This window comes from Rhinopithecus roxellana, chromosome 20 (genome assembly GCF_007565055.1).
Source record: "Rhinopithecus roxellana isolate Shanxi Qingling chromosome 20, ASM756505v1, whole genome shotgun sequence".
In the NCBI taxonomy this organism is placed as follows: Eukaryota; Metazoa; Chordata; class Mammalia; order Primates; family Cercopithecidae; genus Rhinopithecus; species Rhinopithecus roxellana.
This window is the reverse complement of record NC_044568.1, coordinates 73,197,197-73,260,139: the sequence shown is the minus strand read 5'-3', so window position 1 is coordinate 73,260,139 and position 62,943 is coordinate 73,197,197. Positions and strand designations below refer to the sequence as shown.

The window sequence follows — 62,943 nt, the reverse complement described above, 5'->3', positions numbered from 1 at the left end:
ACTCTGAGGCTCAAGTGATCCTCCTACCTCTCCTTCCTAAGTAGCTAGGACTGCAGGAGTGCACCACCGCACCCAACTGATTATTTTTTTGTAAAAGTGGGGTCTCACCATGTTGCCCAGGCTGATCTGGAACTCCTGGCCTCACGTGATGTTCTGCCATGGTCTCCCAAACAATTTTTTTTTCTTTCAGTGAAACTTTTTACAAATAAAACTTTACTTAAAACCCCTGTTATATAAAACAGAGCTGATCTGCTAGGGAGCTGAGGCCCCAGCTGCTGACGAACCTTTCCTTCTCAGAGTTCTCCCAGGGGCCTTACGGCTCAGGAGAACACAGCTGGAAAATCTCTGGACTAGATCCCTTAGGTCCCGTCTAGAATGTAACATTTCTGAATCTCATATTGATAAATGGAGTGGAGTTTCTTAAAAACAATTTTGAGGAGGGCAATGAAGTTTTAATATGTACATATTGTACGTCACGCTGTAAGATATTGCTAGATACAGTGAGCAATACGAAAAGATAAACATAGTTCTTCCTTTAAGCAGCACACTTAGAAGAGTAAGGGGAACAAAAGAGCTCTAACTTATATATAATATTGTATGTATTATTGTGTATAATATATATAATGTAATATCAATTATTATAACAACTCATACTACATAGAGATTGAGGTCAACAAGAATTTTCTCCCTAAAAATAACTACAGAGATTAAAAATAGAGAAAGGAAAATGAAGTGTGTGTTTTAATTCTGCAAAAAGGTCGGGCGCAGTGGCTCACGCCTGTAATCCCAGCACTTTGGAAGGCCCAGGTAGAAGGATAACTTGAGCTCAGGAGTTTGAGACCAGCCTGGGCAGCATAATTAGATCTTGTATCCACAAAAAAATTTTAAAAATTAGCCAGGCATGGTGGCGAGCGCTTGTACTTCCAGGTACTCAGGAAGCTGAGGTGGGAGGATCACTTGATCCCTGGAGGTCAAGGCTGCAGTGAGCCACGATTCAAACAAACCACTGTACGCCAGCCTGTGTAACAGAGCGACTGTCTCAAAAATAATAGTATTTGTCAAAATAGCATGTCTTTGTATCACTGCCACATTGCTTGTCTGAAGTGAAGCTGACTCACTTTGTTATCAGAAGTGATGTCATCAAAGACCAAGTTGTCCTGCTGCCCTGGAGTGTGGGTCATGCGTTGCCCGTACCCCGGGACTGTGTACAAAGGCCAGGCTGAGGGGACCTTGTGGTTACCTCCACGGGACTTGTAACTTGTCAAGGGGGAGAGTGGCACCAAGTGTGAAGAAGGGCAAGGTCCTTGGTTTTGGCCTCATGTGGTTCTTCCCAGAATGAATGGTGAAAAAATAATAATTCTGCAGGAAAATTTAAATTCTATTTTGTTTACTTTTTGGGTGGGAGGTAGGTATACACATGGTACTAAAATTCAAAAGGAACAAAAGGAGGCCAGGTACGGTGGCTCACACCTGCAGTCCCAGCACTTTGGGAAGCCGAGGTGGGCAGATCACTTGAGGTCAGGAGTTTGAGACTAGCGTGGCCACATGGTGAAACCCCCGTCTCTACTGAAAATATGAAAAGTAGCTGGGCATGGTGGTGTGTGCCTGTAATCCCAGCTACTTGGGAGGCTGAGGCAAGAGAATCACTTGAACCTGGGAGGCAGAAGTTGCAGTGAGCAAGATTGTGCCATTGCACTCTAGCCTGGGTGGCAGAGTGAGACTCCATCGCAAAAAATAAAAATAAAAACAGCGACTTCGTCTGGGAAGTGGGGCTGGAGGACTTTTACTTTTTCTGTTATACTTTTGTACTGTTGGAAGTTTTAAAATCATGCATGTATTTTACAGTAAATCCAGAAGAAATGATGCACTTGATTTTTCTGGGTGAATTGTGTTGTAGAGGTAATAGAGGATTATGAAAATTTCTTTCTTTTTTTTTTTTTTTTGTCTCTCAGATAGCAGACCCCACGTTAGCTGAAATGGGAAAAAACTTGAAGGAGGCAATGAAGATGCTGGAGGACAGTCAGAGGTGAGCAGGACAGAGGTGACCCTGTTCAACAAGTTCAGCCTGCTGTGAAGCCAGCAACTCCGGTTTCCTTCTGTTAAAGATGCCTCTTGGCTTCACAGTGTCACACACAGCTTAGGCTGACTTGAAAATTGGTATTTGTCTTGGGTAAAGGGTGCCTTGTAATTAAGGATTTTGAAATTGAGAGGAAGGACTTAACAATATTTAATTCTGTTAAGAGTTTCATTTACTTAATATATTGATTTGACTCTATAAATACTTATTATATATTCAGGTCATATGGAGCACCAAGTAAACAAGAAGTGGGTGGAACTTTTTGCGTATTCTTGTCTTTTCCAGAAACTCGAATGATACCTGAAACTGGAGGCAGGGAGATGTGATAAATGTGTTTGAAATCCCGCCTCAGTCACTGGGAGGTTATAGGCAACACGGTCATGTTTGCATGTTCAGGAGTTAGAAATTTGGTATGATGAAATAAATGAACAGCTTTTTCTTTTCTTTAAATTAGAAGAACAGAAGAGGAAAATGGAAAGAAGCTCATATCCGGAGATATTCCAGGCCCACTCCAGGGCAGGTAGGTGGCAGTGAAGATCCATACCTTTAGTTAAGGTGTAAATTTTTGTTTGTTTTTGAGACGCAGTCTTGCTCTGTAGCCCAGGCTGGGGTGCAGTGGTGCGATCTGGGCTCACTGCAGCCTCCACCTCCCAGGTTCAAACAGGTCTTTCTTGTGCCTCAGCCTCCCGAGTAGCTGAGATTACAGGCATGCACCACCAAACCTGGCTAGTTTTTGTATTTTCAGTAGAGATGGGATTTCGCCATGTTGGCCAGGCTGGTTTCTAACTTCTGACCTTGAACTCAGGTGATCCGCCCACCTCGGCCTCCCAAAGTGCTGAGATTATAGGTGTGAGCCACTATGCCTGGCCTACATTTTTCTTAAACCGGTATCTTATCATCGAGTTACGGTTTTAGTTTTAATGAACACATAGCAAATTTAAATAGACTTATGTGCAGTATAACATTAGAAAACGGAAGTGCCATTGGCTAGTTGGTGATACTGCTGTATCTACTGGCTTCTCTCCCTCTCCCTCTCCCATTTGGTATTTAATAGAGGCTGAGTACAGTGGGTCACACCTGTAATCCCAGCACTTTGGGAGGCCAAGGAGGGAGGATCACTTCAACCTAGGAGTTCAAGGTTACAGCGATCTGTGATTGTACCACTGCGCTCCAGCGGGAGTGATACAGACACTCTCTCATTTTGAGATGGAGTCTCGCTGTGTTGCAAGGCTGGAGTGCAGTGGCATGATCTCAGCTCACTGCAACCTCTGCCTCCCGGATTCAAGCGATTCTCTTGCCTCAGCCTCCCGAGTCGCTGGGATTACAGGAGTGCGCCACCACTCCCAGCTAAGTTTTGTATTTTTAGTAGAGACAGGGTTTCACTGTTTTGGGCAGGATGATCTCTATCTCCTGACCTGAGGTGATCCGCCTGCCTTAGCTTCCCAATATGCTGGGACTACAAGTGTGAGCCACTGCACCCGGCCAAAAATTTTTTTAAAAACCAACAATTTGGCCGGGCATGGTGGCTCAAGCCTGTAATCCCAGCACTTTGGGAGGCCAAGACGGGCGGATCACGAGGTCAGGAGATCGAGACCATCTTGGCTAACACGGTGAAACCCCATCTCTACTAAAAAATACAAAAAACTAGCCGGGCAAGGTGGCGGGCGCCTGTAGTCCCAGCTACTCGGGAGGCTGAGGCAGGAGAATGGCGTGAACCCAGGAGACAGAGCTTGCAGTGAGTTGAGATCCGGCCATTGCACTCCAGCCTGGGCGACAGAGCGAGACTCCGTCTCAACAACAACAAAAAAAAACCCAACAATTTAATACGACCTCATGACTCAAAAGTGATACATGGAGCTAGGCACCGTGGTGCACACCTGTAGTCCCAGCTGCTTGGGAGCCTGAGGCAGGAGGATGGCTTGAGTCAAGGAGTTCGAGGCCACCCTGAACAACATGACGGGACCCTATCAAATCAAAGTGATATACAAATTTGTCATTATAACTGGGGTATCATACTTAATTCACTGTTGAAACCTGTAATCTATTTGGTGGACTGAGTTTTATTCTAAGAGGTATTTTAATTTGATAAGATATTGTTTTCGGCCGGGCGCGGTGGCTCAAGCCTGTAATCCCAGCACTTTGGGAGGCCGAGACGGGCGGATCACGAGGTCAGGAGATCGAGACCATCCTGGCTAACACAGTGAAACCCCGTCTCTACTAAAAAAATACAAAAACTAGCCGGGCGAGGTGGCGGGCGCCTGTAGTCCCAGCTACTCGGGAGGCTGAGGCGGGAGAATGGCGCAAACCCGGGAGGCGGAGCTTGCAGTGAGCTGAGATCGGGCCACTGCACTCCAGTCCGGGCGACAGAGCGAGACTCCGCCTCAAAAAAAAAAAAAAAAAAAGATATTGTTTTCATAATGTAAATGAAAGGAAAATGTCAAATTACTTATTTTTTGGCAACTGAGGCAAATCTGTCACATCTTCATGGTTTAAGTAGCAGGAAAAGTAGCAAAAAAGTAAATAGCTGACTAAAATTTTCCCAAGACGTTAGCAGTTAATTTGAAATTAGTGTCCCAGCCCTGCTTCCCTGAGACAAACTTATTTTTTTTTCCTGTTATAACCAGGAAACTGCACATAAGTAAACAGTACAACTCCTTTAAATATCCTTTGACCTGAATATAAATGGAACCAGGTTGCAAAAGAAACGTATAGATAAAGGATCACAGTGTGCCAGTAACACGCCAAGATACTAATACTTTTAAAACAGTCACTCCTATTCATAGCATGAATAATGCTGATGTGAAGCTAGGTGTGAAGTGCTTTCTCAGCTCAGAACAGGAGGCAGGTCCTATAAAATCTCCTCATTCCGGGCCTACTGATGGAAGCCAAAGGCTATAAGGTTTAGTCTCCTGATTCTACAGAAGTTTTCCCAGGAGATATATTCCCAGCAGCATCTGTAATTCTCAGAATGACAGCGACTTAAGCCACTGACTAGGAGGATTCACACTTAGGAATGCTGCTACCCAGCATTGAAGACCAGTAGCATGCCAGGCATAGCTAAGCGCTCTTCCCTCACTGTCTGAAGCCTCCCAAATCCATCACATCTGGCTCGGGGAGTTGGAATAGCTTGCTCAAGGTCATGTGGCAGGCAGCCAAGTGTGCCTCAGGGGCCCCTGCTTGCCCTAATCTCTACAGTGTCTAAGGCCCAGAGCTCCTCTCACTTGAAGGGCAGCACCTTGGGGACAATAGGTTTGGGGACATTGTTTTGATGGCACTTCCTTTTTTGAAAGAGGAAACATCTTTTTAGTCTATTCTCATTGACCGAGGAATAGCTTTACGTTATTCTTGTTGCAGGTTGCCTTGCCATTGCTTGCTACTTCAGCCATTTGAATTCTTTTCATAACCTTCCATCTCCTCATGTAATGAACATTTCATAGCAACGTATCTTGGATAGAAGTAAAATGTTGTTACACTCTAAGCAGATCTCAAGTTTCCCAGCTTGGGGAAGAGCTGGTAATAAATGAAGCTTGCATAAAGGCTGTTAGTCCAAACAGACAAGATCCCTAAAGAGGAAAATTAGATATACCAGTGGCAATGGAGTATTCTGTGACTGTCTAGCATTATAATATACTAAGGATGATTATACATGTATTATATTTTATATAACATATAAGTACATATTATAAGGACTTTTGGCTCTTACTACATGCTTATAAAATACTCTCTGTCTTGTACTCCAAGATTCAAATGAAATGTGTAGAAATGTTGCTAGAGCAAGACTGGTGGCTGGGCAAGGTGGCTCAGACCTGTAATCCCAGCACTTTTGGAGGCTGAGGCAGGAGGATTGCTTGAGCTCAGTGGTTTGAGACCAGCCTGGGCAACATGGCAAAACCCTGTCTCTACCGAAAATACAAAAACGGCTGGGCATGGTGGCTCATGCCTGTAATCACAACGCTTTGGGAGGCCAAGGAGGGTGGATCACTTGAAGCCAGGAGTTGAAGACCAGTCTGGCCAACATGGTGAAACCCCGTCTCTACTAAAAATACAAAAATTAGCCGGGTGTGGTGGTGCACACCTGTAATCTCAGCTACTCAGGAGGCTGAGGCAGGAGAATCGCTTAAACCCGGGAGGTGGAAGTTGCAGTGAGCCTAGATCATGCCATTTCCCTCTAGCTTGGGTGACAAAGTGAGACCCAGTCTCAAAAAAGTAAATAAAAATGAAAAGACTGGTGACATTTATTAAAATGAAACTCTCATTTAGGTAGAAGATTTATTTAACCACAAGTAAGTTTATATCAGAATTCAGTTTATAATTTGAGCTTTGTTTTTTAAAAAGCATAAACTATATACCACATTCTTTCTCTTATAGTTACTTAAGAAAAAAAAAACTTTAAGTAACGCTAATTGGATGAGGGAAGTAGCGGGAGAGTGGTGGGGGATGTGTGCTGTTCCCATCAGCCCATCAACTCTTCTTATTCTGCAGTGGACAAGATATGGTGAGCATCCTCCAGTTAGTTCAGAATCTGATGCATGGAGATGAAGATGAGGAGCCCCAGAGCCCCAGGTAATGAACCTGGCAGCTTCTCTTCTCGAGTGTATGTTCTTGATTTCAGTAGTGATTGCACTCTGACAAGTTGCTCCAGTAAGAAGCTATATTTCATTGAGTTACATATGATATTAAAATAATCCTTTTTCGGCCGGGCGCGGTGGCTCAAGCCTGTAATCCCAGCACTTTGGGAGGCCGAGACGGGCGGATCACGAGGTCAGGAGATCGAGACCATCCTGGCTAACACAGTGAAACCCCGTCTCTACTAAAAATACAAAAAAAAAACTAGCTGGGCGAGGTGGCGGGCGCCTGTAGCCCCAGCTACTCGGGAGGCTGAGGCGGGAGAATGGCGCAAACCCGGGAGGCGGAGCTTGCAGTGAGCTGAGATCCGGCCACTGCACTCCAGTCCGGGCGACAGAGCGAGACTCCGCCTCAAAAAAAAAAAAAAAAATCCTTTTTCTTTTCAGAAAGATATTTATATATCATATATATTTTGTGAAATGAATGCATTTATTGAAATTAGATCCCGTAGTTTTTTTTTTTTTTTTTTTTTTTTTGAGGCAGAGTCTCGCTCTGTCGCCCAGGCTGGAGTGCAGTGGCCGGATCTCAGCTCACTGCAAGCTCCGCCTCCCGGGTTTACGCCATTCTCCTTGCCTCAGCCTCCCGAGTAGCTGGGACTACAGGCGCCCGCCACTTCGCCCGGCTAGTTTTTGTATTTTTAGTAGAGACGGGGTTTCACCGTGTTAGCCAGGATGGTCTCGATCTCCTGACCTCGTGATCCGCCCGTCTCGGCCTCCCAAAGTGCTGGGATTACAGGCTTGAGCCACCGCGCCCGGCCGATCCCGTAGTTTTTATGGTATCATGCCTTAGAGAGGTGCTGACTAGAAGGACTGAAGAGTGAGTGTTGTATGTCTTTCTGCTGCTATGCTTCTGCTTCCTAAGAATTGCTGCACCTGTGTTAGTTATTTAGTTTTCTCTTTAGTTATTTTAAATTTAATGTTTTGAAATAAGTGAAATTGTTCTCTTGGTTCAAAATTCAGATAATAAAAAACGATATACAAAGGGAATTTTCCTTCCTACCTCTATCTCCCTACCGTGTTTTCTTCTCTAGAGACAAACATTACCAGTTTCTTGTATATTCTTCCAGAGAGATTTTATATGTATTATACACAAGCAAAATGTCCATGCCCACCCTAATACATAATTACTGCGCACATGTTCTGCAGCTTGCATTTATTCACTTATGTCTTGGAGCTCACTGCATATTAATGCACAGGAGCTTTCTCCTTTGTCAGAGCTATGTATTTTACTGTGAACAGATGAACCGTATTTTATTTTATTGGTCCCCTGTCATGTTGCACTGTTACAAACATGGCTGCAGCAAACAACTTTCGACATGTGTCCCTTCTCATAGAAGCAAGTGTCTGGAGGACCAAGTCCTGAAAATGCGGTTGCTGTCTCAGACAGTGCGTGCTCTTGGAATTTTGATCCTGCCAGATTTCCCTCCATGGAGTTGTGGCATTTAGCAGTCCCACCAGCAATGTATGAGAGTACTTTATTTCCACACTTTCACCTGCAAAGGCGTTATCAGACTGAAGGATCGTTGATAAGTGATATTCTGATGAGAAATCTGATAAGTGAGAAGTGGTATTTCAGCATAATTTGAATTTGCGGGTTTTTTTTTTATTATGAACCAAGTGAAATGTCTTTTTGTATGTTTTAAGACCCATTTATATTTCTAGGATCTGTCTGTTACCCATGATCCTATTAGGTTGTCTCTTTCTTATTATTTACAGTTAACAATTGTAAACTTATTCCTTCTTTTTTACAGTTATTCTTCATAAGGGAAATTAGTTTCAATTATATATAAAACATTTTATATAATCAATTTTACTTATATATAAAATAATACCTAGTCCCCCATGAGTTTGCTGTATTATTGCAATAAATCCTATCTGATGCAGAGACTTGGGAATTAATTCTTTTTTTTTTTTTTTTTTTGAGATGGATTCTTACTCTGTCACCCAGGCTGGAATGCAATGGTGCCATTTTGGCTCACTTCAACCTCTGCCTTCCGGGTTCACTCCATTTTCCTGCCTCAGCCTCCCTAGTAGCTGGGATTACAGGTGCCCACCACCATGCCCGGCTAATTTTTTTGTATTTTTAGTAGAGATGGGGTTTCACTGTGTTAGCCAGGATGGTTTCAATCTCCTGACCTCGTGATCCGCCTGCCTCGGCCTCCCAGAGTGCTGGGATTACAGGCATGAGCCACCGCTCCTGGCCAGGATTTCATTCTTTAAAAAATGCTTTCAGCTCATTTTACCTTAGCTCTACCCTCCATAATTCTTAAGGCTGGTATTTAATTTTTAAAATATTTTAATCGGAAATTATTTTAAAACAGTTTGTAGGTACTCAATTTAAAAAGGGATGTTTACGTCCTGGAACTCAAATTATAAAAGTATTTTTCTGGCCAGGTGTGGTGGCTCATGCCTGTAATCCCAGCACTTTGGGAGGCCAAGGCAGGTGGATCACCTGAAGTCAGGAGTTCAAGAGCAGCCTAGCCAACATGTGAAACCCCATCTCTATTAAAAATACAAAAAATTGGCCGGGCGCGGTGGCTCAAGCCTGTAATCCCAGCACTTTGGGAGGCCGAGACGGGCGAATCATGAGGTCAGGAGATCGAGACCATCCTGGCTAACACAGTGAAACCCCGTCTCTACTAAAAACTACAAAAAAAAACCAGCCGGGCGAGGTGGCGGCGCCTGTAGTCCCAGCTACCCGGGAGGCAGGAGAATGGCGTGAACCCGGGAGGCGGAGCTTGCAGTGAGCTGAGATCCGGCCACAGCACTCCAGCCTGGGTGACAGAGCGAGACTCTGTCTCAAAAAAAAAAAAAAGGAAAATATTCCAAAATCCAAAATCCGGCAGGGCATGGTGGCACCCGCCTGTAATCCCAGCACTTTGGGAGGCTGAGGCGGGTGGATCACCTGAGGTCAGGAGTTCACAACCAGCCTGGCTAACATGGTGAAACCCCATCTCTACTAAATACAAAAAAATTATCCAGGCGTGGTGGAGTATGCCTGTAATCCGAGCTACTTGGGAGGCTGAAACAGGAGAACCGCTTGTACCTGGGAGGCGAACGTTGCAGTGAGCTGAGATGGTGCCATTGCACTCCAGCCTGGGCAACAAGAGTGAAACTCCTGTCACAAAAAAAAAAAAAAAAAAAAAAAAAGAGTATTCCGAAATCCGAAATCTAAAACCCTTCCAGTCCCAAGTATTTCAGATAAGGAATATTCAACCTGTATGAATGTTCCTAGGGAAAAGAGACAGCCAAAATATAAGACCATGTATAAGAACTAACTTCAGTAGACAGAAAGTAAGAAGTGCCAGGGGAAGAAGAAAGAGACTGCATTTTAAAACCACTATACAAATTTGAGCTGTAAGAAACATTGACATTTTCTATAAGCATGCTAGAGCAAACAGGAGAAATTCATAAGATATTTTCTAGAAAACAAAAAAACTTAACAAGATTTATCAAGGAAAAGGAAGAATAAAAGTTAAATATAATGGCAAGAAAATGTTCCTACTAATTTTATTTATCCAGGCATGTCTTAAATATGGCTATTTGTTACACACAGGAATTCTGCAGACATGTTGACATGATAGTGAAATACATAAATATGTAATGAGAAAAAGTTGAAATGTGGATAAAACAAAGTCTTTACAATCAAAGACTCACCCCTATTAGTGAGTTTTTGGCATTTCCGATTGTAGTCAGGGCACTGAGGTCAAATATAACTACAAATTTTGCATTGTCTACATTGAACACATGATTCTTAAAAGCCTCATGCTTTATTTCAGAACAGGCCTCAGGAAGTTGCAGACTATGTAGGAGGTTGTTTAGGGCACAAGTCATTTCTCCCAATATTAACTTCTAGGCAGTCTCCAAAACAGGAATATTCTTCAAGCTGAGCACTGCTTGATAAACAGCATGGGCTACAGCAACAACCTGAAAAACAAAAAATTCAAGGAAGCGATAAATGGAAAATAAACCACTATCTGTATTAGTGCTGATGATACAAATAAATTTAAAATTGATCAATTCACTGTCTGTAACACTTAATATTTTAATTTTTTAAAAACCAATCAGAAAACGGACACAGATCAGTATGCTATTTCAAATCTATAAAGTTTTATCACAAATAAAGAGTACTACAAATGAGAACTGTCAATATGAAATTTCCAAAATGGCCTTTTTTTTTTTTTAAATAATCAACATCAAAAGACATATGCAAACAGCAGTTTAAGACTGATTTTCTTAAATCTACCAAGAAAGTCTGTGGTGGATTTGACTCAGGGGGTGGTTGAAAAGCCAGTCATTTTTGTTTACAAAATATACAGTACTTCTTAATTTATAACTTTATAAATGTGTCAGCTTGTTTTACTCTTATGAAAATTTAATAAATTTAATAACAGCAAAAGATGCATAGTCTGAAAAGAGTATCTGGCACATCATTCATCAAAGTATTCAGTATGATTATCAAGAAATATAAATTGAAAAGAACAAATACAATCACTATATTCTAAATCAAACATTTCACATTTCACTCAATTTCACTTATGTAGCCTGGTAAGCAACATTAGGTCCAACTCTTCAGTGACCCAAGTTGTCAAAGTTCATTATCAATGTATTACTCACCTCTTTTTCTTTATGATAACGCAAGAATAGTAGTTTAGATGATGGTATAAACAGTTTTTTACAAATGATGATGGCAGTTTTGTATTTATTTGTTCAAGTGAAAAAAGCCAATTGAAATGGCTACATACTATATGACTCCAACTACATGGCATTCTGGAAAAGGCAAAACGATGGAGAGAGTAAAAAGATCAGCGGTTGCCATGGGCTTAAGATGGAGGGAGGGAGGCGTGGGGACCAGGAATAAGGAAGGAGTGGGTAGAACATAAAAGATTTTTAGGGAAGTGAAATTATCCTGTATGATACTGGTAATAGGGGATATATGTCATTATACATGTTAAAGTCCATAGAATATATAACACAAAGTAAACTATAAAATTAGTTAATAATAATATATCAATATTCGCTCCTTTGTAATAAATATACCACACTAACACAATATGTTAATGATGGGGAAACTGCTAGGATGAAGAAGGTATATGGGAACTCATTGTTTTCTGCTCAATTTTCTGGATATCTAAAAAATAAAGTCTTCTAATTTAGAAAAACATATCTAAGCTATATTTCAAGGTCTTAATACTGTGACATTAAAGTGTTTAGACACCTAAATAGGACACACGTATTTTACAGTTATCACGGGCATTTTTTCACATTAGCAGAGAGAGGTATAACTCTGGCAGAAACACTCAGCAGAATGCCATCTAGAATTTGCTTTAAAATAATCTAGTTGGAGATGAAAGGACAGCAAAGAGGCCTAGATGAAAACCAGATGGGCCATTTGCTTCTAATTACAGAAGCTGAATGTTAAATATGTACAAATTTATTATACTCCCTATTTTTATGTGCTTCAGAATGTCCATAATAAAAGTGGGGGGAGGATATTCATGGTTAAGAAATTAAAGGAGGCCAGCCAGGCACGGTGGCTTATGCCTGTAATCTCAGCACTTTGGGAGGCCAAAGCGGACGGATCATGAGGTCAGGAGATCAAGACCATCCTGGCTAACATGGTGAAACCCTGTCTCTACTAAAAATACAATCGTGCCACTGCACTCCAGCCTGGGAAAAAGAGCGAGACTCCGTCTCAAAAAAAAAAAAAAAGAAGAAATTAAAGGAGGCCAGTCATGATGCCTCACATCTGTAATCCCAGCACTTTAGGAGGGCAAGACAGGAGGATTACTTGAGGCCAAGAATTTGAAGCCAGCCTAGACAATGTAGTGAGACCCCTTCTCTCCAAAAAATACAAAGGTTAGCCAGGCGTGGTGGCATGCATCAGTAGTCCCAGACAATCAGGAGGCTGAGGTGGCAGGATCGCTTGAGCCTAGGAGTTTGAGGTTGCAGTGAGTGCTGATCACACTGCTGCACTCCAACCAGGAATACAGCAAGATCCTGTCACCAAAAAAAAAAAAAAAGAGAAAAGAAGGAATCTGGGGCGTAAAGCAATGTTTCACAAAAAAAAAAAAAAAAAAAAAGAGTAAAGCTGCACTGAGACTAGCTATCAACCACTAAAAATAAAGGCCTGGCAGAGTGGCTCATGCCTATAATCTCAGTACTTTGGGAGGCCAAGGCAGGTGGATTGCTTGAGCCCAAGAATTCAAGAATTCAAGACCAGCCTAGGCAGCATGGCAAAACTCCATCTCTACAAAATAATACAGAAAATTAGCCAGGTGTGGTGGTACATGCCTGTAGTCCTAGCTACCTAGGGGGCTGAAGTGGGAGGATCACCTGAACCCAAGAGGTCAAGGCTGCAGTGAGCCAAAATCACAACACTGCACTTTATCCCGTGTAACAGACTGAGACCCTGTCTCAAAAAAATTTTTAATTAAAAATAAACAGACACTAAAATGAAACCACAGATTATAAGACTGATGAATATACTCTAAAACATAACATAATAAAGCAAAGCCCTTATTTCTTTTCTTTTTTGGAGACAGGGCCTTTTTTGTCACCTTGGCTGAGTGCAGTGGCACAATCAGAGCTCACTTCAACATCAAGCTCCCGGGCTTAATCGATCCCCCTCCCTCAGACTACCGAGTAGCTACGACTATAGGTGCATGCCACTACACCAAGATAATTTTTGATTTTTTGTACAGATGGGGTCTCACTACGTTGCCCAAGCTACGCCAGAATTCCTGGATACAAGCAATCCTTCTGCTCTGGCCTCCCAAAGTGCTGAGATTACAAGCATGAGCCACCATGCCCAGCCAAAGCCCTTAATTTCTTACATATCGATTTAAGGGCCTGAATAAACCAACAAATTAAAAAAGAAAAAGGAATAATTCACATACCAGCGTGAGTAAATTCAAGACTGAGATGATATAATCGGTACCACAAGTCTGGCAATTCTCCAGTTGGTCTAATCCATATGTAATGACCATGTCACAATGTATAGTCATGCTAGGATCCAAGCTGCCGAGCAAAACACCAACACACTCATTAGCAGCTGTCAACACAGCCTCAGAAAAAAACACCTGGTTTGCAGCCGTCACACATCTCATTACTCTGTACAGAACCTGTAAATGGGGAAAACAAGCAGCTTTTTAAAAAAATTCACATACTTCCACAAACCAAGAAAATACTTTTTATTTAATGCAATTTCAACTGAAAATTAACTGCTTGCCTTGCCAGCAGTCTCTTAATATTGTAGTTCTCAGTAGTTGAATAATAATATCTTTAGTACAGTATGTAAACCTGATCTTGACTAAAAAATCCTCAAGTGCTATTATGACAGGAAATGGAATCTGCCATCCTCTATTTCCTATATACCCAACTTCGGTTCTCCCAATGTCACCAAATGGCTGAAGCTCAGAATCTTTATCATGAAATACACCACGACAGTAACGGTATTGACAGCATGGGAATAGCCTGCCCACACATACTACAAGCTAGCTCTTGGGCTTTTGGGAATCAATCTTTTAAAACTAAACATACAAGTCACTTTAAGCTCATTAAAGTATCTACTGATGGTCTCTTTTGAAAGATCAGCACTCTCAAGCTTACCACACAGTATCTTCAAAAATCGTATCATTTCCAACACATATACTAACAAAATCCCCCACTAAACTATAATGGCCAATAACTGTCTACTAAATTTCTAATAAAATAGGGGAGAAAACAGAGCAAATAAATGCTTAAAAAAAAATTTCTTTAATAATTAACAACCAATACATAAAGGATTTTAGTTTACCCAAAGTTTTCATTAAAAGCATCCTTGGAGGTTGGGCACAGTGACTTACGTCTATCATCCTAGCACTTTGAGAGGATTAGCTGAAAGGTTCGCTTGAGTCCAGGAGTTTGAGACCAGCCAAGTCAACATAACAACACCTCATCTCTACCAAATTTTTTAATTATTTGGGCGTGGAGGCTGAGGTGGGAGGATCACTTAAGCCTGGGAGGTCAAGGCTGCAGTGAGCCAAGATCGTGCCACTGCACTCCAGCCTGGGGAACAGAGACCACTTCTCCAAAAAAAAAATATGGGAGCGGAAAGGGAAGCATTCTTGGCCGTGCACAGTGGCTCATGTCTATAATCCCAACACTTTGGGAGGTTGAGTTGGGAAGAGTGCTTGAGGCCAAAAGTTTAAGACCAGCCTGGGAAACACTGAGACCCCACCTCAACAAAAATAAAAAATTAGCAGGCTATGGAGGGAGGATCACCTGAGCCCAGGAGACAGAGGTTGCACTGAGTCATGATGGCGCCAACCCACTTTAAAAAGAAAAAAAGCTGGGGATGGTAACACTCACTTGTAGGGCTGAGTGAGGTGGGAGGTTTACTTGGCCCCAAGAGTTCAAGATTACAATAAGCTATGATTGCACCACTACACTCCAGCCTGGGTGACAAAGTGAGGCTCCAGCTCCAAAAACAAAAACAAAAACAAAAAAACCCACCATTCTACCATTCTCAAAGGCCTAAAAGATCCTCATAAATCAATATACACCTATCCTATAAATTATGTCCCTTCTATTTTATGTCTGAGTTAACGGCTTTTTGTTTCAACTCTGTAGTCTTCAAACAACCACCTTTTAGACATTAAAAATGAAGCAAAGATATTAAACCATTTTGAAACCATATTGGTTTAAAATACCAATACGCTGGTTTCATTTATCTTTAAGTTCTGACATTTCTGCTCAAATGCACAACTTACCAAAAATTTTATATATCTATATAATCAATATCCTATTTTATCTAGCAACACGTTCAGTAAAAGTATATGCTCCTAAAAGCAAGTTTTATCCTAACAATAAAATTTTCGTCAGATTAAATCTTTTCTGACTGCATCACACATGCTTCTCTCTCCTTATTCAAAGCAGAGTACAATGCCTGGGGTTCATTTCTCGTGTCTTTCCCACTGAACCCTCACTGGATATGCTACAAACAGTGCAGCTAATGTTTGAGGCTGCTGAAGTGTGGCAATCTAGCTACCTCATTTTTAATTTATGTTCTTTGATATCAGGCTATCAAAGAATATAAAAGTATACAAGTTTTCATATGAGTTCCATCTTATGCTCAGAGAAGATTACTTTCTGAGGCTTTTCCTATAGTGTGCTATTCGTAGTATGTTGAAAAACTAAAAGGAAACCCAATAATTTAAAAGTAAAATTATAATAAATATTATTTAGAAAGAAAAGAATAAGATTTAAAAATTCAGAATGGCCTTTTGTCATGGGAGGGTAGGGAGGTGGATGAAAGGAGGATGAGATATAACAGGATTCCCTACTTTTCTGGCTATTTAAGAAAGCAGTCAGACAATATATACAGATGCACATACATACATACATGCTAAACATATGAAAGATTAATAACAGTTCATTAGGTAAAGAGAAACATTTACAATGTAAAACAATTTTATTTTTGAATGACACTTGAAACACCCAAAAGCACTTACATCTGTTACATATGCCTCAGTAATTGGAGGACCCCGAATTGGGCTGAAGCGTTCCCCAATGCTCCTCACCACAGTACTAAACACCTGGAGAAGTGCAGCCAGCTTTGCTAATGACACTGATGGAGGAGGGACGTCTTCATCCACTGATTCCCCAGAGGCCACATGGCTGAGGTCCTAGATGCGAATTCACAGCATTCTTGTTAAGTAGTGCATTGTTTTTTTTATTTAAAAAAAAAAAAAAAAAAAAAAAAAAAAACGGCTCAAGCCTGTAATCCCAGCACTTTGAGAGGCCGAGACGGGCGGATCATGAGGTCAGGAGTTCGAGACCATCCTGGCTAACACGGTGAAACCCCGTCTCTACTGAAAAATACAAAAAGCTAGCCGGGCGAGGTGGCGGGCGCCTGTAGTCCCAGCTACTCGGGAGGCTGAGGCAGGAGAATGGCGTAAACCCGGGAGGCAGAGCTTGCAGTGAGCTGAGATCCGGCCACTGCACTCCAGCCCGGGCGACAGAGCGAGACTCTGTCTCAAAAAAAAAAAAAAAACTCTAAAATACTTAAATCAATTCATTTTGGAATAGATTTTTAGGCTTTTATAAAGAGGAACTGTGGCCCACGAGAATATTCATGACTCTAAATACAAAAATGGGTTTTACCTAATTATTTCAAAAAGCCAACATTAAACCCAACAGACAACAAATTAAGGAAATAACTTCTTATACCAACTCAGAAAGCCACTGGGGAAAAATAAATTCTAGTACATATGCTCTAGTTATATGAAGGTATAAATGAAGACAGAAGCTTTTGCCATTCCTCAATTAGTTTTGGGCTAAAAATCTCATTCTAGGTATTCTTTGAGCTAGGTATACTCAGCTCAACAGTAAGTCCTCCAAACCAAGAGCATGCCCATGAAGAGCAAAGGGAGGTTGTAAGACCCAGCCTACAGAGATGTATAACTGAGGAATTACGATATATGAAAAGGACAAGATTCGCAAAAACTGGAATATCAGAACCAATGTACATATCTACTTAAAATTAAGCACCAAAATAACAGAAGAGAATGAGATCTTAAGGATAACAAGGGGAAGCATCTCTACAAACTAGAACGTGTGGCTTCTGAAAGGTAGATCAGCTTTAAACGTGGGCTATGAAAAAAGACGTTCTAGGTGTGGGGGCAAAGGAAAAAAAAGCGGAAGCAAAATATTTCCTTGCTTTTCTGGGAAAGAGTAAACATATCAGTACAACTAAAGGTACTGAATTCCTGTTGACGATAAGCAGCAAAGATGAAAAACACAAGATGAGACTAAAATCTGTATGGGAGCCTTGATTGGTTGATCTGAATAGGAAAGAAACACAAAGATCCAAATAAGAGATGGCACAGAGTTAAGCCAAGACAGTGGGGTCAGAAAAGCCAAGTACCAGTAACAGAGGTTTCAGCAGCACTCTTAAAGTTCCTATGCTATATTCGTACAGCCACAAAAGCTGGCTGAAGCCAAGGCTTGTCCTCCGAAGTATGATTCAAGATCTCCTGTATGTATGTAACAGCAGAGTCTTTAGGGGCTTTTGGTGTTTTGTGTTTTTTTATAACACAGCATCAATTTGCTTTAAGACTCTGAAGACTGGGAACAAAAAATAAAAATAAATAACAGAATATGTCTTTAGAAAAATACCAGCTACCAAGAGTATGTAAAGCTTTGCGAAATACGAAGCTTGCAACGTTTCTTTTAGTCTTTCCAGTAATTCTCCTGGTAAGTTAAACACATCTGAAAAAAATGTTTAAAACATTGACTGGGCACGGTGGCTCACGCCTATAATCCCAGCACTTTGGGAGGCTGATGCGGGTGGATCACCTGAGGTCAGGAGTTTGAGACCAGCTTGGCCAACATGGTGAAACCCCATCTCTACTAAAAATACAAAAATTAGCAGGGCATGGTGGTGGGTGCCTGTAATCCCAGCTACTCAGGAGGCTGAGGCAGGAGAATTGCTTGAACCCAGAAAGTAGAGGCTGCAGTGAGCCAAGATCGTGCCATTGCACTCCAGCCTGGGTGACAGCGTGACACTCCGTCTCAAAAAAAAAAAAAAAAAAAAAAAAATTTTTTTAAATATTGCAATGGGCTTGCAATTTCTGCTTAAATGTCAGGAGGCCTGAGCTATTTTAAAACAAATCTAGCACAATTTAAGATTTTTATTTTTTCTGAACCAAAATTTTAAGAAACACCTTTCTATGTACTCACCTCAGCATATGCTTCCATGTCTTCTAGAAACTGACCAAGAAGAGTGGTAGAAAATGCAAGATCAGCTACCCAAAAAGGCTCCAAACTCTGCAACCACCCTTGGAATCGTGTAAGAAATTGTGAAAGGGTAGGGGGGAAGAAAAACACCAAAAAATCCAAATTAAAAAAATATAAGAGCCTTGTTTTAACAGGTACCTGGTTTTCAAGCAGCATACCCTAAAACATGTCCTATATCATAAACTTAATACTGTTAAACATGCTGATTGATCACGATTAATCAATACCTCTTTAATACCTCTTTAATTTCTGCAGAAATGAACATGTAAATGTTATTTCCTTACTTTTTCACTAAATTTCATATCTATATTGTCACTACACATGACTTAAGACTAAAATGCCACAATCTGCCATTGGCCTGGCTAATTCCAGGGCCACATCTAACCACCAGAGGTGTATACTCTCATCTCTTCAGTGAAAATGAAACAGAGCACTACCACCTGAATATTCTATTTTCAAAAGTTTATCACACCAAGTAAGTTATGAGAAACTATGACACATGAAACAAGCTGAAATGTGCAAATGAGCCAAGCTAGTCATTCACTTAACTCCAAAAAAAGGGAAACAAAACCATTTCTCATTTATGACAATTCTCCACATTAATCCTGTATTTCCTTTTTAAAAAAAAAACCAGAAAAACAATAAAAAGTTACAAATAACTTGGATCTTCCATTGTCCACTTCAGGGTATTGCCACTACCATATATTCTTACCATATATTTTCCTACCAGTACAAACTACAAATAACTTGGGTAAGTCTTGTCTGTACTTACTCTACCCACCTACTAGTAATTTCCTCTGAAAAGATATATTTAGCTAACACGTAATGTTCATCCACAATAAAACATTTCTCTGACTTAGTTTTCTTGCATTATTAAAGAAATGGTATTGATAGATGGTCACTGGGGGACCACTGCTCCTCCCCAACAGTATTTAAATAACTGGTATAGGCTGCAAGACTTACCAGAGACCTGCTGCGTGAGCGAAGGTTTCTGAGTATGATCTATATGCCATCCAACTAATATATCAACTGCATCCTTGATGGAAACAGAGAGAGAGCGGGCTGATCATTTTAAGGTATTACTGCCATTCACCTGTGGACCATTTCATAGTAAAAGATTCTAAAAGGAGCATCTATGTTCTACCTACTTGACATTCTAGAAACTTAGAAAGGGGAGAGGGGCAGGAAAATAAGAAAACTATGTTTCTGACAACAATGAAATAGTTCATTTTCTTCAAATATTTTAAGGTATGAATGTCAGAAAGAAAAATGTGGCATTCAACCCTGGAACCTGAAATATCACTGATTTTATCCAAAGGAGCAGAGGCGTTGTTTTCCATCTGATTCCTCAGTTCCTCACACACACAACCATCCCCCTCATCCCACGATCTGAAAAGCGGAATGGGGAACTCACCCTAAAATTCGTGCTGAAAATATGAGGGTACGAGCCACCAAAAGAATGCACTTAACACATTTGCAAAGTAATTCTGGTGTATCCACATTTTCAAGAATAGACTGCAGGCTGGTCATTACAAGCTTAAAAATAAAAGTTACAAACCGTGAACATTCAACAAAATAGGGAGAAAACAAGCAAATTAGGTTCATTATTTAGTAAGTGACTACATAAAAAACTGAGTATGAGACCAAGAAAAATAGATTCTGTAGTTTCAGTTTAAAAAAAAATTGACTTGGCCGGGCACGGTGGCTCACGCCTGTAATCCCAGCACTTTGGGAGGCCAAGGCAGGCGGATCACGAGGTCAGGAGATCGAGACCATCCTGGCTAACACAGTGAAACCCTGTCTCTACTAAAAATACAAAAAAAAAAAAATTAGCTGGGAGTGGTGGTGGGCGTCTGTAGTCCCAGTTACTCGGGAGGCTGAAGTAGGAGAATGGCATGAACCCGGGAGACGGAGCTTGCAGTGAGCTGAGATCATGCCACTGCACTCCAGTCTGGACGACAAGGCGAGGCTCCATTTCCAAAAAAAAAAAAAAATTGATTTGTAATCCCAGCTACTTGGGAGGCTGCGGCACAAGAATCACTTGAACCCAGGAGCCAGAGGTTGCCGTGAGCTGAGATTGCACCACTGCACTCCAGCCTGGACAACACAGCAAGACTCCATCTCAAATAAAATAAAATAAAATAAATTGAAAATATTTCACTCCACTAAGATGTTAGGCTGAAAACAAATACTGTTTTCTCTTCTTCAATGTTTGTTAATATTAGTCCTTTGACATCAGTTAACATTAGTCCTTAATAACACCTGTTTACAATATCCCTAAATGCTCTCTTTAAGACTCTACCCGTGATTAAATTTCAAATACAAAAAGTAAAATGGATTTGGGAAACTTTTCTATAGAGTACAACAATTACTCTCCAATCCAAAATATAAGGCAAATTTTATATAATTTATGCTTTAGTATATCAGTACTTGCTTCATATTAGAATTAAAGAAGATCAGTATGGCACCACACATTAATAACATGCAGGCTCATGTCACCATTATACGTAACTTTTTAAATAAATATATGGCAAAAATAAAATAATAAATAACTATATGGCATTCCATTGAAAGAATATTTGTTTTGTGGCTGTTAAAAAACATTCTTCCCTAAAGAAGGAAAAGCTCTGCTTTACATAGCAATCTTATAAAAGAAATGCTAGAATCGGAAAATCATCATTTTAGGCTGGGTGCAGTGGCTCACACCTGTAACCCCAGCACTTTGGGAGGACGAGGCAGGTGGATCACTTGAGGTCAGGAGTTCAAGATCTGCCTGGCCAGCATGATGAAACCCGTTTTTACTAAAAATATAAAAATTAGCAGAGCACAGCGGCACATGCCTGTAATCCCAGCTACTCAGTAGGCTGAAGCAGGAGAACTGCTTGAACCTGGGAGGCAGAGGTTGCAGTGAGCTGAGATCGTGCTACTGCACTCCAGCTTGGACAACAGAGCAAGACTACATCTCAAAAAAAAATAAAAAAAAAAGAAAGAAAGAAAAAGAAAAAGAAAACCATTATTTTGCAATAGCCAATGTTATAATCTATACAGGCACAGACTATCAATGCTAAAAACCATTTAAGAGACATCTTAGGGGTAATTACAGAAATTTGAATGTAAAACACATACGTAATAAAATTCATTTTCTTAGGTATGATTATAATACTCTTGTTATACAGAAGAAAAACCTTATTCTTAGGAGATGCATACTAAAACATTATGAGGTGAATTGTCATCATGTGTATGGTTTTCAGATGGCTCAACAAAAGTGTGTGAGAAAATAAAACTTGCAAAATATCAGTAAGTGGTAAATCTAGGTGGAGTATGTATTATGAAATTATTATTGTATTTACGGGTATTTATTTTACTGGTGCATCTACCTTTCTATGAATGTAAGAATTTTCACAAGAGTTGGGGAAATGTTCATAATCTGAAAACTGTATGCATGCAGAATAAGCCCAATCTGGTGGCATTCTGTTTAGTTACAGGTAATTTTCTGAATCTTCCCTCAAATTTCTCTCAAACCTCTATAATCAAGGGGAATAATGTTTTGCCTATAATGGAGGGCAATAGCTTGACCATACCTCACTGTAGCCTCAAGCTCCCAGGCTCAATTGATCCTCCTGTTTCAGCCTCCAAGTAGCTGGGACTACAGGTGCATGCCACCCTGCCTGACTTATTTTTTTTTTTTTTTTTCTTTTTTTTTTTTTTTGTAAAGACAGGGTTTCACCATGTTGCCCAGGCTGGTCTCAAACTCCTGGACTGAAGCAATTCACCATCCTCAGCCTCCCACAGTGCTGGGTTTACAAGAGTGAGCCAACATGCCCAGTTAAAAATACATTTTTTATTTAAAAAAAAAAAAATTCCTTATATTTTTTAAACTACATACCCAAAATAAAGCATATCAAAAACTGTAAAAAAACAAAAACAAAAACAAAAACCCTAATATCAGATATTCCAAACACATCAATACCATAATTTCTAAAAACATTAGCTCAACAAAAATTTAATTACTTAAAATCCTACTTAAAACTAAATCAGCAATGATCTTTTAGGCCAGGTACGGTGGCTCATGACAGTAATCCCAGCACTTTGGGAGGCCAAGGCAGGAGGATCACTTGAGGTCAGGAGTTCAAGAACAGCATGGCAAACACAATGAAACCCCATCTGTACTAAAAATACAAAAATTAGCCAGGCTAGTGGCGCGCTCCTGTAATACCAGCTACTCGGGAGGTTGAGGCAGGAGAATCGCTTGAACCTGGGAGGAGAGGTTGCACTCAGCCAAGATCATGCCACTGCCCTCCAGCCTGGACAACAGAGCAAGACTCTGTATCAAAAAAAAAAAAAAAAAAAAAGGCCGGGGGAGGAATGATTTTTTAATATATTCAGATACACAAACGTGAAATAAAGCTAAGTAGAGCTAGTATTCATTTACACATGATTATCTTATAACATTTGGAATAAGAATTTGGGGCACATTAGCAAACCAAAAGGCTCAGAAGGAAGTTGTGATATTTAGTTCTTGTCTCCCTCAACAAATATGAAGCACTCTTCTATCCAGCATTCCTAGTGCAGTTCTTGTTTTCAAATTTGCAAATCGTTCTGGTCCTAAGCAATCTCAAAAAAACATTTCTAAAAACCAAAGAGGAAAAAACCTTTTTTTTTCTTTTTTCTGAGACAGAGTCTGGCTCTGTCAGGCAGGCTGGAGTGCAATGGTGCGACCTCGGCTCATGGCAACCTCTGACTCCCTGGTTCAAGCCATTCTCCTGCCTCAGTCTCCCAAGTAGCTGGGACTACAGGCGTGCACTATCACACCTGGCTAAGTTTTGTATTTTTAGTAGACACGGGGTTTCACCATGTTGGCCAGAATGGTTTCGATCTCTTGACCTCATGATCCGCCCGCCTCGGCCTCCCAAAGTGCTGGGATTACAGGTGTGAGCCACTGCGCTCGGCCAAGGAAAAAATCTTAAAACTAACTTATTTCAAATCTAACTTCAACATGTATCCTTCACTCAAACTGAGAAAGGGGAATTTTTAAAAAATATTTCCTATCAGTAGATAATCCCTATTCCACGTTTCCCTTCTTCAAGCTCCCCTCCAAGGATATGTGTTAAGGGACAAATTTTTTCCCAAGTACATCATGCATTTTCCCCCCTTCATTCTTACCTGCATTACAGATGAAAAGGCTTTCTTTTCTCCTACAGTCTCTAGTGCTTTGTAGGTGGCACATAAGTAGAGGAGTTTAACTTCATCTTTTGCAGATGAGCTAAATTTGCTAAAAATCCACTTGAAGATCTTCTCGGCCTCATAGCTCAGAGAAGCACAAAGAAGGCCAAGAGAGCAAGCTCCCTCCTGTCTCAGCTCCTGAAGCAATTTGCTACTGTGTTTATTTTAATACAAACAAAAAACACACATAAAAGGCTGAAGTTTTCTATGATGACATGAGTAACACATCTTACAAAAGAATGTCTTAAATAGTTTTTAAAATTTCTTTTTTTTTTTTTTTTTTTTTTTTTTTTTGAGATGGAGTCTCGCTCTGTCACCCAGGCTGGAGTGCAGTGGCCAGATCTCAGCTCACTGCAAGCTCCGCCTCCCGGGTTCACGCCATTCTCCTGCCTCAGCCTCCCGAGTAGCTGGGACTACAGGCGCCGCCACCTCGCCCGGCTAGTTTTTTGTATTTTTAGTAGAGACGGGGTTTCACTGTGTTAGCCAGGATGGTTTCGATCTCCTGACCTCGTGATCCGCCCGTCTCGGCCTCCCAAAGTGCTGGGATTACAGGCTTGAGCCACCGCGCCCGGCAGTTTTTAAAATTTCTATTCAAATTACACAAAAGGTTGAAATTTTCTCCACTCTAAATACTATATTCTGTCTAGCCTGCATTGCCCCACAGTATCTGTCTGACATTACTTCCTTTTTACAAAATCAGTTATTTACAAACAGTGAGGGAAGGCCCAGAAATGCTAAATTCCATCTCAAACTGTATTAAATAACTCTCAGAAAAGGGCAGCAACAAATAATTAGATAAAACACACTATACATAACTACATTCTATATAATATTCAATATGTAATGACTATAAAATAAAAAATGGTAATAGTTAAATACAGAAACTTAAAAGGATAATAGTAATGATTTACATATAACTTTAAAAAGTAACTCTATAAAATAAAACCATCAAAAGGCACTAAGGTTTATGACGGGCTGAAGTAAATTTTGGGTACTTGCCACCACTGCAATTCTTTGGGAATCACTGTAACAAAAAATGACCACACACCTCTGGAGACTCCAACAGCCAGAGAATATATGGTTTGAATCCACTCTTACCCAAAGAAGGAAGCTCCTTTTTACCTCTATTCTCTAAGCAGTTTCAAATTCGCTAGTTTACAAAAACTAATTGTATTCATTCATGCCTGCATCAAGAGTTTATGCCACTCCATAAGTCAAGACTCAGTTATTCAGTTATTCAGGCTTTCCCCATTCTTAAAGTATTCAAGGTAGCATTACCTACTTCATTATGGAAACACAAAAATCCTCATATTTCCAAACATACTATACTTACCAGCTTATTTTCTGGTTGCTGAATAAATTCTTTCAACTGCTTTACAGTAGCCAGTCTTCGGTCTCTGTCGTCTTCCCGGGTGATCCTCCGAAGAAGATTCGACAGTCGAGACTCATCAGAATAAGACATCGATCTCTCTGTGAATATATAAACATTCTGTTGTCTACTGAGTTTATAATAAATAAGCAAAGGAATTTTTAAATTTTTTAAATTAAAAATTATTTTAATAATAATTATTATGGTGGCTCACGCCTGTAATCCCAGCACTTTGGAAGGCGGGTACATCACCTGAGTCCAGGAGTTTAAGACCAGCCTGAGCAACATGGTGAAACCCTGTCTCCACAGACACACAAAAAATTACACAAACTAGCCAGGCAAGGTGGTGTGCACCTGTAGTCCCAGCTATTTGTGAGGCTTAGGCAGGAGAATCACTTGAGCCCGTGAGGCAGAGGTTGCAGTAAGCAGAGATTTGCACTTCAGCCTGGGTGACAGAGAAAGACCCTCTCTCAAAAATAAAATTACATCAAAAGTCACAGTCCCTTGGTCAATAAAAGCTCAGGGAATATAGGTCCTATCAATCTTTTGTTCATCTCTATATTCCAAACCCCGGCAGAGTGCCTGGCACATAACAGATCTTCAAAAAAATATTTGCTGAAGGAAATGAGAAATGAATAACCTTAGGCCAACTGAACACCTCATTCCAGAGGACTGGTTGACAGAGAAAAAAGAATGGCCTTAGTAACAACTTTCTTTGGATCTATTCCAAACTGTTTTCAACACGCAGGTAAAGAGCCTGGGTAGAGGTAAATTAAACAACTTCCAAGGGGTATGGATAAAGTCTCAATCGAGTAAAACCAGGATATAGGCTTCTACTTATCATCTAGGTATCCCACTGGAGGAAAGCCTCTTATTCACATTATCATCATTTCCCTGGGATGAAGGTTTGGGGAGCCATAATCACGTATTTAGTTCAACAAATGTCTAATTGTTATCTACCACATGCAAGGTACGCCTCCACTAGAAAGGTAGCAAACCACAACTTTTCTCCCCTTATTTTTTAATCACAAGAACAAGCAAACAATAGTGAACACTATTAGTATATTAAAAATGCCTTTAAAAACTAGATTTTTGCTGAGCAAGGTGGCTCTTGCCTGTAATTACCCAGCACTTTGGGAGACCAAGGTGGGCAGATCACTTGAGCCCAGGAGTTCGAGACCAGTCTGGGCAACATGGTAAAACCCCATCCCTACCAAAAACATAAAAATTAGCTGGACATAGTGGCACATCTCTGTAATCCCAGTTACTCGGGAGGCTGAGGTGGGAGGATCACTTTAGCCTGGGAAGCAAAGGTTGCAGTGAAATCACACTAGTGCATTCCAGCCTGGGTGACAGAGCGAGACTCTGTCTCAAAAAAACAAAACAAAGAACTAAATTTTTGCAATACGTTTTCAACTGTGCTATTTACCATAATTAGCCAATACATACATAAACAACAAATCACAAAGGGTCTGACAGTTTCATTTCTAAGGTATAAGAAAAAATTGATAATAAAAGAAACTACAAGGCTGGGCACGGTGGCTCACACCTGTAATCCCAGCACTTTGGGAGGCCAAGGAGGGCAGATCACGAGGTCAGCAGTTTGAGACCAGCCTGGCCAACATGATGGAACCTCATCTCTACTAAAGATACAAAAAATTAGCCAGGCATGGTGGCGCACTCCTATAATTCTAGCTACTCGGGAGGCTGAGGCAGGAGAATCACTTTAACCCGGGAGGTGGAAGTTGCAGTGAGCTGAGATTGTGCCACTGCACTCCAGCCTGGATGACAGGGCGAGACTCCGTCTCATAAATAAATAAATGACTACAAGGGGAACAACACACACTGGAGCCTTTTGGAGGGTGAGGGGTGGGAGGAGGGAGAGGATCAAGAGAAACAACCAATGGGTATCAGGCTTAATACCTGGGTGGTAAAATAATCTATACCACAAACCCTCATGACACAAGTTTACCTGTGTAACAAACCTGCACTTGTATCCTGAACTTAAAAGTTTAAAAAAAGAAAGAAAGAAACTACGATGTCTGAGAGAAGAATAGGATTTTTACAAATCCCTAGCCCAGAGTATTTCAACATGACAGATACCAAAAATGTCATCAACTTACCAGCAGAGAAATTAGGCTCTACTTACAATTCTGTCACTAGCAAACTATATGACCCTGAGCCTTTAAAGAAGAGGAATTGTACTGAATTAGCTTTAGAGTCGCTGTTTAGCTCCTATAGTATCATAAGTCTAAGGCTTCAAACACTTTATTCTAATAAACAGCATAGCCTTTGAATTCATTCCACTTGTGAAAACTTACAGAAAGAAATCAGTTTTTTAAAAGTTATATACCAACAATAAAAGCTACAGGCACAAAGGTTTTCACCAAGATACACGTAGCACACACACAGTATTTAAAAAAAAAAAAAAAAAATGTCAAAAACTAAATGTCCGAAAAGTAATTACATCTAACAAAGCCCATAAATCAGAAATGTGAATTTCATACTCAGCTTTACCGGTAAATTTCTCTTTAAGGAAAAAAATGATCATTACCTCTAATCCTCTGAACTTTCAAGGCACTCACCTATACAGTGAGGCTACGTCATAAGGCAGAAAAATGGTATCAGTGTACTTAACTTTAGAGAAGTGCCCACTCTAGGCAGGGCTGGTGGCTCAAGCCTGTAATCCCAGCACTTTGGGAGACTGAGATGGGCAGATCACTTGAGGTCAGGAGTTCAAGACCAGCCTGGCCAACACAGTGAAACCCTGTCTCCACTAAAAATGCAAAAATTAGCTGGGCGTGGTGGTGGGCACCTATAATCCCAGCTACTTGGGAGGCTGAGGCACGAGAATCACTTGAACCTGGGAGGTGGAGGGTGCAGTGAGCAGAGATTGCACCACTGCACTCCAGCCTGGGCAACAGAGCAAGACTCTGTCTCAAAAAAATATATATACTGAAAACAACAACAACAACCAAAAAAACAGAAAAGTACCCACTCTGGGGGACAGGGGAAGGGACAGCATCAGGAAGAATAGCTTAATGGATGCTGGGCTTAATACCTAGGTGATGGGATGATCTGTGTAGCAAACCACCATGGCACACGTTTACCTATGTAACAAACCTGTACATCCTGCACATGTACCCTGAACTTAAAAGAGAAAAAAAAAAAGAGAAGTATCCACTCTATACATACATCTATATCCTCCACAGGCCCAAGACTTCAAGGACTTGCTGTAGTAAGAGCCTACTATACACCATACATTAAATATCCATGATAATTGGGTAAACCCTTTCTGTAAGATCTTATCCAGTCTTCTAATGTTGTTTTAAGAGAATTCTCTCTTAAAATGCATTATAACCTTTCTAGTGGGAAATTAACAGTTCACAGGAAAAGAATGTAAACAATTTTTACCTGCACAGTAGACTAATCAACTCATGCCTGTGCAAGGCGTTAGTAAGAGATACCCAGGATAAGAGGAGATACAAGTCTTTGGAAGGTGTATGTGATTGGTCCCCGTTTTCCCAGCCTTACCCTGTGATTTCCTCACGTCTTTGGTGGCTAAAGCACGACTGCCATGCTGAACACTGGTGAACTCAGGGCTGGTCACATTGTTAACCCTCAGCTCTTGCCCCAACGACTTCCGACCGTAAGTATTTTCCCCCGATCCTCCATTGACACTGTAGCCACCTACAAACAGCAATGTTTACGTTATTTAAATATGATTGTTGGCTTCAATCAATTTCCTGATAGCTCAGGATCTTACCGCTCAATCTGCAGCTCAACCAGCCTTTGCTTCTCCTACCTTTTTCCTGTACTGTCTGCCTTGAAAATAATTTTGCTTTCTTTTAATACACCTTAGAAGTTAATTTTATTTTGATCCCTTCATTGGAAAATAAGCAGAGAAATGAAAACTATATTAAATCAAATTTTACACTTTGTTTAAAAACTTTCTTGAGGTTTAGAGACAGTAACCGGGAGGAATTTCAACCTTAGCTAAATATCTTTGAAAACAGAAACAAAAATAGTATTGTATCTTTTTTGTAAGAAAACTGCATTTATGAATTATGTATGGAAAAATATTTAAATTTTAAAAATAATAAAGTGGATAAACTTCCTATGAAGTTTTCAGAAATAACACTGCATTTGTTATTTATATTTTAAACATATTAGAAGAAAGCGAGAAAGTTGGGGGTATAGGAAGGCAGGAAGGTGAGATAGGTAGGGTCAAAAAACATGCTTGCAGCAATAAGAAAATATATATACCCTTTTCGTCATTCTGTATGTCAGCGTGGACTCTGGTATCATCGTGCCTTGGCCGAGACACAACAGCTGAATTTGAAGGTTGCAGTCCATAAGAGGAAGAACTACCTCTATCTCTGGATGAAGAATATTTTAAATTATCTGGGTCGGCTGATGCACTATCAGTTCTATAAAAAGAGAAAAGCACAAGATTAGAACTTCAAACAACATAAATAAATATTTCTTTATACAAGCCTCTCTTCTCCCAACTTTTACATTTAACCATTACTACTATACTTAGTAGAGTATGTACTATATATTATGTGTAAGCACTCAGCTGTCTAACAAGTCTTTCATTGGGAAGCGATTCTCAAAGGATGAAATGCCAACTTTTCAGTCTCTTCTACTGTTCTAAAGACCCATTCAGAAATATGAATAACTACTGGGATTAGGGTGACCTTGCTGGTTTTAGCATTGAAAGTCTCCTGTCCCAGGCAAAATGGGACAATTGGTCACTCTGGTCCAGAGTTTTCCTCACATGACTTGATAATAAGAATAATTCTTTCTAAATTCTCCCCCCTGGAGAGGGTTAATCAGTCAAAAAATTTCAGTCTTTCCTGTCATAAAAATAAAAAACACTGGCAGCATGTCAGGGAGGGGCAATGTCTTACCAAGTTATTTTCTAAGTACTGATTATGTTAAGGTACTGTAGTATTGAAGACCCTAATGAAGATGCCTTAATTGTAAAGAATAGCAATCAAAATTTTAAAAAGTAAAAAAGAAGACATTGTAAGGAAATAAAAGGTATCAGAAATCCAATAAAGCTCTATTGGAAAGTTGTAGTTCATAATCTATTTAAAATTTAGGTACTGTTTAGAGTAATACCTGATGTTTATTAGGAAACAAGTGGGGGTACAGCCAAGGGTAAAAGCGTGTCCTCATCTAAGTATCTGCTCTATGCTTCAACTGCCCCATAAGTAAAACAGAGCTGAGCTACAAGACTTCTTATGAGTGTTATTCTTCCAGCCATCAATCATAAACTATCAAGAAAGAAGGCCACAAATGATCTGTCGTAGCACATGAAAAATCCAAGTAAGTTCTTCCCCTACTGATTTTCTCCTGAGAGGAACAACTTTGAGAAAAAGAAAAGAAAGAAAATCAATTCTATGTTATTTACTACAAATGCTTTCTGAATCTTTTAGAACCTGAATCTTTGAGAAAAGTTCAGGACACTGGCAAGGCCAGAAACTAACCTATTCCTCTACACTTTGCCCCTCCCTCTATGGTGTAAAAGTGACAGCAGTGTCTGTATACTGTATATATTTCGTTTAGAGTTTATTAGTCTTTCCTTGTTCCCAAAAATACTAAATATAAAACTTTGCATGGGCTCAATGAGTTGGACACCTTCATCTGCACTTACTGCAATCACTGTTAATACAGAATGCAGACAAAAGGTCCAATTAAGCTTGGAAATCTAACTGGTACAAGTCATGAATTCTAAAGAATCTCAATCTGAAACTTCATGAAATTCATAACCTAGCATACTAAAATGACTAAGGCTCCATAAGGAGTATCTTCTAATATTCAGAGTTCACTTGTTCATAAAGCTAAGTACTTCAAATATAAGGGAAAATAAAATCTATGGAATTTCAAGAAAAATGTATGAGAATATTTTCTGAGTATACTAAGTCTATAAGCACTAAAATATAACTCAATGGACCATAACTTTTTTAAACTAATGAAAAGACATTCCTTATGTATCTAAAAATAACACATTTAACATGCATCTCTATAAATCATAGCATACCATTACTTTCTGAAAGGGGACTGAAACGTAAGAGAGCTTATAACCTTTTCTGACAGGGTTTGAACTTTATATGTATGCCACAGTAAGCTCTTATTAGATGAGGGAATAAAATAAGCACATGATTAATTCAGAAACACAAAGATAACTGAAGTCTGCCAATATTTAAACATACCTTCACTTCCTGCTTTCATCATGTTTACTTATCTCCTATACTACCTTTACTATTAAGAGTTAAATATCTGTATCATTTTCTGGTGACACAGTAGTAACATAAGGCAGCAGAGAATACAAGTTAAAAAAAGATCTGGGCTCAAATCCCAGCTCCAGCACTGAAAAGTATGTGTGCCTTTGCACAAATTACTTGATCTCCAAGCCTTGGTTGTCTCTTGCATAAAATGAGGATAATACATATCTAACATGCAAGGTTGTTGAGAGGCTTAAATAAGATAATGAATTATAAAGAAATGCTTAGTTTGCAGGGTATGTTAAAAGTTATTATGACTATAATACAAAATAAAGTTTCCAGTCTAAAACACAATGTACAAACAGTTCATGAGTATGTGAATATAATCAAAACAAGTTTTTACAGTCAATATAGAGCAACTTAAATACTTCACTAAGAAATCAGGTAATCTGTTGCTACCAACAAATCTGTTTCCAACTATGAAGCATCTGATTTCAAACTAAACTGTAAAAACCAGGGGCAGCTTCCCCATTGGTTAGAAATAAGGTTTCTAAATTCCATAAGTTATGAACACTGAGATTATTTTTTCCCAAAAAAAAAAAAAAAGTGTGTTTTCAGAAATATTTAAAAAAAAACAAAAACAAAAACTCACTGGAATAGAGCCACTGTTTCAGAAATACCTAAAAACTCCCTAGTTGCCAAATTATTTTAATACAAATTAATCAAAACATCTCCAACCAGAACTCAGGTTGTAAGCATTCTGAACCTAAAAGCACAAAATGGTTTAGCATTTATACAAAATTTCTAGTTTTATACAATCTTGACTTCTTAGGTTTCAGAAAATGTCAGCGCCAACGAGATCATCCCAGTCCAATAATAGAAATAAATAGAAAACTGCTAAAGAACAGAAATGAGCACTTAAAATGAGGCAATCAAAGCCACAAAATAGAAACTGCAGATTTGAACTCCAAGAGGCAGGCATAAATGTTAGGCTAGTTAGTTAGAAGAGCTGAAAGGGATATCATCTGCCAGAATTAGTGTCTCAATTTAGTGAAAAAAGAAAATCTATCTATTAAGTCTAAGAATCCTAGCAAGGATCCAAAAATACCTCTACAGCCCCTTTAATATTCTAAAAATATCATGGAGAGAAAAAAAAGAAATGCATAAATTTCCCCAAAACGATCAAACTGAAGTTAAAGCCTGATGTACATGCCACATGAGAGGTAAGTTTCTAAAGCTCATGACTCAAAAATCGCATACTGTATAATATGGAGCCTTTGTGATGTTTTGCATCAAGTCAATCTGTAAGACAGTAGTTACAATATTAGTGAAGACAGTAGGTTAAAACATTTGTTGTTCAAACATGGAGCAAATATCATTCATGAGTTAGGTGCTTTTAGTTGAACTACGGTCCCATTAGGGTTCATACATTAAAGCAAAAATTGAGGTGGAAAGCTACTCTGTGCCTTAGAGGATAAAGAGGCTTAATGTGGCAACCAAAAAAATTTTAGTACATAAGAGAATTTAAATGTTAACTATAACATACAAATCACATGCAAATATAGTTACCACTCATTTTAATTACCTATTCTCAATATACAGAAAAATGCCATAAATCTAGGAGGCCATTCGTTTCAAACAACCAGAATCCTCAGACCTCACATCAACAATCCACCAAGAGCTGGGGATAGTATCTCCTGACTAAATGTAGCCTTGCGGTCCAGTTGTTGTAAGTATTAGAGAGAAAAAGAGAGAGTCATCTCTGGAAAGTGTGAAGTCAGGGAATTCCCTACTAGGAAGCATTTCCATAAAGCACCCCAAAATGACTTGATGCAAACACCACATCTAGTGGTGTCACTGAAGTAAGCATCATATTACTTCAAATTGCTTTTACCTAGGTTTATTAAGGGATTTTGCTCTCATGGTGAGATCTAATTTGTAATGGATATAAACCAGGAAATGAGATTTGCACTAAAGCCAATGAAGTAGGAATGTACTTATTCTCTAAAGTAGCAAAGACAGTCTCACTGTCACAGAGCAGTTACAGGATATGCTGCTTTCCATACTAATGGTTAATACCACTTGAAAATGATTTACCCTTCAAAAATAAATTCAAGGTTATCCCCTGTAATGCCTCATACCTGGACTCAAACATGCTTTAATGAGAAGTAAAAGAAAGGGTGAAACCATGAATAACCCTGGGCCTTGTGTATATCATTACATTAGAAACACTGCTCTAAATATGAGTCTATGCTAAAACATTAATTGGAGAGGCTCAGGGAATTTATTATACAAATCTCTTCTCACAGAGAACTTTAAGTTCAAATTTAATAAAACAAAACAGAAGCATTCCATGTCAAAATCATGAGTATGCATCAGTTTTGCAATACTGAAATATTAAATTCATATAATTTCTTGGTAAAACTAGCTTAGCTACCTATTAAGTGTCTATAATAACCAAATCTTAATTATCCACTTACGGGTGATTTGTTTCCTTTTTTGAGACAGGGTCTCACTCTGTAACCCAGGCTGGAGTGCATTGGCATGACCATAGCTCACTGCAGCCTCGACCTCATGGGTTCAGCCTCTCAAACAACTGGGACCACAGGTGCACGTCACTCCACTTAGCTAATTTTTTATTTTTATGTTTTTGTAGAGACAGGTGTCTCATTATGTTGCTCAGGCTGCTCTCAAATTCCTGGACTCAAGCAATCCTCCCACCTCAGCCCAGCCTCCCAAAATGCTAGGATTAGAGGCATGAGTGACCACATCTGGACTGTCACCAATTTTTAATTGTCTGTCAACTAAACAGCCAATATAGACTGATAAAATATACTTAATTATTGTAAAATTGTGGAGAACTTTATCTTGACCAAGGAGAGGTCTGGCTTTTACCTGTGGATTCTGGAAGGTAATCTCTGAACTCCTGAAATGTCACGCCTAATAAGAGCATCCTGGCCAGGAGCAGTGGCTCACACCTGTAATCCCAGCACTTTGGGAAGCCAAGGCAGGAGGATCGCTTGAAGTCAGGATTTTGAGACCAGCCTGGCTAGCATGGTGTAATCTGTCTCTACTAAAAGTATAAAAATTAGCCAGGCATGTTGACGGGCACCTGTAATAATCCCAGCTACTCGGGAGGCTGAGGTTTCAGTGAGCTGAGATCGTGCCACTGCACTCCAGCCTGGGCAACAGAGAAAGACTATCTCCCCCCGAAAAAAAAGAGAGGGGGTGTGGTGGGAGGGAGGTGTCCTTGTTCATCTGGGGGGCTTCAGGCCACAGCAGAGTCTTAACAATGTGGCTTATGGTGGCAGCTTTGAGTCCCATGGATCAGCTTGACCTCCAGTGGGGCTGGAGACTAAGGTTAGCCACATGAGCATGCAACCATGGAACCCCGGTAAAAACTCTGAACATAAAAAATGGAGGGAGTTTCCCTGGTTGGCAATAATCCATGAGTACTGTCACACATCAGTGCCACCGGGAAGGTATCATTTTTCACAACTCTACAGGGAGAGGACAATTCGAAGCTCCAACATTTGGAACTTTCCTGAACTCTGCCCTATGCACCTCTACCCTTGGCTGATTCTAATCTGAATCCCTAAACTGCAATAAACTCTAACCGTGGGTATGAGAGCTTCCAATGAGTTCTCGCAAGTCCTCCTGGCAAATCATCCAACCTAAGCGTGGTCTTGGCCAGGCACAGTGGCCAAGCCTGTAATCCCAGCACTTTGGGAGGCCCAGGCAGGCAGATCGCTTGAGCTCGAGTTTGAGATCAGACTGGCAATATGACAATACTGTCTCTAAAAAATATAGAAAAATTAGCCAGGCAAGGTAGTATGCGCCCGTAGATCCAGCTACTCAGGTGGCTGAGGTAGGAGGATTGCTTGAACCTGGGAGGGAGGAGTCCAGGGCTGCAGTGAGCCGTGATCATGCCACTGCACTCTCGCCTGGGTGATAGAGAGAGGCCCTGTCTCAGAAAAACAAAAACAAAACAAAAAAAACACAGTGGTCTTGGGAACCCCCAAACTTGCAACTAGTATTAGAAGCAAGGGTCATCTTACGGACTGGACTCCCTCTTACTCTGCACTCATATTTAAAACCATTAAATATACTGTAGCTCAAAAACAGATGCTTGTCTGTTTGTTTTGAAACAGGGTCTCACTCTGTTGCCCAGTCTAGAGTGCAGAGGCCCAATCCAAGTTCAAGCAAACCTCCCACCTCAGCCTCCCAAGTAGCTGAGACCACAGGCTTACTCCACCATGCCCAGCTAACTTTTGTATTTTTTTTTTGTCCCATTCTCTACAACATTCCCAAAATGTTGCCAAGCTGGTCTCGCACTCCTGGGCTCAAGTGATCCACTCACCTCAGCCTCCCAAAGTGTTGGGATTGCAGGCATGAGCCACTGAACCCAGCCATAAATTTTGTTTTTTAATAACATTTCTAGCAAACATGATAAAGATTTGACTTCAGTGTTGCTTATTTCTCTTCCAAGGAACCTCTAATATTCTCTATTTTCAGACCTCCAATCAAATTAGCCAGAAGGAGCAAACAAAGCCAATAACTCCAGGAGGGCAACAGATCTGATTTTAATCTTTGTTTCACATGCACAATTGTCTTCAGAGAAACGCTGACAAAAGTATCCCCTCACCTCCATGCCCCAGTGCTCCTTTTCTCTGACTTCCAATGGCCTCTGATGCTCCCCATATTTCCCTTACCAGGTTTCTTTCCTTTCCAAAACACCTGTAAAACTTTCCACACCCTCTTCCTTCTCCCACCACTACTAGTGGATGACCTTACAGTTCAGCTTCATAAGAAACAGAAGCTATTTGACAGCACCCTCAGCAAGAGCTAACATTTTAGCTCCTAACAAGAGCTGGTGGCCAACTGATCCAAGCAGTTTACATATGTTCATCGTGTCATTTCATGATCGACACAATCTTATTAATAGATATAATTTTACAGATTAATAACTAAGGTTTCATAACTGGCCTAAAGTTGCAGCTTGTAAAAGGCAGAGCCAGAACTCAGACCCAGTACTGTCTAATGTTTGAGCTCTTCAACACTATCACTGCCTGCCATCTTCCTTCTAATATATCCACAAATTCACCTGCATCTGCACATACAGCCTTTCTTCCCATCATCTTCACATAATGTAACAAATAAACCTCCTATCCATACAAATCATCTGGATCTGTCTCTTCCCCCCATTTTCCAAGGTATGCCTTGTCTCTCTTTTGTAGGTTGCAAAATCTTCCATTTTACTACTGCTAATCACATCATCAACATACGAGCACTCTCAAAAGTCTTACTTTAAAAAACAAAAACAAAAACAGCGAGGAGCAGCAGCTCACGCATGTAATCCCAGCACTTTGGGAGGCGGAGGCAGGCAGATCATGCGGTCAGGAGATTGAGACCACCCTGGCCAACATGGTGAAACCCAGTCTCTACTAAAATAGAAAAAATAAAATTGCCAGGCGCGGTGGCTCAAGCCTGTAATCCCAGCACTTTGGGAGGCCGAGACAGGCGGATCACGAGGTCAGGAGATCAAGACCACCCTGGCTAACACGGTGAAACCCCGTCTCTACTAAAAAAATACAAAAAACTAGCCGGGCGAGGTGGCGGGCGCCTGTAGTCCCAGCTACTCGGGAGGCTGAGGCAGGAGAATGGTGTAAACCCGGGAGGCGGAGCTTGCAGTGAGCTGAGATCCGGCCACTGCACTCCAGCCTGGGCGACAGAGCCAGACTCCATCTCAAAAAAAAAAAAAAAAAAGAAAAAAGAAAAAAGAAAATTACCTGGGCACGGTGGCACACACCTGTAGTCCCAGCTACTTGGGAGGCTGAGACAGGGGAATCGTTTGAACCCAGGAGGCAGAGCTTGCAGTGAGCCGAGATCGCGCCATTGCACTCCGGCCTGGTGACAGAGCCAGACTCCATCTCAAAAAAGTAAATAAAATATTTGGGTATATACCCAAAGGATTATAAATTACTCTACTACAAAGACACATGCACACGTATGTTTGTTGTGGCACTATTCACAATAGCAAAGACTTGGAATCAACCCAAATGTCCATCTGTGACGGACTGGATTAAGAAAATGTGGCACATATACACCATGGAATACTATGCAGCCATAAAAAAGGATGAGTTTCCGTCCTTTGTAGGGACATGGATGCAGCTGGAAACCATCATTCTCAGCCAACTATCACAAGAACAGAAAACCAAACACTGCATGTTCTCACTCATAGGTGGGAACTGAACAATGAGATCACTTGGACTCGGGAAGGGGAACATCACACACTGGGGCCTATCATGGGGAGGGGGGAGGAGGGAGGGATTGCACTGGGGAGTTATACATGATATAAATGATGAATTGATGGATGCTGACGAGTTGATGGGTGCAGCACACCAACATGGCATAAGTATACATATGTAACAAACCTGCAAGTTATGCACATGTACCCTAGAACTTAAAGTATAATAATAAAAAAAAAAAGAAATACATTCTTAGAAAAATACAATTAATTATAAAAAAAAAAAAAAAACTAAAAAGGTATTGTTCGCTTTTAATGCTTTTTAAGTTCTTAGTAAATATTCTCTTGTTAAAAATTTTTATCCCGGACATTCAGATAATTATGCTAATGTGATATCATTATAGAGGTTATAAGGAGTCTAAATATGTCACCATCCCTGAAATAATTAATTTTTCCAAAACCAGTAAGATAATAACATCCTCCTCAATATGTAAAGGCTATAAAAATGTGTTCTAATAAATAAAAGTTTGCCCTCCATTAAAAAAAAAAAAAAAAAAGTGTTCCTACAAGAATAAATAAATGCCACCAAATGGCAAAAAAAAATAAATAAATAAAATAAAATAAAATATAAAATATAAAATAAAATAAAATAAAAACTAAAATAAATAAAATAAACAAAAAATAAAAAAATAAGGCCAGGCACGGTGGCTCACGCCTGTAATCCCAGCACTTTGGGAAGCCGAGGAAGGGGGATCACTAGGTCAGGAGTTTGAGACCAGCCTGGCCAACACAGTGAAACCCCGTCTCTACTAAAAATACAAAGAATTAGCCGGGTGTGGTGGCGAGTGCCTGTAATCCTAGCTAGTTGGGAGGCTGAGGCAAGAGAAGTGCTTGAACCCAGGAGGCGGAGGCTGCAGTGAGCTGAGATTGCGCCACTGCACTCCAACCCAGGTGACAGTGTGAGACTCTGACTCCAAAAACAAAAACAAAAACAAAAAAATCAAACCCTTTACCTGCCTTTCTCCCTCTACCAATCTAATAGTCTAGACTCTTCACAGACAAACTTGTTGAAAAATTTATCTTCCTTGCCTTCACTTACTTTTCAACCCACTTTAATAAGGGTTCCACCCGCAACATACCACTGAAGCTATTTCCACCAAGGTAGGAACTGCCACTCAAGGCCTTCTTGGCTCTAAAATCCCATGAGACTTTTTCAGCTCACCTTACACTTTCTCAATAACATTCTAAAGTTTGAGTTTTTTAGTTAACTTTAATCTTTAATTCCAGAGACTCTTTCTACTTTATCCCAATCCAAGTATTCTCCTCCTCCTTCACTTTTTTTTTTTTTTTTTGAGACAGAGTCTGATTTTGTTGCCCAGGCTGCGGGACAGTGGTGTAATGTTGGCTCACTGCAACCACCGTCTCCAGGTTCAAGCAATTCTCCCATCTCAGCCTCTCAAGTAGCTAAGATTACAGGTGCCTGCCACCATGCCTAATTTTTGTATTTTTAGTAGAGACAGGGTTTCACCATGTTGGCCAGGCTGGTCTCAAACTCCTGACCTCAAGGAATCCACCCACCGTGGCAGCAATTAGAGGTGTGAGCCACCGTGCCCGGCCCCTTCTTCACTTCTTCAACCAGCTTAGATTTCATCGTGTATCATTTCAATAACACTCTTGTCTATACCCTTAACTCTTAAGATTTTCATCACACCAATCTGGCAAAACCCCAGTCCTGGATAAACCCAATGATCCATCAATAAGCACTGCACTCCCAGGTCCTCTGGTGTTTATTTCCCATTCTATACATGCACTATCCAGACATTCCCATTCTCTTCAAATTCCAAAATATCCTATCACCTCCCCTCCCCATACACACATTCTACTTCACCAAGAAAAAAAAAAAGATACCAGCTGAGCACGGTGGCTCACGCCTGTAATCCCTGCACTTTGGAAGGCCAAGGTGGGTGGATTACTTGAGGTCAGGAGTTGGGAGACCAGCCTGGCCAAAATGGTGAAACCTCATCTCTACTAAAAATACAAAAATTAGCTGGGTGTGGTGATGCGCACCTGTAATCCCAGCTATACCGGAGACTGAGGCAGGAGAATCACTTGAACCCAGGAGTGGAGGCTGCAGTGAGCCAAGATTGCACCATTGCACTCTAGAGCCTGGGCAATAATAAGAAGCGAAACTCTGTCTTGGTGGGGGGGTGGGGAAAGGAGGAGACATACCAAAAAATACCTGCACCTGATTCTAGACCTTACTTAGGATTCCATCTACTTCTACCTTACAGTAACTTTTCAAATACTTTTCCCACTGAACTAAATCCACCCCCTTAAACATGTAACACTTTCTAATGTATCCCATTTAAAAATACAAAAACATATAGAAAGGAAAAACAAACAAAAGGAGAAAACTCCATCAATCCTGCATGTCCCTCCATCAAACAATCTGCCTTTACTTGCTGCAGCCAAACTAAAGTTGTCTACACTCCCCTCTCCCATTTCTTCACGTCTTCTAGCTCCTTAACACACACTGGTCCAACTTCTGCCCCATCACTCTTGGCAAAATCCATTATGACCTCCAGGTTGCTAAATCTAAGATAAAGTTCAGGCTTCAATCTGCTCATCCTTTCAGCAGCTTTCACAGGGCTGCTGAGTAGGGTTGAGCAGTTTTGCCCTGCACACCGGTGCCCTACAGAGGAATGAGGTGGGCTGAATGAAACTCGTTTTTAAAACATTCTTGGCTGACATACTGGCTCACGCATGTAATCCCAGCACTTTGGGAGGCTGAGGCGGACGATCACTTGAGATCAGGAGTTCAAGATCAGCCTGGCCAATATGGCAAAACCCCGTCTCTATTAAAAATACAAAAATTAGCTGGGCGTGGTGGCAGGCACCTGTAATCCCAGCTACTCGGGAGGCTGAGGCAGGAGAAGCACTTGAACTCAGGAGGTGGAGGTTGCAGTGAGCCGAGACTGGGCCACTGCACTCCAACCTAGGCAACAAGAGAGAAACTCTGTCTCAAAAAAAAAAAAAATTGTTTATGCCAACTAATTGTACACCTAAATGCACCATGTTCATTTGACTTTCTCCTTGCATTTATTTATTTATTTTTAATTAGGTCTCGCTCTATGTTGCCCATGTTGTAGTGCAGTCTGTGATTACAGCTCACTGCAGCCTTGAACTCCTGGGCTCAAGAGATCCTCTGGTCTGAGCCTCCCCAGTAGCTAGGACTACAGGTATGGAGTGGCTCTTTGCCTTTATTTCTAACCCAAGCTAGCTTACAACCTTAAAAAGAGACTGTTTCACCGGGCGCGGTGACTCACACCTGTACTCCCAGCACTTTGGGAGGCCGAGGTGGGTGGATCGTAAGGTCAGGAGTTCGAGACCAGCCTGACCAACATGGTGAAACGCTCTCTCTACTAAAAATACACAAAAAATTAGCTGGGCATGGTGGTGCGGCACCTGTAGTCCCAGCTACTTGGGAGGCTGAGGCAGGAGAATCACTTGAACTCAGGAGGTGGAGGTTATGGTGAGCCAAGATCGCGTCACTGCATTCCCACCTCTGACGGTGACAGAGCGAGACTCCATCTCAAAAAAAGAGAGAGAGAGAGAGAGACCCTGCTTCAGCTCTCATTTGCATCGCTTATCTTCCCCTTTTGTCAGTAAGTTTTGTCAGTAAGTCCTGGAAGTACCCTAGAAACATATCATTTGGCCTGGGAAATTGCCAAGATTGAATGGAAATATCTTACTCTATGACCTCTTTAATAGATGAAGGACAAAAAAGACTGAAAATTTACAAAGCTATGCATCCCTCCCCCACCAGTTAAAAGCCAAACATAGGCCAGGCACAGTGGATCACACCTGTAATCCCAGCTGTTTGGGAGCCCGAGGCAGGCTGATCACCTGAGGTCAGGAGTTCAAGATCAGCCTGGCCAAGATGGTGAAACGCAGTCTCTACTAAAAATATAAAAAAATTAGCCAGGCGTGGTGGTACATGTCTGTAATCCCAGCTACTCGGGAAGCTGAGGCAGAAGAATCACTTACCCAGAGGCAGAGGTTGCAGTGAGCTGAGAGCTCGCCACTGCACTCCAGCCTGGACAACAGAGTGAGACTCGGTCTCAAAAAATAAATAAATAAATAAATAAATAACCCATTCCAACAAAGTTTAAGAATCATTAAGAGTTACATTGCGCCACTGCACTCCAGCCTGGGTGGCAGAGCAAAACTCCGTCTCAAAAAAAAAAAAAAAAAGAGTTACATACTGCAGAAATCTAAAGAGTCTCAAAAGCAGATTGGGACTTTATAATCAAGGTAAAGGTGAAGTGATGTTTACCAATGTAAGAAATGTATGCAACCATTTTTTTCAACTCCTGAAAGCAGTCAGATGATAACTGTAGTTATTCTGATAAAAGTTCCTTTAGTCAACAGGTTGAAGCACATTCCCAGGGAATAACATGTTTATAAGATTTTCTAATAATAGCATATGTTAAATCTTGTCTTTAAAAATAATTCTGGCTGGGTGCAGTGGCTCACACCTGTAATCCCAGCACTTTGGGAGGCCGAGGTGGGAGGATCACTTGAGGTTGAGCGTTTGAGACCAGTTTGACCAACATGGAGAAACCTTTCTGTCTCCACTAAAAATACAAAAGTAGCCGGGCGTGGTGTTGCATGCCTGTAATCCCAGTTACTCGGGAAGCTGAGGCAGGAGAATCACTCGAAACCGGGATGCAGAGGTTGTGGTGACCCGAAATGCTGCCATTGCACTCCAGCCTGGGCAACAAGAACGAAACTCCATCTCAAAAAAAAGAAAAAATAACAAAACAAAATTAAAACTAAAATAAATAAATAAATAAAAATAATCCTAGGCCAAGCTGGCTGCAGTAGCTCACACCTGTAATCCCAGCTACTCAGGAGGAGGCTGAGATTCCGGAAGGATCACTTGAGCCCAGGAGTTTGAGACCAGCCGGGGCAACACAATGAGACTGTGTCTCTAAAGAAAAAAATAATCACCATCATTCTAGGCCAGTCTGGAAAACATAGCAAGACCTCCAACTCTGAAAGAAAATGAAAAAAAAAATTTTAAAGGTCAATTTAATTAGAGTCTCAAGTAATTCCAGAAGATATGGTCTCACAAATCAAACAGCTGAAAAAGGAAGATGCCTTTCAAAATAATCACACTATGATTTTAACTGTAGGAAAATGTATTAAATGAAGACAGCTTTTGCTAGCTGCTGAAACATACTAATAAGAGCAGGAAACAATGCTCCCACCGTGCTCAGCAGTAGCCAGAAATTTATTGAGGTCTTTATATTTAGCCTTAAGTATAAGACAGCTAGGAAACTTCAAAATCATCACTCAAGCCACTTTAAACCCACAGTCTATACAAAAATGTATCTTTTTCTGTTACATTTTATACTAAACACACTTTAATCAGATTGACATAAGTGATTTAAAAGAAGTAACTTATATAATTCCCTTTTACAAGGAAAAAAAGAAAAAATATTTCTAGATATTAAGTTCCTTGAGACAGCAATCATTTATTATAGATTTACAGTACAATTTCAAATAGTACCAGAATTTTTTTTTTTTTTTTTTTTTTTTTTTTTTTTAAAGAGTGGCACAATCACAGCTCACAGTAGCCTCGACCTCCTGGGCTAAAGCAATGCTCCCACCTCAGCCTCCCAAGTAGGTGGGACTACAAACTCATGCCACGATGTTCAGCTTTTTTTTCTTTTTGAGACGCAGTATTGCTCTGTCATCCAGGCTGGAGTGCAGTGGCATGATCTCGGCTCACTGCAACCTCTGCGTCCTGGGTTCAAGCAACTCTTCTGCCTCAGCCTCCCAAATAGCTAGGATTACGTATGCATCACCATGCCCAGGTAATTCTTATATTTTTAATAGAGACGGGGTTTCACCAGGTTGGTCAGGCTGATCTTGGTGATCAGCCCACCTCGGCCTCCCAAAGTGCTGGGATTATAGGTATAAGTCACCATGCCCAGCCAATTTTTGTATTTTTTGTAGAAACCAGGTCTCACTATGTTACCCAGGCTGGTCTCCAACTCCTGGGCTCAAGTGACCCGCCCATCTTTCTGCCTTGGTCTCCCAAAGCACCAACATGCCCAGCCCAAAATCTTGTAATTGCTTAATACTGTACATACATTCTTGCAAAGACATGACATTTCCCATCTTTGTTTAGAAGATGCATGTGGTTCTTCTCCACCCCTTAAGTACTTAAAACTATCACACTGGCAGAGTACAACCTTTCCATGGTTCTGTCATCCTCCCTTCTCCCATTAAAAGAAAAGAAAAAAAAGAAAAGAAAAGAAAAATATGTATACACACACCCATACACACTACACCAGAGGAAAAAAAGCAATTCATCGTTCAACTTGTGTTCTTATAAGAATCAGCTCTTAAATTCTAACTGTGTAGTAAAAGCTAAGCAAGCTATAAGCTACCTTTCAACCTACCCTTTTGCTATATACATTCCATTTACATTGTACTTGCCCTCCAATCTATGCAAATAGTCACAAAGATTAGATTATGTTTGCTGGCTTATCATTTCAACTAGTAACAAATTCTTAAGGTGTGAGTATAAGGAGAAAAAATGATGATGCAGAGCTATGCTGAAATTTCTTATTATTCAACTTGAAACAGGTTTACAGCGTAATGGGAGTACACTAGAAAATGCAGAAAGAGGGCGGGCGCGGTGGCTCACGCCTATAATCCCAGCACTTTGGGAGGCAGAGGTGGGTGGAACACAAGGTCAAGAGTTCAAGACCAGCTGGGCCAAAATGGTGAGACCCCGTCTCTACTAAAAACACCAAAAAAAAAAAAAAAATTACCCGGGTGTGGTGGCACATGCCTGGAATCCAAGCAACTCAGGAGGCTGAGGCAGGAGAATCGCTTGAACCCGGGTGGCAGAGGTTGCAGTAAGCTGAGATCACGCCATTGCACTCTGGCCTGGGCGACAGAGCGAGATTCCATCTCAAAAAAAAAAAGAAATGTAGAAAGAGAGCCACTCCACTGGAGAGCAATTAATTCTAACTCCACTAATATTTTTCTAAGTATTCACTGAAATAATTTTAAAAATAATTTCCTAAACTTTAATCCTCCCAACGTCTTAAAAGGCAAATTACCCCCTCAGAGGGACACGGCTAGTAGTGCCAATACAAAAGATCTTTGTCTTCCCATTCTTAGTCCACAGCCTTTTTCATGACACCCGCCTCTCCTAAGATAATTATCTGTGAAGGATCAACTTTTTAAAATACACACACTCTAGCTGGGCGTGGTGGCGCACATCTGTAATCCCAACACTTCGAGAGGCTGAGGCGGACACATCACCTGAGGTCAGGAGTTTTAGACCAGCCTGGCCAATATGGTGAAAGTCGTCTCTACTAAAAATACAAAAATTAGCCAGGCGTGGTGGCGCACATCTGTAATCCCAGCTACATGGGAGGCTGAAACAGAAGAATCACTTGAACCCGGGAGGTGGAGGTTGCAGTGAGTCAGGATGGTGCCAACTGCACTCCAGCCTGGGCAACAAACAGAGTGAGACTCCATCTCAAAAAATACATACATTCTTAAAATAAAGACACTTAGAGAGGAATCTAAAACATGATGGCTCTATTTCTAACTTCACCAATGCTAAAAGAGCGGGTAGTTTTTTGTTTTTTTTTTTAAAGAAAAGGGAACAAATTACAGATGGGGAAATAGGTTTTGAAATCTTCGCACAACAGGGTGGCTATAGTAAATAATGATGTATTTATTTGCAAAGAGACAGAGATAACAATAGCAATAATAATGATGTATTTCAAATAATTAAATTTCAAATGCCTCACCACAAAATATGAGTAAGCAAACTAAGGTGAAAATATGTTAATTAGCATGATTTAATCATACCACATTGCACATATATAAACATTACCTTGTACCCTACAAATGTGTACCATTATGATTTTTGAATTAATATTAATTAGAGTGGGGAGAACAATGATTACATTTTTACTTCTTCAGTAAGATTACAATAAAAACATAGAGAGCACTAGCATTATAGTAACTACACATGACAGGCCACTTTAAATAAAAAGCATCTTTTATGAAATTTTTAAGGCCGGGCGCGGTGGCTCAAGCCTGTAATCCCAGCACTTTGGGAGGCCGAGAAGGGCGGATCATGAGGTCAGGAGATCGAGACCATCCTGGCTAACACGGTGACACCCTGTCTCTACTAAAAAGTACAAAAAAACTAGCCAGGCGTAGTGGCGGGTGCCTGTAGTCCCAGCTACTCAGGAGGTTGAGGCAGGAGAATGGCGTAAACCCAGGAGGCGGAGCTTGCAGTGAGCAGAGGTCCGGCCACTGCACTCCAGCCTGGGTGACTGAGCGAGACTCTGTCTCAAAAAAAAAAAAAAAAAAAAAAAAGAAATTTTTAGTCAATGAATTGATTACCACATACATACGACCTATTTGCTATTAAGTGTAAATTTATTTACAATTTTAGTATTTCCTTTTTTTTTTTGAGACGGAGTCTTTGCTCTGTCACCCAGGCTGGAGTGCAGTGGCACGATCTCGGCTCACTGCAAGCTCCGCCTCCTGGGTTCACGCCATTCTCCTGCCTCAGCCTCCCGAGTAGCTGGGACTACAAGCGCCCGCTACCACGCCCGGCTAATTTTTTGTATTTTTAGTAGAGACAGGGTTTCACCGTGCTAGCCAGGATGGTCTCGATCTCCTGACCTTGTGATCCACCCGTCTTGGCCTCCCAAAGTGCTGGGATTACAGGCGTGAGCCACTGAGCCCAGCCAATTTTAGTATTTTCAAAAAAGGAACATATTAAAATTCTATCAACATTTCAAATAATGACAGAATTAATCATTTTTAATAGAATCCTTACTCAGATCCTTCAAAAACAATATAAACTATGACTTAAGGTAGATTCCTTTAAATCTGACTAAAAATGCTAAATCTCAAGTTTCATAGTCCCAGTGCTGGAAAACCTGCTATATTTTTATTTTTCTTCACATTTATACAAAGAACATATGGACAGGCAAGAAATGTAATCAATTTTTTCAGGAAATAATCGCAGGATTTGTTTTATTTTCAATTAATATATATGAATTCTGGGTGATACTGGTGATCATCTCTGGATCTTTTTACTTATCTAATGAGAAAAGAGTCTCATTATACAAAGAGAATACCCAAAAAGTCTAATGATTTCCTCACATAAGTAGGTTTTTCTGTAAGGTTCTGGCAAATCTGAAGAAGCCAACATAGAATCTGTCATTAATGCCTTGAATCTGAACTTCCACTGTTAAAATCAAATCAGGGCCTGGAAGTAAAGTGTTAACACTTCAGACAAGAAATTCCAGGGTTTGTATCATCAGGAATATAAACCAGGGACACCCTCAAGAGGATGAAGAGCAAGAGTCATGCACTGCTTCAGAGAATTAAATACTCCAAGATGAAAGTTAAAAATTCAAACACACATATCACACATATACATCTTTTAACATCAGGTTGAAACGCTAAAGGGAACAGAGTAAAAGTAAGTTTTTAACTAATAAATTTAAATAAGAGAGAAAACTTTAAATTCAAAGAGCTTCACTAAAAAAAAAAAGTTAGCAATGTTATCAAATGTGGAGAAAAAGCTATTATATGTCACTATGTAATCTAAGACCTATTCATTAGCGGAGCCTTTTTTCTAGGCTATTAATATATTAGATGCCACCCAAAACGTTAAGTTTAACAACTTCTTAAAACCTGTGGGTTCCCAAAGATATATACGTGTATGTGCAGTGAGGCCACTGCTAAGCCTCTAATAATATTCTTGTAGACTACTATTCTCTATGATGACAAAAAGGGTAATTAAAAAAAAATCTAGTGTCTCCCCTTAATAAACAAAGGAAGAGCATAACTTAGAAAGTTCCATAACAAAGACAATCTATAATTCTGGTACCAGAAATCCCTCTGAGACAGGGCACGGTGGCTCACACCTGTAATCCCAGCACTCTGGGAGGCCAAGGCGGGGGGATCACTTGAGGTCGGGAGATCAAGACCATCCTGGCTAACATGGTGAAACCCTGTCTACTAAAAATACAAAAAATTAGTCAGGCGAGTGGCACACGCCTGTAATCCCAGCTACTCGGAGGCTGAGGCAAGAGAATCACTTGAACCCAGGAGGCAGAGGTTGCGTGAGCCTAGATCGTGCCATTGCACTCCAGCCTGGGCAACAAGAGCAAAACTCCATCTCAAAAATAAAAAAAGGAAGAAGTCCCTCTGAAAAAAGCTTTAACTAATAAACACAAGAAGTCTATAACAGATTTTTAAATAAATATAAGGTCCTACACATACTATATGAATACCAACATAATAAAAATATGAATATGAATGAATATCAACAGGAATCCCATTCCTTTTTTGAAAGGGTCTGAAAATTCATATGAAAGAAGTAATTCAGGATGTTTAGAAACCTCTTGACTCTAGGCCAGGTGCGGTGGCTCACGGCTGTAATCCCAGCACCTTGGGATTTACAAAGTGGGATTTCCTTCTCAAGACCAGCCTGGCCAAGATGGTGGAAACCCCATCCCTACTAAAAACTACAAAAACAAGCCAGGTGCAGTGTCAGGTGCCTGTAATCCCAGCTACTCAGGAGGCTGAGGTAGGAGAATCGCTTGAACTCGGGCGGCAGAATTTGCAGTGAGCCAAGATCTCACCACTGCACTTTAGCCTGGGCGACAGAGTGAGACTCTGTCTCAAAAAAAAAAAACGAAATAAACAAATCTGTTGATACTGGAATATTTGCGTTTCATTCCCCAATCAGCAGGCACGCAACTGGCAAGAAGTGTGTTTCCCCAGGCATTCTAATGGAATGCCAGAAAGCTCAACCCCGTGCTTAAACTTTTAGTGATTACATTGCTTAAATAATGTAGACAGATACAATACACCCAAGATAAATCAGTGTGTAAAAAGACTTCAAATACATGCACAAGGTATTTTTCAAGATGGATAAAACATATGAATCTTAAATTACCATATTATTCTTTTTTTTTTTTTTGACAGAGGTTTCTTTGCTCTTGTTGCCCAGGCTGGAGTGCAATGGCATCATCTCGACTCACTGCAACCTCCACCTCCCGGGTTCAAGCAATTCTCCCACCTCAGCCTCCTGAATAGCTGGGACTACAGGCATGTGCCACCACGCCCAGCTAATTTTTGTATTTTTTTTAGTAGAGACGGCGTTTCACCACGTTGGCCAGGATGGTCTTGATCTCTTGACCTCGTGATCCACCCGCCTCGGCTTCCCAAAGTGCTGAGATTACAGGCATGAGCCACTGCGCATGGCCAAATTACCGTCTTCTTTCTTCTGTAAAAAGATCTGGCCACTCCAGTCCATTACAATACTGTCCTTTTGAGCCTGCTCAATCAGTTTGTTTAAGCCCTAACAGGGCTGCCATAGGAGGAACGCTTTCTCCAAAAATGCATCCTACAAGAACAGTGTTGTAAACTCTGGAGTTAAGGCTAAACATAAAAATACAAACTTACAGGATCTCATTGTCATGTATTTACTTGAGGAAAGACACAAATATAGAGTGTACTATTTACTGATGCACTTAGTAGGAAAGAAGGGGATAGCAAAAGTAACAATTTGACCAGATCCACGCACATATGCAGGTTATATTTTACTGGAGATGGCACACATCAAAATTCCAGATACTGCTAAGTATATGAAAAAAACGTGAGCAGGAATGGGTGTGATAGTGGAAAAGTCACTGCATATCTGTACCTTGACTGAGGTCATGGTTACACAGGTGTATACATTTGTCAAAATTTCCTGAAGACCTATACAGGCCAGGCGCGGTGGCTCACGCCTGTACTCTCAGCACTTTGGGAGGCCGAGGCGATCATCACCTGAGGTCAGGAGTTCGAGACCAGCCTGGCCAACAAAGTGAAACCCTGTCTCTACTAAAAGTACAAAAACTAGCCGGGCATGATGGCAGGCATCTGTAATCCCAGCTACTTGGGGGGTTGAGGCAGAAGAATAACTTGAACCCAGGAGGCAGAGGCTGCAGTAAGCCAAGATCGCACCATTGCACTCCAGCCTGGGGGACAAGAGTGAGACTTAGTCTCAAAAAAAAAAAAAAAAAACTATACATACATAAATTTTATCTCAAAGAAGCATCACAATAGAATTCAAAAGAGAATTCAATTTAAAAAGGAAAAGTACACTCGATTAACTAATATAAGATGGAAAAGAATAACAGTATAAAACCAAGTATCTCTGCTTGAGCGAACACTACAAGAACTTAGTAAGTTATACTCTATATTAAAGAAACAAAAAACAGGCCAAGCGCGGTGGCTGTCACCTGTAATCCCAGCACTTTGGGAGGATGAGGTGGGTGGATCACAAGGTCAGGAGATTGAGACCATCCTGGCTAACACGGTGAAACCCCGTCTCTACTAAAAATACAAAAAAATAGCCAGGCATGGTGGTGGGCGCCTGTAGTCCCAGCTACTCGGGAGGCTGAGGCAGGAGAATGGCGTGAACCCAGGAGGCAGAGCTCTTGCAGTGAGCCGATACAGCGCAACTGCACTCCAGACTGGGCAAAAGAGAGACTCCATCTCAATAAGTAAATAAATAAATAAATAGCACAGAATAAGGGAGCGTTTCCTATACATATGAAACCACAAAATTTCTGTACTCTTTACTATTAGGCCTCTATACAAGGGGAAGTATGTTTTATTTTATAGTTCCAAAAATAAAATGGGCTCTGAAAAACTTCAAGATAGTCAAAGATAGGTAACCAAAATGATGACAACGTGAAAAGATAACAAACAGCTCCTGTGAATCCATTAAGGGTGGTCCAATGAAAGGAGCCTCAGGGATTTGTTTTAGGTGATTAGGATAAAGAACAAGTGTCAGGTAACAAAGGCAGAAAACCCTACCAAGAATTGTGACAATTCAATGTTCCCACCTTGGACCACACTCTATTTTATACGACACTTATATGACATTCCACACGTGTCTAACGTGAAGATTGAGCAGATAAAAAGTATCACTTTAGTGATCATCCTCAATCAACACCAGATAACAAATGAAGGCAATGAAGGGCTTTTGCTTATGGAAATTCTCACATAGTGAGCTGAGTATTTTTATCTTAATTAATTAATTAATTAATTTATTTATTTTTAAGACGGAGTTTCACTCGTTGCCCAGGCTGGACTGCAACGGCCCTATCTTGGCTCACCACAACCTCCACCGCCCGGGTTCAAGTGATTCTCCTGCCTCAGCCTCCCAAATAGCTGGGATTACAGGCATACGCCACCGTGCCCGGCTAATTTTTGTATTTTTAGTAGACACAGGGTTTCCCCATGTTGGTCAGGTTGGTCTCTCCCGACCTCAGGTGATACGCCCGCCTTGGCCTCCCCAAAGTGCTGGGATTACAGGTGTAAGCCACTGCACACAGCCGTATCTCAAATTGTTAAATATAAACATAATACTCAGGTCCTTAGCAGCCCCTTCTCTATACTGGTTCTATTACCTGCCTCCCACTGCGATCTCTCTTGCATGCGCATGCACGCACTCTTACACACGCACACACACACACACACACACACACACACACACACGCACACTCTTTTTCTTTTTCTTTTAGATGGAGTCTTGCTCTTGTTACTCAGGCTGGAGTGCAATGGCGCAATCTCAGCTCACCACAACCTCCGCCTCCCAGGTTCCAGCAATTCTCCTGCCTCAGCCTCCCGAGTAGCTGGGAATACAGGCATGCGCCACTACACCCGGCTAATTTTGTATTTTTAGTAGAGACGGGGTTTCTCCATGTTGGTCAGGCTAGTCTCGAACTCCCGACCTCAGGAAATCCACCCACCCCCAGCCTCCCAAAAACACATACACACACACACACACACACACACACACTTGAACTATGATTCAAGGCCTACAATAGGGTCCCCAACCCAGTGCTTCAGCTTCACCTCTTATTTGTATTACTCCTGATAAGTACCCAATTCCTCTACACACCGACAACTTGCACCTGGCCTTAATGTAATTTTCTTCTATTTTGGAGGGGGGAGATTCTCCCCCAAATTCACAGTCAAAATTGTACAGACCAATTCCATCACCCCACTGCTCTGTACTTAAACATATAACTTTCCCTCCTCTGACTCTCCAGGCTTTTTGTTTTGTTTTTGAGACAGTCTCGCTCTGTCACCCAGACTGGAGTGTAATGGCATCAACTTGGCTCATTGCAACCTCTACCTCCTGGATTCAAGCGATTCTCCTGCCTCAGCCTCCCAAGTAGCTGGGATTACAGGTGCCTACCACTGCATCCAGCTAATTTCTGTATTTTTAGTAGAGGGGGTTTCACCAAGTTGGCCAGGCTGGTCTTGAACTCCTGACCTCAGGTGATCTGCCCGCCTTGGCCTCTTTCTCCAAAAGAAACAGAGAGAGAGAGAGAGAGAGAGAGAGAGAGAGAGAGAGGAAGGAAGGAAGACTGAGAATTATATCACAAAATCCACATGCTCTTCCCTTTACAAAGTCCTTATCTCCCATAATAACTTACAGTCTCCTTGAAGATACTGGTTTTACAAGTCATAAAACTCCTGGCCGTGACCCAGTGCAGTAGCTTATGCCTCTAATCCCAGCACTTTGGGAAGCCAAGACAGGCAGATCACTTGAGGTCAGAAGTTCGAGACCAGCCTGCTCAACATGGTGAAACCCCATCTCTACTAAAAATACAAAAATTAGCCAGGGGTAGGGGCGCATGCCTGTAATCCCACCTACTCGGAAGGCTGTGGTAGGAGAATCGCTTGAACCTGAGAGGCTGAGGTTGCAGTGAACCAAGATTGCACCAGTGCATTTCAGCCTGGGCAACACAGTCAGACCCCATCTCAAAAAAATATACAAATATATATATCTAAATATATATAAATATATAAATATATATATATCCCTCGAAGCATCAATATTTACTGAATTGGAGTATTTTATTACCTGTTATAAAAAAAAACAAAAAAAGACAAAAAACCATATACTAATTTATAAAGGAATCAAAACAAAAGGGGTTGGGGGGTCCGGGCACAGTATCTCACTTCTGTAATCCCAGCATTTTGGGAGGCCAAGGTGGGAACTTGAGGTCAGACGTTTGAGACCAGCCTGGTCAACATGGTGAAACCCTGTCTCTACTAATAATACAAAAATTATCTGGGCCTGCTGACATGCGCCTCTAGTCCCAGCTACTCAGAAGGCTGAGGCACGTGAATCGCTTGAACCCAGGAAGTGGAGGTTGTACTGAGCCAAGATTGTGCCGCTACACTCCAGCCTGGGAGACACAGTGAAACTATGTCTTAAAAAAAAAATAAAAAAAAAAGGCCAGGTACAGTGGCACACACCTGTAATCCCAGCACTTGGGAGGCCGAGGCAGGTGGATCACCTGAGGTCAGGTGCTCACGACCAGCCTAACTAATATGGTGAAACCCCGCCTCTACTAAATATAAAAATGTTAGCCGGGTATGGTGGCACATGCCTGTAATCCGAGCTCTTAGGAGGCTGAGACAGGAAAATCACTTGTACCTGGGAGGCAGAGGTTGCAGTGAGCCGAGATTGCACCATTGCACACTCCAGCCTGGGCAACAAGAGCAAAACTCCGTCTCAAAAAAAAAAAAAAAAGTTGGGGTAGGGGGAAGGTTCAACTTAAAGATACAATTACTAAGTGTTTCATAAGCAATGTCTTATTTCATAATGGAGTAGGAGTTTGACACCAGCATGGGCAACATGGGGAGGCCCCATCTCTACAAAAAAATAAAAATAAAAAATTAGTGTGCCAAGCATGGTGGGTCACACCTGTAATTCCAGCACTTTGGGAGGCCAAGGAGGAAGGATCACTTGAGCCCAGGTACTCAAGACCAGCCCAGGCAGCATGGCGAAACCCAGTCTCTACAAAAATAAATAAATAAATACCCCGTCTCTACAAAAATAAATAAATAAATAAAGTAGCTGGGCGTGGTGGCATGCACCTACGGTCCCAGCTATTGGGAGGCTGAGGTAGGACTTCTTGAGCCTAGGAGGTGGAGGTTGCAATGAACTGAGATAGTTCCACTGCACTCCAACCTGGGCAATAGAGTAAGACTCTGCTTCAGAAAAAGAGAGAGGAGACCAGGCGTGGTGGCTCACGCCTGTAATCCCAGCACTTTGGGAGGCCGAGGCGGGTGGATCACCTGAGGTCAGGAGTTCAAGACCAGCCTGGCCAACATGGTGAAACCCCATCTCTACTAAAAACACAAAAATTAGTCAGGCGTAGTGGCATGCGCCTGTATTCCCAGCTACTCAGGAGGCTGAGACAGGGGAATCAATTGAACCAGGAGGTGGAGGTTGCAGTGAGCTGAGATTGTGCCACTGTACTCCAGCCTGAGCGATAAAGTAAAACTGTCTCAAAAAAAAAAAAAAAGAGAGAGAGGAAAAATAAATAAATTAGCCAGGTGTGGTGGTATGCACCTGTGGTCCCAGCCACTCAAGAGACTGAGGTGAGAGGATCCCCTGAGTCCAGGAAATCAATGCTGCAGTGAGTAGTGACTGCACCACTGCACTCCAGCCTGGGCAACAGAGCGAGAGCATATCTCAAAAAAGAGGAAAGAAAAGAAAAAAGAAATTAAAAACATAAAAACAAACGTTACTTTAGTTTTCCTTTTTATTTTTTAGTTTATTATGGATGTTTTACTTTCCCCCACGTAAAACAGCCATATGCAATTTGTTGAAATTTTCCTTAGTGTACTTTGAAATCTGTGGAACAGAACTGGCAATCACTGAATTCTATTTAACTCTAGTTCCATTTAATATTAGACTGGTGTCTAATATTTTGCACCTACCTAATAGCTATAAAATATGTAACCTCACTGAATTTTATCCTCTATGTATTTCCCTATATTATGTACCTATGGACATCAAACTTAGTACAGACTGATAAAAGGCTGAATAGACAACTCCGGTTTCAAAAATCCAGCTTCTCACAACCTCAGACATACTAGTATACAGCTTTTCTAATTTCACAACATATTTCCATTTTTTGGTCTTTCACAATACAGAAGATGTGTGTACTTTTGAATACTTTGATCTGTCTAGAATCTACCAAAATTGGAAGGTGTTTTTATTATACAGTTTTATCCTTTTTTTTTGAGACGGAGTCTCGCTCTGTCGCCCAGGCTGGAGTGCAGTGGCCAGATCCCAGCTCACTGCAAGCTCCACCTCCCGGGTTTACGCCATTCTCCTGCCTCAGCCTCCCGAGTAGCTGGGACTACAGGCGCCCGCCACCTCACCCGGCTAGTTTTTTGTATGTTTTTTAGTAGAGATGGGGTTTCACCTTGTTAGCCAGGATGGTCTCGATCTCCTGACCTTGTGATCTGCCTGTCTCGGCCTCCCAAAGTGCTGGGATTACAAACTTGAGCCACCGCACCCAGCCCATCCTTTAAGGAAAGAAGTATAGAAAGATCCTAAGTTTGAACACAGTAAGACACTCAATATAGATCTACTACTAAACATATAAGACCAGTTACGCAATTAATGTCCTAACACCCCAAATGGAAACTACTTGTTTTCTTTTTTTTTTTTTTTTTTTTTTTTTTTTTTTTTTGAGGCGGAGTCTCGCTCTGTCTCCCGGGCTGAGTGCAGTGGCCGGATCTCAGCTCACTGCAAGCTCCGCCTCCCGGGTTTATGCCATTCTCCTGCCTCAGCCTCCCGAGTAGCTGGGACTACAGGCGCCCGTCACCTCGCCCGGCTAGTTTTTGTATTTTTAGTAGAGACGGGGTTTCACCGTGTTAGCCAGGATGGTCTCGATCTCCTGACCTCGTGATCCGCCCGTCTCGGCCTCCCAAAGTGCTGGGATTACAGGCTTGAGCCACCGCGCCCGGCCGAAACTACTTGTTTTCTGCTGACTTGAATGCTTTCTCTTCTTTGTTGAATCAATCAATCTATTTGACTCCAATGTCAAATTAATCAATGTCACGTTAGAATATTAAAATGTACAATTATGAATTACACATTTAATTTTAAAACATCATTCTGATCTCTATCTTGATACTACAAGATTATCTTCCAAACTAAGGTGGAAAAAATGACAGACTTTAGCTATTGGCAATGATAGGTCATTTTTTTAGGGAAGAGGAGTAAAGAGGACAACTTCCATGGGTTAGACATTCCTTTGATCTAAGAAGCCACCACTCCTGTTTCTTCATATGGAAAAAACCAGAGGTGTCCAGTGGTTCCCAAAACCTTCTCAACTTTATGTTTGAGGAACCCACAGATTTCAAATAATACAACTGACCTAAGACCACTCATTTGTTTAATTGTTTAACCATTTTTTTTTTTTCTTGAGAAGGAGTCTTGCTCTGTTGCCCAGGCTGGAGTGCAGTGGTGTGATATCGCTCACTACAACCTCCGCCTCTCGGGTTCAAGTGATTCTCCTGCCTCAGCCTCCCGAGTAACTGGGATTATAGGCATGCACCACCACATCCCCCTAATTTTTTTTCTTTTTTTTTAGTAGAGACGGGGTTTCACCATGTCAGTTGGCCAGGCTGGTCTCGAACTCCTGACCTCAGGTGATCCGCCCACCTCAGCCTCCCAAAGTGTTGGGATTACAGGCGTGAGCCACCACGCCTGGTCTTCTCTCTCTTTTTCTGAAACAGAGTCTCACTTCATGCCCGGCCTGCTCAACCATTCTTAAATGTCGGGTGTGGTGGCTCACACCTGTAATCTCAACACTCTGGGAGGCTGAGGGCGGGTGGATTGCTTGAGTTCAAGACCAGCCTACGCAACATGCTGAAAACCCCATCTTTACAAAAAAATACAAAAATGAGCTGGGCTGGTGGCAAGTGCCTGTAGCCCCACCTACTTGTGGGTGCTGAGGGAGGAGGTTTGAGCCTGGGAGGTCGAGACTGAAGTGAGCCAAGTATTTGTGCTGCTGCATTCCAGCCTGGGTGACACAGCAAGACCCTGTCTCAAAAAAATTTACAGAAGAGTTGACTGAGAGCACAGTGAATGAAAAGGAAGACTAAAAGGCAGTGCCATATAAATGCTTACTGTTGGAAGTATGCTTCCATGGAACATGGGTTTGCTCTCTTGCCATATGACATTCACATATTCAGCCACCTGGAACACTTCCTGTCAGTATGTGTGAAGTTATCATGTGTGGTCAAAATTGACTCAACAGTCATTTTCCACACCAACTGGCAAACTAACACTAAAAGAAACCAACAAGTGTTGCTTTTTCAAAAGCCTAAATCAGCTGAGTGCAGTGACTTACACCTGTAATCCCAGCACTTTGAGAGGCCAAAGCAGGCGGATCACCTGAATCAGGAGTTCAAGAACAGGTTGGCCAACATGATGAAACCCCATCTCTACTAAAAATACAAAAATTAACTGGGCATCTGCAATCCCAGCTACTCAGGAGGCTGAGGCAGGAGAATTTTTCCTTGAAACCGGGAGGCAGAGGCTGCAGTGAGTCAAGACTGCGCCACTGTACTCCAGCCTGGGAGACATAGCAAGACTCCATCTCAGGGTAAAAAAAAAAAAAAAAAAAAAGAAAAGCTTAAATCAAGGAAAACAGAACCAAAACAGCAGGGACCAAACGGTACATAAGAAGCAAAAAAAAATTTTTTTAATCAAAATTATTCAGATGAACCACAATAAACGTGCCTGCATCTGAAGTTCCATAAATCGATTACCCCTAAAATATATTTATATACATTTAAGGAGTTCTAAGCATTGGGTTAAATTCCAAACAGACTCTGAATAGAAGCATTTATTTCGTAAGAGAGGTTAGAATAAATCAGTCCTAAATTAGGCACAACTGCCCCCCCAAATTGATCAAAAAGGCAGGAAAATTGCATTTATTTAAAAAGTTAATGTTCCTAATATATTCAAATCTAACTAAGCCCCAAAACGGTCTGAGATCAAATCCTCCATAAAAGAGGAAATTCTCTAGACTTCTAAGTGGGTGCCCAAAGAGTTCACTCAAGTGTCCAGGTATGAATTAGATTCACCAGAGTAATCGGCCTTGCACTTAGGGAAAACTTTCATCTCCCAAGATCCGAGTGGGTCGATCCCATTAACAGTCACCACAATCTCATCTCACGCTCCACTAATGAATGTCCTGCCTAAAGTCAGAGCAATGCCTTAGCTGGAGTTTTGTTTTGTTTTTTTCAATATTAACACGTGGGGGTCACAGAAAGGGACACAGGTTAGAAGGTCTCTCACGTGGCGGCTCAAAAAGTGGGGAACTGAGAAAGTGAATGAGTAACAGGGAGGGTCCTGGACTCTCGGGATCTCCCAACTACAGGTCGGAGGAAGGCGGTAACTGGAATGCCCCCCACTCCACCCCTGCCTCTTTCTCACCTCCTAGTCCCGATCCTAGGCCAGTGCCAGCCCCGGGCTGAACAAGCAGGGAAGGGAGGCACTTAGGCCTCGCCTCCCCGCGGCCTTCCTCCCCTAGCCGGGGCGGAGGAGACCCAGGAAGCCGCGCCCGGCTCCGGGTGGTGGAGGGCCTAGGCCGCGCCTCCCAGCCCCGCGGCCCTAGGCCTCGGCCCGCCCGAGGCGGAGCCCGGGAGGTCGGGGCGGGGGCCCGGGCCGGTCACCCACCTGGGTTGCCAGTCATTCCAGCTCCGCGGATACTTGGTGCCGCCGCCGCCGCCGCTGCTCAGCCGAGACCCCGGGGCTCTGCGGCTCATTACCTTCCCCGACACGACATGGCCAAGCGCCGCCGCCCAAAGAAGCGCGAGTCGCCGCCCGAACCGGCCGCCGCCGACACCCCGCTTCGCCCGGGGCTGAGGAGGAAGCCGAGGACGAGGAGGACGAGGAAGACGAGGTGGAGGCGGCGGCGGAGGGCGGGGGAAGAGGACGGTCGTTCCGGTTCCGCCTGAGCCCGCAGCGCAGAACGAGGAGGCAGGAGCGGCGCGGTGAGAGGCAGATGAAGGGGAGGCGACGTCGCTTCCAGGGCCGTGCGCGGCCCACGACGCCGGGGCCCCAGAGGACGAGGACGATGAGGAGCAGGCGCTGGCGGCAGCTCCTCACGCTCACACGGCCACTGCTTCCCCGCCTCCCGGCTCCGCCCGCCGCGCCGCCGCTGTCGCAGGGCATGCTGGGAGCGAGGGGCGTGGTCGGCGCCCGCCGGGCCTGGGGAGAGAGGCGGGTCCTGTCGGCGGCGGGGCGGGGCCGAGAGAGGCGGGGCCGATAGCAGGCCGCCCCGTCCCCCACGTTCCCTGGCTCCTGGACGGCGCCGAAATCTGGGCACCGCGATGACGAATCCTAGGACAGGGGATCTCCACTACCGCGGCCACACACTTTTCTCCCAAACGCTCCTGGGAAAACACCGGACCCCCCCGAGGGCCGGGCAGTCAGGTGTAAACAGGCGTCCAATCCAGGACCTGCAGTGTGGAGGGGCTGGTACCCTGGGGTGCGCGCGCACACAGGCGTGCCCTTGGATCACGTGCGCCAGTCTTCCCACTGTCTACGGGGCGGGGTGGAAAGTGAAAATAGTAAGATCGAGAGGAGGTTGATATCCACCTTCCAACCTCCACCTGAAATGTGCCCATCGAGTCCTGGCACCTTTACCATTTCTTCACAATGAAAAAAACTAAATAATGGAAGGGAAGGGAGTATCCAAGACCACCAAGCCCTGTCCTCTGCAATGTGAAATGTGCTTTGAAGTCCTCTCACCCTAAGGCTTGCCCGTCTTCTGCGGTGAAAGAAGCTGGGGGCCGGGCGCGGTGGCTTAAAGCCTGTACCCAGCACTTTGGGAGGCCGAGGTGGGCGGATCATCTGAGGTGAGGAGTTCCAACCAGCCTGGCCAACATGGGGAAAACCGGCCTCTACTAAAAATACGAAAATTAGCCGGGCACGGTGGTGGGCGCCTGTAATCCCAGCTACTCGGGAGGCTGAAACAGGGGAATCGCTTGAACCCAGTAGGCCAAGGTTGCAGTGAGCCGAGATCAGGCCATTGCAGTCCAGCCGGAGCAACAAGAGCGAAATTCTGTCTCAAAAAAATAAAGAGAGAGAGAGCGAGAAAGGGGGAAGGTAGGTGGCGGGGAGGTCTTGTATTAAGGCAATGACGTTGAGGAAGGAAGGCAGGAAGGAAGGCCCAGTCCGGAACTGACTTTCGTCCGGCCAAGCAAGGAGACGGCTTGTTACGGCAGCCCTAACCGGAAGGAAGGAGCTAACTCCCCCTCCTCTCGCCTCCACGACTCGCGAGCGGTCCGGGCACGGTTTGGCTCACGCCTGTATCACCAGCACTTTGGGAGGCCAAGTGCGGGCAGAGCAGAAGGTCGGGAGATTAGAGGACCATCCTCCCTAAACAACCGTCTCTACTAAAAACAAAAGAAAAACAATTAGCTGGGCGTGGTGATGGGCGCCTGTAGTCCCAGCTACTCAGGAGGCTGTGGCAGGAGAATTGGGTGAACCCAGGAGGCGCAGCTTGCAGTGAGCTGAGATCACGCCACTGCACTCTAGCCTGGGCGACACAGCGAGACTCCGAGAAAGAAAGAGAGAGAGAGAGAGAGGAGGGAGGGAGGGAGGGAGGAGGAAGGAAGGAAGGAAGGAGGAGGAAGGAGGAAGGAAGGAAAAGGAAGGGAAGGAAGGAAGGAAGGAAGGAAGGAGGAAGGAGAAGGAAGGAAGGAAGAAGGAAGGAAGGAACTGGTAGAGGAGACGTACCTGACCGTCTACTCCATGACATGCCCCATGCCCCAGGGAAAAATTCCCTAAAGCATCTGATGCATAACGTGCATGCACACACCATTTTGTAAAAGGTGGGCCAGGATGCTTCTTAAACATATATCTAAACCTTATCTGCATAGGAATCTTAACCTATCATTTTATGTTGCAAAGAAACGTCTTTATATATCACTTGTGCAATAAAAATTTTTACCAAAAGTACTGAAGATTATGAGGAGTTGATACCTCCACACACACGCATATCCCCTCCACCTTGGACTCCTTCTTATGGCCACCAATCCCTCACTAAGGGAGGATCCTGCTGGTTCTAAATGATGAGAACTACAAAAAATACAAAAATTAGCCGTCGTGGTAGCGCGTGCCTGTGGTTCCAGGAACTCCGGAGGGTGAGGCAGGAAAATGACTTGAGTCCAGCAGGTGGAGGCTGCAGTGACCTATGATCCTGACACTGCACTCCAGCCTGGGCTACAGGGAAGGGAAGGAAGGGAGGGAGGGAGGGACGCACGGAAGGAGAAGAAGAACAAGAAAAGACGGGGCACCAGGCGTAGCTGACCCTGTAATCCCAGCACTTTCGAAGGCTGAGGTGGGTGGATTACTTGAGGTCAGGAGACCAGCCTGGCAAACATGGTGAAACCCCGTCTACCAAAAAAAATACAAAAACTAGCCAGGCATGTTGGCAGCACGCCTGTAGTCCCAGCTACTCAGGGAAGCAGAGGCATGAGAATTGCTTGAATCCGGGAGCCAGAGGTTGCAGTGAGCCGAGATCGTGCCACTGAACTCCAGCCTGGGTGACAGAGCAAGACTGTCTCAAAAAACAAAAAAAGAAAAAGAAAGAAAGAAAGAAAAAAAAAGAAAATCATTTGGGTGAAGTGATTCATGCCTATAATCCCAGTAATGGACGCCGGGCGCGGTGGCTCAAGCCTGTAATCCCAGCACTTTGGGAGGCCGAGACAGGCAGATCACGAGGTCAGGAGATCGAGACCATCCTGGCTAACACGGTGAAACCCCGTCTCTACTAAAAATACAAAAAATTAGCCGGCGCGGTGGCGGGCGCCTGTAGTCCCAGCTACTCGGGAGGCTGAGGCAGGAGAATGGCGTAAACCCGGGAGGCGGAGCTTGCAGTGAGCTGAGATCCAGCCACTGCACTCCAGCCTGGGCGACAGAGGGAGACTCCGTCTCAAAAAAAAAAAAAAAAAAAAGACTTGTGATAAATGCAATCATGGGTGATTTCTCCCCCTGCTTCTTGCTATTTTCTAATGTAGAAGTGGTACTTGTAAAACAATTTTTTTTTTTTTTTTTGAGTCTCACTCTGTCACCCAGTCTGGGGTGTAGTGGTGCGATCTCGGCTCACCACAACTTCTGTCTCCCGTGTCCAAGCGATTCTCCTGCCTCAACTTCCTGAGTAGCTAGTATTACAGGTGTCTGCCACCATGCCTGGCTAATTTTTGTATTTTCAGTGGAGACAGAGTTTCAACCATGCTGGGCAGGTTGGTCCCAAACTCCCGACCTCAGGTGATCCACCCGCCTTGGCCTCCAAAGTGCTGGGATTACAGGCGTGAGCCACCTGCGCCCGGCAATTTTTGTATTTTTAATAGAGACAGGATTTTGCCATGTCGCCCAAGCTGGTCTTGAACTCCTGGACTCAAACGATCCGCCCGCCTGAGCCTCCCAAAGTGTTGTGATTATAGGCATGAGCCCCTGCACCCTCCTCATGGAAGATTCTTAAGACCCACAATCAGAAAGATAGGAAAAGATTAGAGTGAAAGGAGAGCAGGAGGTCAGATGCCTGCCTGCATGGAGGCCTGACTTGCCCAACTTTTTTTTTTTTTTTTTTTTTTTAGATGGAGTCTCGCTCTGTTGTTCAGGCTGGAGTGTAGTGGTGTGATCCCGGCTCACTGCAACCTCTGCCTCCTGGGTTCAAGCAATGCTCCTGCCTTAGCCTCCCAAGTAGCTGGGATTGCAAGCGCCTGCTACCATGCTCAGCTCATTTTTGTATTTTTAGTAGAGATAGGGTTTCACTGTGCTGACCAGGCTGGTGTTGAACTCCCGACCTCAGTGCTGGGATTACAAGCGTGAGCCACCCATGCTGGGCCTCCAACATTTTAACACAGATTGAGTAAGGGATATAGCAGCTATGAGCCGGAACTATGGATGAAAGCCAATATATAAGACCACATTAATATATATTTATTTTTATTTTATTTTTTAAGATGGTGTCTTACTCTGTCTCCCAGGTTTGAAGTGCAGTGGCAGTGATCTTGGCTCACTACAACCTCCGCCTCCCAGGTTCAGGTGATCCTTCTGCCTCAACCTCCTGAGTAGCTGGGATTTTAGGTGCCTGCCATCATGCCTGGCTAATTTTTGTATTTGTAGTAGAGATGGGGTCTCGCCATGTTGTCCAGGCTGGTCTGAAACTCCTGACCTCTGGTGATCCACCCACCTCGGCCTCCCAAAGTGCTGGGATTACACGTGTGAGCCACGACATCTGGCAAATATATTTTTATTTTTTAAAAAATAAGGCTGGGCGCGGTGGCTCAAGCCTGTAATCCCAGCACTTTGGGAGGCCGAGACGGGCGGATCACGAGGTCAGGAGATCGAGACCATCCTGGCTAACACGGTGAAACCCCGTCTCTACTAAAAAATACAAAAAAACTAGCCGGGCGAGTGG

At 42.2% G+C, this 62,943-nt stretch overlaps 2 protein-coding genes across 3 annotated transcripts; both read right to left on the bottom strand.

Annotated features, from left to right (window-relative positions):
* Nucleotides 1–10,177: 10,177 nt before the first annotated feature.
* On the bottom strand, nucleotides 10,178–23,853 carry LOC115895170 (serine/threonine-protein kinase SMG1-like; the record flags this gene model as incomplete). Its single annotated transcript, XM_030924402.1, is given in 8 exon segments — nucleotides 10,178–10,629; nucleotides 13,602–13,826; nucleotides 16,197–16,370; nucleotides 18,427–18,524; nucleotides 19,447–19,519; nucleotides 19,898–19,929; nucleotides 19,932–20,019; nucleotides 23,647–23,853. Coding segments are annotated over 8 exon segments (972 nt in total), but the record flags the coding sequence as incomplete, so codon positions are not given.
* LOC115895167 (putative uncharacterized SMG1-like protein) lies at nucleotides 23,770–58,718 on the bottom strand. 2 transcript variants are annotated; one of them, XM_030924398.1, is made up of 5 exons: nucleotides 58,188–58,681; nucleotides 29,342–29,505; nucleotides 28,610–28,765; nucleotides 25,040–25,176; nucleotides 23,770–23,860 (listed from the first exon to the last, which is right to left on the bottom strand). In XM_030924398.1, exons 1-5 carry the CDS (start codon nucleotides 58,274–58,276, stop codon nucleotides 23,858–23,860), a joined length of 549 nt encoding a protein of 182 aa, XP_030780258.1. In that variant the 5' UTR covers nucleotides 58,277–58,681; the 3' UTR covers nucleotides 23,770–23,857. The 2 variants fall into 2 exon arrangements, with proteins under 2 accessions (XP_030780258.1, XP_030780259.1); XM_030924399.1 differs by lacking the exons at nucleotides 23,770–23,860; nucleotides 25,040–25,176; nucleotides 28,610–28,765; nucleotides 29,342–29,505 and adding an exon at nucleotides 32,398–32,610 and having other exon boundaries at nucleotides 58,188–58,718.
* Between the last annotated feature and the right edge of the window lie 4,225 nt (nucleotides 58,719–62,943).

What these genes read in the sequence shown, in the direction of transcription:
- LOC115895167 (XM_030924398.1), bottom strand. Translation starts at nt 58,276, where the DNA reads ATGAGCCGCAGAGCCCCGGGGTCTCGGCTGAGCAGCGGCGGCGGCGGC. An exon ending in CATACAGAATGACGAAAAGG is followed by an intron (nt 28,766 to 29,341) that starts GTATATATATTT and finishes TGCTGTTTGTAG; the next exon opens with GTGGCTACAGTGTCAATGGA. An exon ending in AGACGTGAGGAAATCACAGG is followed by an intron (nt 25,177 to 28,609) that starts GTAAGGCTGGGA and finishes ATATATTCACAG; the next exon opens with AGAGATCGATGTCTTATTCT.